This window comes from Salminus brasiliensis, chromosome 5 (genome assembly GCF_030463535.1).
Source record: "Salminus brasiliensis chromosome 5, fSalBra1.hap2, whole genome shotgun sequence".
NCBI classification, from domain to species: domain Eukaryota; kingdom Metazoa; phylum Chordata; class Actinopteri; order Characiformes; family Bryconidae; genus Salminus; species Salminus brasiliensis.
The window spans coordinates 1,409,266-1,481,354 of NC_132882.1; the positions used below are offsets into that span (position 1 = coordinate 1,409,266).

Genomic DNA, 72,089 nt, shown 5'->3' on the forward strand with positions numbered 1-72,089 from the left:
CAGTACTACACTACACAGTACATTACTCCTGTATTAAGAGCAGTACTACACCACACAGTACATTACTCCTGTATTAAGAGCAGTACTACACCACACAGTACATTACTCCTGTATTAAGAGCAGTACTACACCACACAGTACATTACTCCTGTATTAAGAGCAGTACTACACCACACAGTACATTACTCCTGTATTAAGAGCAGTACTACACCACACAGTACATTACTCCTGTATTAAGAGCAGTACTACACCACACAGTACATTACTCCTGTCTCAAGAGCAGTACTACACTACATAGTACATTACTCCTGTATTAAGAGCAGTACTACACTACATAGTACATTACTCCTGTATTAAGAACAGTACTACACCACACAGTACATTACTCCTGTATTAAGAGCAGTACTACACCACACAGTACATTACTCCTGTATTAAGAGCAGTACTACACCACACAGTACATTACTCCTGTATTAAGAGCAGTACTACACCACACAGTACATTACTCCTGTATTAAGAGCAGTACTACACCACACAGTACATTACTCCTGTATTAAGAGCAGTACTACACCACACAGTACATTACTCCTGTATTAAGAGCAGTACTACACCACACAGTACATTACTCCTGTATTAAGAGCAGTACTACACTACACAGTACATTACTCCTGTATTAAGAGCAGTACTACACCACACAGTACATTACTCCTGTATTAAGAGCAGTACTACACTACACAGTACATTACTCCTGTATTAAGAGCAGTACTACACCACACAGTACATTACTCCTGTATTAAGAGCAGTACTACACTACATAGTACATTACTCCTGTCTCAAGAGCAGTACTACACTACACAGTACATTACATAGTACATTACAGTACATTACGTACTACACTACATAGTACATTACTCCTGTCTCAAGAGCAGTACTACACTACATAGTACATTACTCCTGTATTAAGAGCAGTACTACACTACACAGTACATTACTCCTGTATTAAGAGCAGTACTGCACTACACAGTACATTACTCCTGTATTAAGAGCAGTACTACACTACACAGTACATTACTCCTGTATTAAGAGCAGTACTACACCACACAGTACATTACTCCTGTATTAAGAGCAGTACTACACTACATAGTACATTACTCCTGTCTCAAGAGCAGTACTACACTACACAGTACATTACATAGTACATTACAGTACATTACGTACTACACTACATAGTACATTACTCCTGTCTCAAGAGCAGTACTACACTACATAGTACATTACTCCTGTATTAAGAGCAGTACTACACTACACAGTACATTACTCCTGTATTAAGAGCAGTACTACACTACACAGTACACTACTCCTGTATTAAGAGCAGTACTACACCACACAGTACATTACTCCTGTATTAAGAGCAGTACTACACTACACAGTACATTACTCCTGTATTAAGAGCAGTACTACACCACACAGTACATTACTCCTGTATTAAGAACAGTACTACACTACACAGTACATTACTCCTGTATTAAGAGCAGTACTACACTACACAGTACATTACTCCTGTATTAAGAACAGTACACATTGGTCACATGGTTGTGCTAGCTCACTTAGTAGCATGTCGTTTTGCCAACACAGCAGCCTGGGTTATTATATAGAGTTTTACAGGTAGACACTTTCAGTGACAACTGACTTTAGAATGAACCCAAATAATAATGTTATATAAAGCCAGTGGTCAGTGAGGCACCAAGCTGCCACTGCTGGGCCCTTGAGCAAGGCCCTTCACCCTCTCTGCTCCCCAGGCACGTGAGATATGAGTTTGAGGTATGTAAGATTGGAAATATTATAATTAAAACAAAGGTCAAACTTGCTGTGTTGTTAGAGCACAAATGGAATTAAGACCTCTGATTGGACAAGCACTCCGATATTGACCTTTATTTGTTTTATTTATTTGTTGAGTAAAAGTGAGGGTAACACTTTATCGTAGGGCACTGTTAAGAAGGTTATCCAGATGGCAACAATCATCCAGACAAAATCTGGCACAAATCAAATTCAGATTCTGGCCCAGGTCTATAAAATGAATCTGGCACTGCATCTTTTTGCAAGGTATGATAAAGACACCTGTAAATTTACCTTTCTGTAAAATGACGTTTTTCTATTTTCTATTTCATGAAAAAGTAACAGTACATCTTTTTACTTATTAAAGGCAAAACAGTTATTTGCTATTGAATAAATAGTGAATAGACCTGAAATAAGGTATAAAACATTTCTTATTCCATAAAATCTTCTTGTTGTTAACAATTAAGATCAATATTAATCATAATAAAGAAGATTACAAGGATTAACTTGTATACCACACTGCTGTTTAAACGCCATGCAGGACTTTTATTTTGACAGCTAGTTGCCAGCTGTGACGCCATTGGCTCCTGAGCGGAAGTGGAGCTCTACCGTTTGTTTCTCCTCTCAGCAGAACCTGGATTCTTTACTGCTGTTATACAGGTGGGTTCATGGTAACATATCCACATATTACTGAAGTCATTTAATAATGAAGGAACATCGTGAGGTCGCGTTTTAACCGAGTTTTAACCCAGTGAAAAGGTTGCTAGCTAGGTGCTAACTCTGGCCGTTGGAATGAATGCGTTTGGCTAACTGCTAAGCGGCCCTGCCCCTGAGCTACACGTGGTTCTGTAAGTCTGGATAAACCTATTTTTAAAGTTAGCTCTGTGCTCATTTATCTGATAAAGGCAGGTTTTCTTTAGCAGCTTCGTGTTTTACTTTTCAATAATTGCAAAATAATTGATTTCAGTAATTGTTTTCCCAAAGTATAAAGATGAAAAGGGTGGTGGCGGGGTGTAGACCCATGTACATGGAGCCATGTTGCAGGAACGAAGGTGTGTCCTCTCAGGAGGAACTTTTGATCTCTGTAAATATATTTGAAAACCTTCAGCTGCATTAGTTCATATAGTTCTGCACTCACTTATAGTAACATATACTCATTTACAAAGACCAGCAAATACTCTTAGTAGCCTATATGGCCGAATCATCTGTTTCCAGTTTTTCTTTTTATGACAATAAAACAATTCATGGGTAGAATAAAGTCAGCTACTTTAAAAACGCTACTTTATTTCACTGGACACTGTTCAGTCCTTCTGGTCTGAGCTGCAAGTTATAGCTGTATTGATTTGGACGTTTCAGAACATTTTGTCCGTGTGGTTTTATGACTGATTTGAGTGCAGATTAGGAGATACAGGGTTTTTGCATGATAGTGGATACATTGGTGTTTAAACTGCATTCAGTCGTCGTCATCATCTGCTGTATCTCCTTCTCTCTCTCCCTCTGTAAAAATCTGTACTCCGAATATGAGGCGAGTGTAAAGGCAAACACTGAAACCAAAGTTTAGAATTACAGTATATACACACCCTAAATATGTTTTAGTCCTGTAATAAATATTTAAGAGAAGAGAAGCCGGGGGCTTTATTTCTCCTTTTATGCAGGATATATCTTGAGGTTTGTAACAATAACTTTAAAACTAATTGTTGCTTTTCTTAAATCAGTTGTTGAGAAAAGTTCTAACAAAAAGTGTATATTAGATTCATGATGCAGTTTTAAAGCTCAGAATTGTTCACAGCTCTACTCTTAAAGCTATGGATCCCACTGTCCCCCTAAACTAACCACGTCCTACATCAGAAGACATTGGAGAATGTCAGTCTTTGTGAAAACGGTTGGTGAATAAGGCCAGTTGGTCGTGATATTAGTAATGCATGTTGTGTGTCCAGCATTGGAGTAAAATAAAAGGTATAGGACAGATATAATCTGCCTGTGGTAGATACTGTGTCTTGGATAATGAAAACAGGGAGAATTTTCCTTTTTTATCAAGCAGATTTCTGTAACATTGAACATCCTGTAATGTGAGTATTGGCCATGTAGTCATTGTGTTGATGATGCTGAAATGATGTATCAGTGTGACCAACAAGAAAAAGTCAAATTGAATAGACTGTAGTTCAGACTACAGTGATTCAAAACAACATGGTTCAAAGTACTGTGGTGTGAACAAAGTTCAGCAGTTTTGAGAAATGATTGTACTTCAGATGTTAGTTTAACAATGCATGGTACCATGTTAGTCCAGTGCTAGCATCTCAAGTCAAGTCAAGTGGGTTTATTGTCATTTCAACTACATACAGAGTACACAGTGAAACGAAACAACGTTCCTCCCGGACCATGGTGCAACATAGACAGTGCATACAAGACACAAGTGCAACACAAACAAACAAGTGCGGACAGACAACACAGTACAGACAGAGGATAATAAATAATGACTGTAGTGTGCAAGTTGTGCAATGTGCGATAAATAGAGTCCAGTGAGGTAGTAAAGTTATCAGTGCAAATGCTTGTGCAAAAAATGCTTCCCATGTTATCTGGGATAAATGGTTGGAAAGAGAGAGAGAGGGAGAGAGAGAGAGAGAGAGAGAGAGAGAGAGAGAGAGAGAGAGGGAGGGAGAGTGTAAGATATCAGTTCAGGAGTTGAGTTGTGTTGAGGAGTCTGATGGCTTGGGGGAAGAAGCTGTTGCAGAGTCTGGTCGTGTTGGACCGGATGCTGCGGTACCTTCTTCCTGATGGCAGGAGGGAGAACAGTCTGTGTGAAGGGTGGGTGGAGTCATCCACAATGCTGGTTGCTTTGCGGATGCAGCGGGTGGTGTAAATGTCCATGACGGAGGGGAGAGAGACTCCGATGATCTTCTCAGCTGTCCTCACAATGCGTTGGAGGGACTTGCGGTCAGAGGCTGTGCAGGTCCCAAACCAGGCAGTGATGCAGCTGCTTAGGATGCTCTCTATGGTTCCCCTATAGAAGAGGGTGAGGATGGGTGGAGGGAGACGGGCCTTTCTCAGCTTCCGGAGGAAGTAGAGACGCTGTTGGGCTTTCTTGGCTGTAGAGCTGGTGTTCAGGGACCAGGTGAGGTTCTCCGCTAGGTGGACACCAAGGAACTTGGTGCTCTTAACGATCTCCACAGAGGAGCCGTTGATGTTAAGCGGAGAGTGGTCCGGTCTTGATTTCCTGAAGTCAACAACCATTTCCTTGGTCTTCTCTACATTCCAGTGGAGGTTGTTGACTGTACACCAGTCTGTCAGCTGCTGCACCTCCTCTCTGTATGCTGACTCGTCGCCTTTGATAAAAGGTAAAGGTGCACGTATTCGTCACTGTACAGTGTGGACTGTACAGCGAAATGTGTCCTCCGCATTTAACCCATCTGGTAGTGGCAGCTTGCCGAGCCCGGGAATCGAACCCACAACCCTGTTATCGATATCCCGGCGCTCTAACCGCTGAGCCACCACTGCCCCAGCCACCACCACACCACTTTGCTGATGAGACCCAGCACAGTTGTATCATCGGCGAACTTTATGATGCTGTTAGAACTGTGTTTCGCAACACAGTCATGAGTCAGCAGGGTAAACAGCAGAGGACTTAGTACACTGCCCTGAGGTGCCCCAGTGTTCATGGTGATGGTGCTGGAGCTGCTGTCCCCGAACCGGACTAACTGGGGCCTTCCTGTCAGGAAGTCCAGGATCCAGTTGCAGAGGGGGGTGTTGAGGCCCAGCAGGCTTAACTTCCTCGTGAGGTTCTGTGGGATGATGGTGTTGAATGCTGAACTGAAGTTTGAATGAACAGCATTCTGACGTAGGTGTCCTTCTTCTCCAGGTGGGTAAGGGAGAGATGAAGGGTGGTGGTGATGGCATCGTCCGTGGAGCGGTTGGGACGATATGCAAATTGCAGGGGGTCCAATGAAGAGGGCAGTTGGTTCTTGATGTTCCTCATGACTAACCTCTCGAAGCACTTCATGATGATGGGCATGAGAGCTACGGGACGGTAGTCATTGAGGCAGGACACCGTGGACTTCTTCGGCACGGGGACGATGGTGGTGGTCTTGAGGCACGTTGGGACAGTGGAGCTGCGCAGGGAGACGTTGAAGATGTCCGTGAGAACATCTGTCAACTGGTCTGCACACTCTCTGAGCACTCTGCCGGGGATGTTGTCTGGTCCTGCAGCTTTTCGTGGGTTGACTGCGCAGAGTTTTCCTCACGTCCACTGCAGTCAGGCACAACACCTGCTCGTCCGGCTTGGGTGTGGTCTTTCTCACCAACGTGTTGTTCTGTGCCTCAAACCGTGCATAAAAGTCGTTCAGGGCATCTGGGAGGAAGGCATCACTGTCACAGGACGGTGGCATTGTCCTGTAGTTTATGATTTTCTGTCGTTGAACGGGGAAACACACTCCTGGCCAGTCAAGGAAAACAACCATAGTTGGTGACAAATACTAAGAGCTGTGAAGTAAACCCCAACACCAGGCAGTGACCTCACCAACAACCTCTGCAGGGCTGGGGTGAAGGTATTTTGTTTTGGTTTGAAGAAGACAAGAGTTGAATTGTAGAGGTCATACTACAAGTTTCCAACCAATGAAATGGTTTGTTCACCCCTCCCCCTTTTTGTTTCAATTTAATCACTGGGGGGTCTTTGATCCTTCATGTCTTACATTATTTCTTCTTTTTGGCTCTGCTAATTATGTAATGCTGCTTTGTGACGACAACAGTTGTGAAAAGCGCTGTTAGAAATCCGGCGTCCAGGAGACAGATTCAGGAGTCAGGAGACTGGATCTTCAGTGTTGATGAGTTTATTGATACACACAGAGATGTACAACTCGATCGGTCATGGTCAACCCAGTCTGATTAGGGGTATTTTGAGAGGGCCTTATATACATTGGAAATTGTGGGAGGAGAAAGGTTGATGAAAAGGTGTTTAATGAGGGGTAGGAGGGGGATGAAGGGTAGGTCACTTGGAGTATCAACAGTAGGGGGTGATAGTCATCAGTTTCAGGACTTTGTGGACTGTTGTCTGCAGAACCACCTTCAGATAAACGCTGGAAAGACCAAAGAACTGGTGGTGGATTTCCGCAGGTGCAGACACCCCACTCCATCAGTGAACATCCAGGGTATGAACATCGAGAGTGTGGACTCTTATAAATACCTGGGTGTTCATCTGAACAACAAACTGGACTGGTCAGTCAACACTGCTGCACTCTACAAGAAAGGCCAGAGCAGACTCTACCTGCTGAGGAGATTGAGGTCCTTTGGGGTGCAGGGAGCTCTCCTGAGGACGTTCTTCGACACAGTGGTGGCATCTGCCATCTTTTATGGAGTGGTCTGCTGGGGCAGTAGCATCTCGACGGCAGATAAGAAGAGACTGGACAAACTCATAAAGAGGGCCGGCTCTGTCCTGGGGTGCTTCTTAGACCCAGTGCAGGTGGTGGGAGACAGGAGGATGACAGACAAGCTGGCATCCATGCTGGAGAACAGCTCCCACCCCATGCATGAGACTCTGGCAGCATTGGGCAGCTCCTTTAGTGACCGGCTGCTTCACCCCAAGTGTGTGAAGGAGGGGTATCGCAGGTCCTTCCTTCCTGCTGCCGTCAGACTACACAACCAGCACTGCTCCCAGCGGACCACATACACACACTTAACTACACACACATGTTCATGTTCAGAGAATACTATGTGCAATATCCCATCCCCATGTGCAATTAAGAGTCTTTTGCTGTAAATAATATTGTTGTTGCTTTTTTAATTCTTATTTATATTGTGTTTATAGTGTAAATTATTTATCTAAATTTTTGTAACTGAGTGTCTTGCTGTCCCTTTCTGCTGTTACACTGAGAATTTCCCCACTGTGGGACTAATAAAGGACTATCTTACCTTATCTTATCTTTAAAAAGGGGTAGGAGGTTGGGTGAAGTTGAGGGGGTTGATGGTCATCACACATCAAGGGTCCTCAGTATGACCACTTGATTGTTGTCACCTTATACAAAGAGAGAGAGTGACCACTTTAGGCCGGCAGACGAAGGGTAACAAAAGGTGAGACAAAGGATTAAGATAACCATTTGATAAGTTGAAACCACATGAAAGTAATGTTAGAAAGGACCATATTTTCTCTCAGCGCTATACAAATAAATCTGACTTGACTTAATTTTTTTTACTTGATTGACTTGATTTAATTTTGCCCTAACCTTAGGTTTTCTTTTTTCATTGTTTCTTCCAGAAATTATTGCCGTACTGTTCCAAGTCTTCTTCTGCTCCTAGTGTTGACTTTCCTACTTGGTTGAAACTTAACTTCACAAATACATCAGAAGATTTCACAAAATTTTAAGCTGCTGAAAAAGGGGAAGAACATGGCATCCAAAAAAGTCTCCAGTACTCAAGTATCCTCGCCTCGTAGAAAAATTAAGAAAACTGCGGACAAGAAAACGTATCACTGCTCAGACTGTGGGAAGAGTTTTACTCATCTGAATAATTTTAAAGTACATCAGCGTGTTCACACAGGAGGGAAACCGTATCACTGTTCAGACTGTGGGAAGAGCTTTACTCATCTGAATACTCTTAAAGTACACCAGCGCATTCATACAGGAGAGAAAATGTATCACTGCTCAGACTGTGGGAAGAGTTTTACTCTTCAGAATACTCTCCAACTACACCAGCGCATTCATACAGGAGAGAAACCGTATCACTGCTCAGACTGTGGGAAGAGTTTTACTCATCTGAATACTCTTAAAGTACACCAACATGTTCACACTGGAGAGAAACCGTATCACTGCTCAGACTGTGGGAAGAGTTTTAATCAACAGACTCATCTCAAAACACACCAGCGTGTTCACACAGGAGAGAAACCATATACCTGCTCAGACTGTGGGAAGAGTTTTAATCAAAGCAGTCATCTCAGAACACACCAGCGCATGCATGCAGGAGTGAAACCATATTGCTGCTCAGACTGTGGGAAGAGTTTTAATAATATGAGTCATCTAAGAACACACCAGCGCGTTCACACAGGAGAAAAGCCTTATAATTGTTCAGACTGCGGGAAGAGTTTTAATCAGTCGAGTGCTCTCAAAACACACCAGCTCCTTCACACAAAAGTGAAACCATATCACTGCTCAGACTGTGGGAAGACATTTTCTCAAGAGGGTACTCTTCAACAACACCAGCGCATTCACACAGGAGTGAAGCCGTATTACTGCACAGTGTGTGAGAGGAGCTTCAGGCATGCAGGTACATTTAGGATACACAAGTGCATTAAGAACAGTCACAGAAGTAAGAAGTGACACACCTAAAATCCTGATTTCCAGATTCAAAACCCAGATCTAAAAATGATGTGCAGCAGAAGACTTCGGACCAAGATCATAAAACAGAAGGAACTATGTCCCTTTCACATCAACTGAACTTTCACAACAACTTGTATTGATTTCCACCTTACAGAGAACACCCAACTATGGTCAGAAACAATTCACTTATGTTTTCCCTCCTGCAGACAGTGTTGTTTGTAATGCAAATTGTTATATGCTCTTTGTAACAGGCATGAGGATGTAGCAGTCATTCCTATTTGTTTTGTGTTTTCCTCCCCCTCTTTTTTTTCCTATTGTATTTACTTTTATAAGATATGCCTCATATCCAGGCACTAACAGGTTTTGAAGATATATGTTTACAGTTTTAGCTGAAGAGGGATGGAAATGACCCTCACATGATAATCATATTCTGTATGTTTCATTAAAATTCCATTCTCTAGTGCTTTTACCATTATATATATATATATTTATTTACATATTACATAATTATAGAGATCATATAATAGAGATCTTATTAGCCACGGTAACCACCTTTGGCTCACACAAGGCCTACACATTCCTACTTACAGACCCACCCACACACACGTAACGAAACAAACCTGTAAGTGGTGGTTGTCCTCAAATTTGTTTAGCATCCCTGTCTTTTTCATTTTAATGTCATTTCTAGTTTATGTATGTTTGACCAAATGAAGACGCCTGTCCCTTTGTCTAAAACAGTGGGAACAGAAAGGTTTCCTATTCCCAGTAATGAAAGACCCCATCTCAGTGGGTAATACCAAAGAACATACCAAGTGAATCTAAGCTCTGACTGAAGTTGAGAATCTGGCAGTGCATGTACAGATGTATTAAAAAGAATCATGAGAGAGTGTAAGTTGGACAATGCCTCCCATTCGAAATTAGGATATTTGATATTGCCCCTTTTTCTCTGCTAGAGACAATCTCTTGCAGACAAATAAACATTTAAATTAAATTAGTAACAGAAAGGTCAAGGCTCGAGTTAAATTTTGAGTTGGCTTCAACAACGGAGCTCAAGAAGGAGAAGAGAAGAAGTCTCCTCTGAGAAAAGAAACCAGTTATTTACTGTACTTTAACTTTGTTTACATTTACATTTAAGGCATTTATCAGACGCTCTTCTCCAGAGCGACTTACAAAAGTGCTTTGCTATTTACCAAGAAAAACCTCAGCTAGTCTGAATAGACTAAAAATTCATATACCTCTAAGTTTAGACATTAATAAACACAAAGTCAATAAGGAGACCACTCTGCTATTCACCCAAGTCCTCTCAGAAAAGGAGGGTCTTCAGTCTGGGTTTGAGGACAGTGAGCGTTGGACTCTGCTGTTCGGACACCCAGGGGAAGTTCGTTCCACCACTTCGGTGCAGGACAGTAAAAAGTCTGGACGCTCGTCTTCCGTGGATCTTAAAGGATGGCGGGCCGAGCCGTACTTGAAGCTGGAAGGGCTCTTGGTGCGGATCAGGCGTTTGACCATCGCCATCAAGTACGGAGGGGCTGGCTGGTCCAGTCTTGGCTTTGTAGACCAGAGTCAGGGATCTGAATCTGATGAGGGCAGCAGCTACAGGAAGCTACAGTGAAGAGAGAACGCAGCAGAGGAGGAGCTGAACATGGCTGAACATAGAAACGTTGAAGACGACCCGACCCGCTGTGTTCTGGATCAGCTGCAGGGGTCTGATGGTGAGCAGAGGAAGACCAGCCAGAAGAGAGCTGCAGTGGTCAAGTCTTGAAGTGACGAGAGACTGAATGAGCGCCTGGGCGACTCTCTAGAGAGGAAGGGTGGAATTCTCCGGATGTTGTTCAGACATCTGTTTGTTTGTTTAGTTATCATGTGCACGCCATAGTGTTGTTCGATTTCTTGAAGTATCGACCGGCCAATTGAACCTTTAAGCAAGTCTAAATGACATGGTCATGTTCTGCCTAAGGAAGACTCAAGCAGCCATGATGCTCCTCCTGAATAAAACCTGTGAGTCCTGCTCTACAACACAAGATCACTTCCCAGCTGGGCTGAAGCAGGGAATGTATGCTTGGAAGTGTGACAGCATTTCTCAGGGCCCCCTTCTACCGGCTACAAGCTGCAGCAAAAGTAAGCAGGATGCGAGTGTTCAGACACCTCAAAGCCTAGTCTTGTCTGGACCTTTCACCTAACGCTGACCTACGGGACCATCCTCAAAGCCCCAGACCCTCCAGATCCAGACATCATCAAATCCAACAGTCAGTGTATTTTTCCAAACAGCTCACCTTAATTCTCTAACCACAATCTCATGGATAAGATTCCTGTGGGATGAGTGTTGTTACACTGAACTCATATCTACATCCAATGCTTTGAACCTGAAATGATCTCTCTCATCATTACGTGTCAGTGTTCTTGTTACTACACTTATTGTTTATATTGTGTATATTGTAAATGTACTACTTTTTGTACCAATGCTTATATTGCATACACTTCTGTGCTTCTTCAAGATGATATGCAACTACACTACACTTGTGTGCTTTATTTTATAATAAAATGTACATTGAAAAATCTAGTCTGTCACAACATATATCTAATTATATTTTAGTGTACTAAAATATAAAAGAATAAAAAGAATACTTAAATATGGATTAAATATGAACACCTTTTTAATTATTTTAAGTTATATTTATGTAATACACAAGTGTGCTTTTCTGTTTTAAACTGGAATAGCTTGTGTTGCAGTGTAGATTAAGTTCACTTAACTATTCATTATCACAAATATATACTTTTACTTACTACATATTTAGATTACTTTTTGTATAGAAATAAGAAGTCAAGCATTGTGAATGTCAAACAAGCAAATTTATTTCAATGAATTCACTCAGTTTAAACAAAGGCATTGAACAAAGTAAATGCATTTTGCCAACACTCAAAGATTAAAGCTTTAAAGAAAAATGATAAAATAAGGAATAAACCCTTTTTAGTGTTTTTAATGTTTAATCTGTACGTTATCACTTTGTCTTTTAGCTTCGTCCATCTGTCATCTTGGTCCTGTCGGCCATTCTACAGTCCTGTCTGCACACCCTCTATCTGTCAGTTTAGTCTTGTAGTCAGTTACTAACCATGGCCATAGTCTTTGTACTTTCTACTCTTGCCAAAAAAGAACATTTGAGTTTAATATAAAAAGACTTAGAAAGGAACAGAAATGCATATACAGTTGTGAAAAAGAAAGTACACCATTTTTTAATCCTATAGTTTTATATATCAGTACATAACAAAACACATCTGGTGTTTAGCAGGTCTTAAAATTAGGTAAATACGACTTCAGATGAACAACTCCACATGGCCAATTACGCCAATATTTACACCATTATACATCATTATTTATTTAACAACACTATATCAGATCAACTAGAACAGAATGAGCTATTATAAATGCTTTATTGCATTTTTAATTAATTATTTTATTTTCTTTTATCAGATGAGCTTTAAACTGCTAAAACAAGTTCAGACTGAGCTTTGATTACAAACTCTACAAAAAATGCCCCATACACAGGCATAAACACACATATACACAAGTCCTAAATAAATACATACATACATATATGTTACCATTATCCTCTGAAAGGGGCTCAAGATAGGTCAAGCTCTTCTTGTTGACAACAGAGAAAGGCACACTGTCTAATCCCTCACATGGTGTATCATATGCATGTACAAGAATGAGCTAAAACATTATGTATTATGCATATCTGCCTAATAGGCTGTTGGTCCTTTGTGTGCTTCTAAAACAGCTCACTATACAGGACCTCTGAAGGTGGTAGGTGCATTCAGGCGCAAAAAGGTTCACTGAGACTGGCTAGTCTGAATAAATGATGTGGTCGACCAAATGTGGTCAACTATTTTAAGATTTTGGTATTCATTTCTGAAATTTGATAGTCAGTATTTCTATTTTGTCAATATGTGTTCTTTTTTGTACGACTGTGAGGGACGATGCACCTGAGGTTTTCACTCACCTTTACACCTGTGTAATGTGACCTGACAGTAAAGTGATTTGATTTGATCTGGTGTTGGTTTGATCGGTCTGTTGAACACTACTACTGGCTGCATCTCAAATGGTTCCCTACTCCCTACATAGCGCACAATAATTTTGGCTTCTTCATCCTATCGTGGACTATTTGTCCAATATAAAAGTGTAAACACGCAGCTGAATCCTAAATTGCACTGCTAGTTACAACCACCTAGAGGGAGCTGTTCTGGAAGCACACAAGGGACCAACAGCATATTTGGCAGATGGTCATAATATTGCTCATTGTTCTATATGCTCGAAACACCATTTAAGAGATTATACATATATAATGTAGTGCATCCCAAGGACACTAGGTGGAGACGCCTTTTTCTTGCATCAGCAAGAACTTGACACATAAAAGGTAAAGGTGCAGGTATTTGTCACTGTACAGCAAAACATATCATCCGCATTTAACCCATCTGTGGTAGTACACACACACAGCAAAGAGGGTAAAGGGCCTTGCTCAAGGACCCAACAGTGGCAGCTTGCCAAGCCCAGGAATCGAACCCACAACCCTGTTATCGATATCCCGGCTGAGCCCGGCTGAGCCACCACTGCCCCACTGGCCCTTTGTGTTTTTGATTTTGGACTTGCGTACATGTGTGTGTGTTTCTGCCTGTGTAGGGGCAGTTGTTGAGTTGGAGTGTACTGATGGTAGTGGGGGGGTGGGGGGGGTACTTTTTGTGCTTGTCATTCTGAAACATCTGATAAAATGAAAATCATTATTAAGTAATTGCAAGTGCACTTATTTTAAATCGTTTTTAAAAACGTTTAACTGTGCTTACATTCATCTTAACGGATGTTCAGTCATGGGTCAGGTGGACTGGTGTTAACACAATAAACTGGGTTAATGTAAGACATAACTGCTTCACAGGGCTCAGTGCTTTATTATTTACTGGCTGTTTAGTATTAGATAAAACAAAATAGAATTCAGAGCAGAAAAAGGACAGATCATTATTTAGAACAGTTTATGCAGGTCCTCAGATACAGACTGACCTTCCATTTGACTTAATTTAATAAAACTAGATTCTAGAATGAAATAACTGCACATAATAAAACATGTAAATCAGCATATAATACTACACTGATCTGTATGTTGAGGGAAAGCATATAATGTAAGTTCACTAAAATCTACATTGAGATATTTTTAGAGCACAATTAGATTTTAGCAGCATCAGGGATTTTTAAATAAAATAATTTCACATACAGTATCACTTAATTTAAACATTTTAGTGTAAACTAAAAACATATATCTTTAAACACATTCTGGGGCATATTTTGTACCCTTTAAGCTCACCCCTGTTCCAAATGAGCTCACAGCAATAGACTTTATTAAAGGGTTGTTGGGTTATTTGTACCCACAGCAATACTAAAGTAACACCTGAAACTGAACACCTTTCTAATGAATGCATTCAGCTACTTTAAGCTTCACCCACTGCTGACACAGATGTGCAAATGCACACACAGCTTGTCTAGTCCCTGTAGAGAAGAAGTACTGCCAATAGAATAGGACTCTCTGGAGCAGATCAACATCATGACCCTATCGGCTCCATGCTGCCTAATAATGCCAGGCGTGGGCTAGAGGGGTATAAAGCCCCCCAGCATTGAGGAGCTGTGGAGCAGTGGAAGAGCTGTGCTCTCTGGAATGATGGTGGTGGAGCTCCATCCAGTACTTTTGGGACGAGTTGGGGGATGAGGTGGGGTGGTGATTATCCAACATCTTAACCTCAATAATGTTCTTGTCACTGCATGCAATCAAATCCTCACACAAATACTCCAAAATCTAGTAGAAATCCTTCTTTGGACAGTAGAATGTAAAATGTAGCCTTAATGATTAATAAATTAAATCAGTATTATATATACACACATTCAAATCATTAATATATCTAATTTCTATCTCTAATTTCTAACTAGAGAAAGCTATATTAAGGAAAAATTGAAGGTTTAAATAAATGTGATTTTTTTAAATAGATATTGGATGAATGATAAAGACAAACAACTTTGTGTAAATAACAAGCATTTATTAACACAAACAACTCAACACCTATAACACCATCAGTCAGTATATTTACAGTATCTTACATCCAGATCATTAGGTGTTAGTGAAGAGAGACTACATGCAAAGAGAAGGTTTAAGTCGCTGTGCTCACAGATATGAGTTTGCAGGGTCTAACAGTTACTGGTTCTTTCAGAAAGAAAAACTTTGCAAAACACCTTAAAAATGCATTACCCGTCAAGACAATGGGTTCTTTATCTAAACTATGCCCAGATGTTAAAGTTTAGTCTCCGTCTGTAGTTGTCGTGCTCAGCTGAATTGAATGAAGCAAAAAGTCCAGGTACTGCTTCTGGAAATGCTTATCCTTCTAGCTACCGGTCCAGGAAAAGTTTTTCCACAGTTACAAGTAAAAGAAATGTATACTTTGCTGTTGTTCAGGTCGTGACCTCCCATTGAAAGTTAGACTTGAAGAAATTTCTACTCCAAGCTGATCGACCTTCAGCAGATTGTAACTCTGCTTTAGTAAGTAGTTCAGTCCTCAGCTCTGCAATCGACTGGAGGATAGAATCATTTACATTTATGGCATTTAGCAGACACTCTTATCCAGAGCAACTTACAAGGTTCTTGTATTACAGAGGAGGGCCAATGTAGTTTTAGGAGTCTTGCCCAAGAACGCTATTGGTGTAGCACAGCAGAGTCACCCAGACTGGAAATCGAACCCCAGTCTCCCACATGGTGTGGTAGCTCACTGGCAGGTAGTGGTGTTATCTGTTGCGTCACACCAACCACTAATCATGCAGCATTAACATCTGGCTTAGTCCTGGAGTTAGCACGTTAGGTATACTTCTCAAGCTACATACAGCTCCGCTCTAGAGTTCATCACCATATTTTGTTTTATAAATATGCTTCAAAACCAAACCCCACCCCCCCCTAAACAATTTTCTTTTAAACTCGGTTGGGACCTGAAATGATTTTCGGAATCACTTCCTTGAACGCATGAGAGTTTTCTCACACTCTGGCTTCTCTTATGCGTGAGTGAGCTTGTGTAATTGGAAAGCGCTTTCTTGCAAAAATCTCCTCCCACACTCTGAGCAACGATACGTTTTCACTCCGGTGTGAATGCGCTGGTGTGTTCTGAGAGCACTCTTATTATTAAACCTCTTCTCACAGTCTGAGCAGTGATATGGCTTCTCTCCTGTGTGAATCCGTTGATGTACTTTGAGAGCACTCTGATTAGTAAAACTCTTCTCACAGCCTGAGCAGCGAAATGGTTTCTCTCCTGTGTGAACACGCTGGTGTGTTTTGAGAGCACTCGGCTGATTAAAACTCTTCCCGCAGTCTGAACAGTTATATGGCTTCTCTCCTGTGTGAATGCGCTGGTGTGTTTTGAGAGCACTGTGATTATTAAAACTCTTCCCACAGTCTGAGCAGTAATATGGTTTCACACCTGTGTGAAGGCGCTGATGTACTTTGAGATGACTTGTTTGATTAAAACTCTTCCCACAGTCTGTGCAGTAATATGGTTTCACCCCTGTGTGAACACGCTGGTGTGTTTTAAGATGGGTCTGTTGATTAAAACTTTTCCCACAGACTGAGCAGTGAAATGGTTTCTCTCCTTTGTGAATGCGCTTGTGTATTTTAAGAGTATTTAAATGAGCAAAACTCTTCCCACAGTCTGAGCAGTGGTACAATTTCATTCCTGTGTGAATGAGCTGGTGTACTTGGAGAGTATGCAAATGAGCAAAGCTTTTTCCACAGTCTGAACAGTGATGTGGCTTCTCTCCTGTGTGAATGAGCTGGTGTGAGGTGAGATTACTCTGTGTAGTAAAACTCTTTCCACAGTCTGAGCAGTAATGTGGTTTCTCTCCTGTGTGAATGCGCTGGTGTATGTGGAGAGAAGTTCGTTGAATAAAACTCTTCCCACAGTCTGAGCAGCGATGTGGCCTCTCTCCTGTGTGAATGCGCTGGTGTGTGCGGAGATGACTCTGTGCTGTAAAACTCTTCCCACACTCTGAGCAGTGGTGAGTTTTCTTCCTGTCAGTACTTCTCTGCATTTTTCTACGAGGTGTGGGAGAGGACACTCGCTGAGTATTGGAGATTTTTCTGGATGCCATGTTCTTCCTCCTATTCTGCAGCTTAATGTCTGTGAAATTGTGATGTTTATTTCAATCAGCCAGAAAAGTCGACACTAGGAGCAGGAGAAGACTTGGAACAGGACGGCACTTGATTCTGGAAGAAACAAAAATAAAAGGGTCAATGCAAAATAAAAAAAGAATCCTATATTGGGGTGAGAAAAGGTGCTATCTTGTAGTCTGGGGCTCTAAATTTCACCTTCTTTAAACACTGAATTGAGATACCTTCACCCCTACCCTGTGGGTCACTGACTGTTGTTTTTGGGGTTTACTTCACAGCTCTTTGTAATCTACTACTGTTGTTGTTTTTATTGCCTGACCTGTCTGATGTCTGGTTGTTGGTACATCAGTGGTTTCTATTTCAAGACATTTCCAACTGTTGCACTGGTTATGCCCAATGCTGATCCAAAGATTTCATCTTCCCACAGATTCATAGCTTTTGTTCCAGGCAATAACTACAAACCAAACCAAGACTAGACATTCACAGTTATACATAATTAATAAAAATCGGTGAAGGGCACACCTAGACAACTGGAAACATCTGTGACATGACATTTCAATATTTCTGCTCACGTAAAGAAAGAGTGGGCAATTTCCAAGCTGTTTTAAACATAAAGATTAGGGCTGGGGGATATGGTAAAAAAAATACTACATGAGGATATTTAATGACATTTTTCACAATATACAACATTTATTATGACTAAATTCATCAGTAGTGACGGATTCTTAAAAACTACTATTCTGATACTTTCTTGTACTGAGTACAGTGATTTTTATTCAACATCTGCTGCACTTCATCTAAGTGTAATTACACTGTTTGTAATGAAACTGAAATTGATTGCTGTTTATTAAGGTAAGGTGGGCACGTATTTGTCACTGTCACTGTACAGCGAAATGTGTCCTCCGCATTTAACCCATCTGTGGTAGTGAACACACACACACACACACACACTAGTGAGTACACACACACACCCAGAGCAGTGGGCAGCCAACTCCAGCGCCCGGGGAGCAGAGAGGGTAAAGGGCCTTGCTCAAGGGCCCAAGCCCAGGAATCGAACCCACAACCCTGTTATCGATAACCCGGCGCTCTAACCGCAGAGCCACCACTGCCCCAGCACTAACAATATCCATGTTGTGCTTAGAAATGTATATTATGATAAAATGTACTACAATATGATAAAATATCGTCTTATTGCCCAGCTCTACAAAAAGATGTAAATATCAGCCAATATCATCTCACCGTTACTTACTGTCAAACTCAAATGTCTTTAGTGAAACAGGCTTAAGCATCAGCTCACTTTTCTCCACTTCTGTATTTCTATTATGGTGTCCTTAATTGTGTGCCTGTAACGCTTTATGAAACACAAATGTGAGGTGGTGGGTGTGGCGCAACAGGTAACACCACAACCGGCCAGTGAGCTACAACACCATGTAGAAGACCAGGGTTCGATTCCCAGTCTGGGTGACTATACTGCGCTACACCAATAAGAGTCCTTGGGCAAGACTCCTAACACTACATTGGTCCTCCTCTGTAGTTTGACTACTGTAACTTCTGGATAAGAGCGTCTGCTAAATGCCGTAAAGTAAATGCTCTCACTCAGGAACCACAGACATGTGGCCAATCTCTACCCTAACATAGAAATATTGTCTTAAGGTATGTGTAAGCATTTTATTCACATCCCTCAAGTTCTCAGTGTGCTGGATAGGAAAAACACAAGTATGGACTCCAACACTGTTATGGTGCAGCACAACAAATAACACCACTAGCTGCCACTGAGCTACCACACCATGTAGGAGGCAGGGGTTCGATTCCCGGTCTGGGTGACTGTGCTGCGCTACACCAATAAGAGTCCCTGGGTAAGACTCCTAACACTGCACTGACCCTCCTCTGTAATACCAGTAACCTTGTAAGTCCCTCTGGATAAGAGCGTCAGCTAAATGCCATAAATGTAAAAGTATAAATCACCCATCATCTCCTAATCTATCAGCCACTGACCAGAAACCCTGTCCCACACTAAACACCTCTCATTCTGCTCTGCAATGAACTGCTGTGACACACATATGAATGTAATTATGTGTAATTATAATGTCATATAATCTACTGTACAGTTTTATAAGGGCTTTACACACAGTCAGAAACACATGACAGCTCTACTGTTAGCATGAAGGAGTTTCTAAACAATAGCATCAGAATAACACTTTAACACTTTGACCCAGGTGAGTCCACCCTGGTTTGTAATGAAGGTAGACCCTCCTCCTCCTCCTCATCTCCCCTCTGTATCCAGCTCAGGTGCTCCTCTCTCCACAGCCAGGAGATTAACTGACCATTCCTAAAGTAATACGGTTGATTAATCCCCCTTTTCTACATCTTAAAGATGAGCCAAACACAAAATACACTGACTTACAGAGAGACAGGAGAGCAGGACCTGAGAAAACACCAGGTTTGATCTCCAACCCGAACTGAAGCAGCACCTCCACATCAACCAGCCCCAGTGTGTTACACCGCCTCCGTCCCCAGCGGAACTACCCCGCTGCTCCTCAGTTCCACTCGCCTCCAACGGTAACACGCATTGTAGTCGCCCTGCCAGGGCTGTTATTTTGAATACAGTGCAAGATTAGTAAGTCATTTTTTACATTAAATCAAATTAATAACACATTATAAAATAACAAAAAGTTCAGTTAAAATAAAAAAGTTTAGAATTTTTTTGTTCTTCATCAATGTTAAAGATTGAACACAAAAGATCAAATTTATATATATATATATATATATATATATATATATATATATATATATATATAAAAGAAAATGGTGAAGGGATTTTTAATATTCTACATTTGTGAATAAAATATTTTCCTAAAATAACAGCATAATTAAAAATGTACAGTGGTTCTCATTAATGCCACTCAGGTAGGTGAATTAGAAAGTGGCCAGGTAAGTGTTTATGTGTTACTGCTCGATTTAACCCATCCAACCAAACCAATCATTCTGCCATTTCTTGCATGGAGTGGGAAATTAAGAAAGTAATTTACTGTCCCACGTATAGTCTGCAATCGTAGATGTTCAAAAGGACCAGACCCTAAAGCATCATTATTAATGAAATAATTACTGAAAATCCCCTCAGTTCACTGTGTCTCTGTGTCTCTGTGGGCTAAACCTAATGAATTCATTGCTTTTATGAATCTCCCCCAGGCTTTAACTACTGCCGCTACTCTGGCCAGTGGCAGGCTCTTCTCCAGCTTCTAAAAAGCATCTCTCTTTTCTGCTTATTACAGTCTATCATCCTCCCGGACCTTACACAGATTTACTAAGAGCGTCTGCTAAATGCCATAAATGTAAATGTAGTTATCTCTAATAATATATTATATAATGATAAGACTTTGATTATTGGAGATTGTAATATTCACTTTAAGAAGACTCAGGACCCCCTTAGAACTGAGTGATCTAAATCAGTCTTAGATGCCTTGGGATTCATTCTAAATGTTATAGATGTAACTCACAGATGCAAACATACACTAGACCTAGTTCTGACCCTGGGTATTGAAACAGAGCCTGACTCAGCCTGACTCCATCTCAGACCACTATCTAATCATGTTTGGTGTAGTCTTAAACCAGGATATCCACCTGCTGCCTCACTTTATTACCAAACATACCATAACAACCTTTCAGATTTAACCATCTCCTGCCCATCTCCTCCTACAGATCTCCAGCATGGAATAGATGATCTGCTGTCTGTGCTCTGCTCTAATCTTCACAATGTTGCGCCAATTAAGATCAAACAAATTAAAGAGGAATAGCGCCTTAGTATAACGACCATATGAAAACTCTGAAACAGAGAACTCGTAGCTATGAACATCAGTTGTGACTTACAGAACCTCTACGGCTTGAATGGCATCCTAGTCATGCACAATTATTAAAGCCATATCATCCTATATTATTACATATAATAATAACAAAAACAACCCCAGATTTCTTTTTAATACTGTGACCAAACTCACCAGCAGTCACAGGCTAACTAACTCAGCCATTCCTGCTAGCATTAGCAGTAATTACGATAAAATAAAATTATGATAAAATTAAAAACATTCGACTAAAAAAACACTGCAGCGAATGTTGATGAAGTACTGAAGTATTTCCATCAGATTACTGAAAAGGACCTGGTTAGCATTATTAGCTCGTCAAAGTCATCCTCATGTGTACTAGATCCTGTTCCAACACAGTTGTTCAAACAGGTTCTGCCTAGGGTTATAGAATCAGGACCAATCCCTCATCTGCAATAATAAGAATCGGAAGTCCAGATTGGAATTTGCAAAGAAATACTGAGATTTGCATGTAGATTTCCACTGCAGATTGCAGATTGCAGGCTTGCATGGCTGCTTCTGGAATGGGCGCATTCATCTTTTTGCTGATGTAACTCATGATTGTTGCAGCTGAATGAATTCAGAAGTCTACATAAACATGGTTTCTTTGTCTGTATTAAAGTTTATTGAAGTTAAAACTTTGCGTAAAAGTTTGCACATCTGTTGAGACACATGTTGAGAGTCTGAATCGAATTACTGGATTATTTTTTTTCCTCAGACATAACAATTGTTTTTGTTTTGTGTGCATTGACTTTAGGTTTTCTTTATTCTTTGTTTCTTCCCTCAATTACCATCAGTACAACCATCAGTACACTCCAACTCAACAACTGCCATTTACACAGGCAGAAACACACATGTACGCAAGTCCAAAATAAAAAACACAAAGGACCAGAGATGTGTCAAGTTCTTGTTGATGAAAGAAAAAGGCGTCTCCACCTAGTGTCCTTGGGATGCACTACATTATATATGTATAATCTCTTAAATGGTGTTTCGAGCATATAGAACAATGAGCAATATTATGACCATCTGCCAGATATGCTGTTGGTCCCTTATGTGCTTCCAGAACAGCTCCCTCTACAAGACCTCTGAAGGTGGTAGATGACCTCTGCTCTAACGCTTTCCAAAATTTCTTGCGATGATTGTGGTGTTCTATTTAATTGCACAGGAGGCTGGATTGCAATCAATTCGGACACTGTCTGTTGTTTTTGCCTGTATATCATTCTTTACTATGAACAGTTGAATCCAGCCACATATTGGCCAACTGTCGAGTCACACCAAGACAAACACTATGCTGGTACTCTGGAATGAAGCCATTAATCATCTGGCACTTTTCTAACCTGGTTGTAAGCATGGTTGTAATGGTTGTAATGCTCTGAATCAGATCTGAGAAGGGGTTCTGGTCTTCTGAAGTGATAGGGACCTCCACCTGTGTGACAGCAAAAATCACAGCCATACAAGCCATTGAATTGTTTGCTGTTCCGGAGAATTGGTTGGGCAAAGAAGTCTGAGCCACATATAAGTGCAAACACCTTGGACTGCCCACCGTTCTATTTGATACCATCTTTTTCTAGAGATAAGAGTTCATTTAGGAGAGTGTGCAAATTTTTTTTATCCAAATCATACATGGCATACAAATGTTACTTTTTCTAAATTTAGGCTGTAGTTCAATGATCTGGCAATGAACTGGACACACCTGCTAACTAGAGCTTTTGAAAATGGGAATTCCATCAAGGTTCAATCCACATCATTTTTACCCAGTCTCTTCATTTTCTGTACTCTTCTCCACCATCATTCAGAACATCGTCAGAATATCGTTACCATAAAGGGGTGTACTGGTTCAGCAATAACTCAGCAAGGTGTCCCAGCCGAACATTGCCCAAAGCATCACGCAGGTCGGCATGCTGCACTTTTTCAGCTATTTGAGCTACTAGCGCTCATCTTGTGACGTAAAACAGATTGTAAAATGGCCTGAAGCAAAATGGCATCAGAGAATGAGACAAAGTCTGTAAAGTTTAAGACAACTGCATTTTCAAAAAGGACAAAACAGGATGAAATGGTAAAGCATGGGTAAAGAAATACCTACCGCCCAAATACTATAAAGTCATCATTTTGGAATTACAGTTATGTGAAAAACAGTGCACCCACTTTCAATTCTATGGATTTACATATCTGGTCCCAGTCCTAAAATTAGGTAATGAAACACCTGATGAACAACACACAAAAGATTCCATCGTCTCATTATTTAACAGAAATTAAGCCAAAATGGAAAAGCCATGCGTATGAAACTAAATACATCCCATGAATCAATTGCTAGTAGAACCACCCTAAGGAGCAATCACCAGAAGTAATCGTTCAGTCTGACAGCTTTCTGGAGGATTCTATCCCACTCTTATTTATAACGTTGCTTCTGTTCATTGAGGTTTGTGGGCATTCTTTCATGCAGTTCCAGAAGTCTCTGCAAACTTTAGCTGTGCTGCCATGCTCTTTTTAGAAAGAGGAGGCATACATGTTCAGTCGTTTTGTAACTGCATTCATTAACTTTGTGAATGTTTAACAAGCTAACGGAGGCCTATAGAGGCAGAGATGTAGCTTTTTTTTAACTAATTCTATTTAAGTTTGCTGAAGGTGTACAAAAAAATTTATAAATTAAAAACCAGTACTTGTACGTTGTATTTAAACTTAATTACAAGTACAATATTTAAGTTGTACATAATACACACATATATATAGTTGCCATATTAAATATGGTTTTTAAATATACTCAAATACTGTTTTCTTTTACATGGGTGGTGCTTATGTTGGAGTAAACAGAGTTAATCTAACACACATCTGCACATGAGGCTCAGTGTGGGGTACTGTTTGCTATATGAAGCATCAGGCTTGTGGATTAACAGGGCAATATTTCACACGTAATAAAGAAGACACTCTAGATGCTTATAATGTGTAAATTTGTATTCTGTGCATTTCTTGTCTCTCTCCAATAGGAATAGAAAAATGAAGGATCTGTCTTCAGAATACAGTTTATTCAGGTCATTATGTAAACACAACTTCCAGTTAATGATTAGCTTAATTTATGTTTTTTATTTAATAATGAAAGAACAAGAAAATCATCATATATCATCCATATCATACAAATACATACATAAATGATGCATAGAGCATGAGTGATTACATATTTTCTCTTAATTATTTTTTGTAATTTAAAAAGACAGGCATCTTTGAAGCTGAACATTCTGGGTGTGTTTGCCAGGTTTTTTTAGCTCATAGGCTTACAAAAATACTATAAAAAAAATGTATGTCCAAATGTTTGTAGACACTCCTTCTAATGAATGCATTCAGCTACTTCAATTTGTACCCACTGCTGACACAGACGTACAAATACGCATACACAGCTCGTATAGTTCCTGTAGAGAAGTACTGCCACTCTATAAAGCCCCCCAGCATTGAGCTGTGGAGCAGTGGAAGAACTGTGTTCTCTGATTTGATGGTGGTGCTCCATTCAATACTTTTGGGATGAGTTGGAGAGTTGGGAATGATATAGGGTGGAGATCATCCAACACCCTGACCACACTAACACTTCTGTGGCTGAGTGCAATCAGATCCTCACAGCAATGCTCCTCCAAAATGTAGTGGAAAGTCTTCTTCTCTGGACAGTAGAGACAGTCACTCCAACAAAAGCAGGATCAACTCTTTAATACCCTTGATTAGTGTATTTGAAAAGGAAACCATAGTCCTACTGAATGACAGCTGAAATCCCAACAAAAAAATGACAAGTCAAGGTTTAAAAAGGAAAGGATTTGAAAATTATTTCAGCAAAAAAAGTAAATAATATCAACAGATCAACGAAAAGCAAGGCCAGGGGGTGAGAGCGCAGCAATTCATTATATTAAAATCAAAGATATCTTTGTCATTAAAGTGTATTAAAACTGAATACTACTACTATCTAAATATAAAAGCACTGGATGAAATATATCAGCATGGTTATGTCAGCAGTGTCTAATGAATATCTAGTTGTCAAGCTCTGGTGGCCATGAAAGACTCCATTGTAGTGGCTCCAACAGCTTCACACAGCAAAAAATCTTTAGGTGCCTTAAATTCTCAGAAAAAGTGAAAGACTGTCTCGATTTAAAAAAGAAACAGTATTGATTTTTAATTAATAGTTTAAATGTAAAGATTGGTGGTAAATTTGGTCCTCATTTTGTGTTTTCCCACAAAATCAAAATCAAGCCTAGTGCACGGCGATGACTAGAGTGACAAGTGTTTAAATAATTGACATTAAATAGCTGCTTCCATTTGAAACAAACAAACAAACCGCTACATTCGAGTCCACCCTCCTATTTTGTTTTAAAAATATGTTTCAGAAATTTTTCCTTTGTAATAGGTTAACCATCATTTTTAGATCTGGGTTTTGAATCTGGAAATCAGGATTTTAGGTGTGTCACTTCTTACTTCTGTGACTGTTCTTAATGCACTTGTGTATCCTAAATGTACTTGCATGCCTGAAGCTCCTCTCACACACTGTGCAGGAATACGGCTTCGCTCCTGTGTGAATGCGCTGGTGTTGTTGAAGAGTACCCTCTTGAGAAAATGTCTTCCCACAGTCTGAGCAGTGATATGGTTTCACTTTTGTGTGAAGGAGCTGGTGTGTTTTGAGAGCATTCAGCTGATTAAAACTCTTCCCGCAGTCTGAACAATTATAAGGCTTCTCTCCTGTGTGAATGCGCTGGTGTGTTTTGAGAGAACTGCTATTATTAAAACTCTTCCCACAGTCTGAGCAGCAATATGGTTTCACTCCTGCATGTATGCGCTGGTGTGTTCTGAGATGACTGCTTTGATTAAAAGTCTTCCCACAGTCTGAGCAGGTATATGGTTTCTCTCCTGTGTGAACACGCTGGTGTGTTTTAAGATGAGTCTGTTGATTAAAACTCTTCCCACAGTCTGAGCAGTGATACGGTTTCTCTCCAGTGTGAACGTGTTGGTGTACTTTAAGAGTACTCAGATGAGTAAAACTCTTCCCACAGTCTGAGCAGTGATACGGTTTCTCTCCTGTATGAATGCGCTGGTGTAGTTGGAGAGTTTGCTGAAGAGTAAAACTCTTCCCACAGTCTGAGCAGTGATACGGTTTCTCTCCTGTATGAATGCGCTGGTGTAGTTTGAGAGCATTCTGTTGAGTAAAACTCTTCCCACAGTCTGAGCAGTGATACAGTTTCTCTCCAGTGTGAAGGCGCTGATGTACTTTGAGATTTTTCAGACGAGTAAAGCTCTTCCCACAGTCAGAGCAGTGAAACGGTTTCTCTCCTGTGTGAACATGCTGATGGTTGTCTGTCATTTTCTGTTTTTTTCTGCGAGGCAAGGATATTTTTTTTGCATTGGAGAGTTTTCTGGGTGCCATGTTCTTCCCCTTTTTCAGCAGCTTTACGTCTTTGTGAACTTCTGATTGTGCGTATTTGTGAAGAATCGGAACAGTATGGCAATTATTTCTGGAAGAAACAAAAAAGAAAACCTAAGGTCAATGCAACATTAAGGAGAATCCTAGTCTAGGGTGGAAATGCAAGTTATTGAATTGTGGTGGTGGTGGGGGGGTGTAAAATAAACCATTTTATTGGTTGGTAACTTGTGGTATGACCTCTATATTTTTACTCTCATCTTCCACGTATTTGTCACCAACTACTGATATTCTTCAGCAAAACCTGTTTCAGTCGGTCAGTGATTTGAGACTGGGATGGAGGTTCACCTACCAACAGGACAATGACCCGAAGCACACTGCTAAGTGAGTGGTTTAAGGGGAAAAGTATAAATGTATGTGAAAGTCAAAGCACAGACCTTAATCCAATTGAGAATCTGTGGTCAGACTTGAAGAGACTTCATAATCGCTGCAAAAGGTGGCTCTACAAAGTACTGACTTTAGGGGGGTGAACAGTTATGCACACTGAAGCTTTCTGTCATTTTGTCCTATTTGTTGTTTGCTTCACAATAAAAAATATATTAAATGTTCAAAGTTGTAGGCATGGTTGTGAGATAAAACACAAAACATGCCACGGGAAGGTTAAAGCTTTTGCAAGGCATTGTAAGAGAGCTGTGAACAATTCTGTGCTTTAACAATGGGGCAAGAAAAGTGTTTAGTCAGCCACTGACTGTGCAAGTTCTCCTACTTAGAAAGATGAGAGGTCTGTAATTTTCATCATGGGTACATTTCAACTATGAGAGACAAAAAGAGAATAAAAATCCAGGAAATTACATTGTAGGATTTTTAAAGAATTTATTTGTAAATTATGGTGGAAAATAAGTATTTTGGCAATGACAGAGGTCAAACGTTTCCTGTAAGTCTTCACCAGGTTGGCACACACTGTAGCTGGTAATTTGGCCCATTCCTCCATGCACATCTCCTCTAGAGCAGTGATGTTTTGGGGCTGTCGGTGAAGACCTAGTGGCCTAGACCAACAGGTGCCATTAATACAGGTAATAAGTGGAGGATAGAAGAGCTTCATAAAGAAGAAGTTACAGGTCTGTGAGAGTTAGAAATCCTGATTGTTTGTGGGTGACCAAATACTTATTTTCCACCATAATTTACAAATAAATTCTTTAAAAATCCTACAATGTAATTTCCAAGATTTTTTTCTCTCATAGTTGAAGTGTACCAATGATGAAAATTACACACCCCTCTCATCTTTCATAATCAGTGGCTGACTAAACACTTTTTTTGTAGGATTTGAAGTACCTCATGTTAAGCAAGTTGAAGGTTCATAAAACCACATGGACACAGTTATACACTGCAGCTCAGACCAGAAGGACTGAACAGTGTCTGATGAAATAGTGTGTTTTTAAAGTGTCTGACTTTATTTTACTCTTACTTTATTACTGCCAGGAAAAGAAAACTCCTGGAAAAAGGTGATTGGACCATATAGGCTATTAGGATTATTTGTTGGTCTTTGTAAATAAGTATATGTATATGTTAATTACTAATGTAGTTAAAGGATATGTTAAAAAGATAATGAGGGTCACCCCCCAGCCCCACCCCCTGACAACATCCTCACCACAGTCCCCAGTGGCATCTTTATATATGAAACATATACAGATACATTACCACAGTGCTAGCTTTAGAAACTAGGGTTAAACAGACCAACAGAACCATGGTCAGCTCAGGGGCAGTTAGCTTAGCAGTTAGCTTAGCAGTTAGCTTAGCAGTTAGCTTAGCAGTTAGCCAAACATGCCAGAGCTAGCACCTAACTAGCATACTTTAACCTTCACACTTTGTACATCAACCAGGTAATAAACCCCATGAACACAACCCTCCAGATGTTACTTCCAGTATTATTATTTACCTCCTGCATTACTAAGTGAAGTTGTTGACACTGACCCACCTGTAGAACAGGAGTCCAGGTTCTGCTGAGAAGACAAACTCCAGTTCCGGTCAGGAGCCAATGGCGTCACAGCTGGCAACTAGCTGTCAAAATAAAAGTTCTGTTTTTTTAATAATTATTAATATTAATAATGATTTAAATGCAAAAAAGACTTTTTGATGTTGGACATGTTTTATCCCCTCTCTAAAGAATCAGTAAGATATAAAGCTATTCACAGCTTGATAGCAAATACCTCTGTTTTGGCTTTAATATGTAGAGTGAATGTTTTTAAGATAACGTTAAACAGAAAGGCATCATTTCACACATCAGAAAGATATTCACAATAAATCCCTGTCCAATGTATTTGTGTCTTTAACATACAGTATGGTAAAGTGTTACCCTCACTTTTACTCTTACAAAAAAAATGGTCTATGGTGGGGTGCTTGTCCAGTCAGAGGTCCTAATTCCATTTCTGCCCTTAAAACAGAACATATCTTTGATCTTTGCCGTACTTATAATATTCCTAATCGTACACACCTCAGACTATTCGCAGAGTAGCAGTAACTGCTCCCTGATTATGCCCTTAAACCCCCATAACATTCAGGATTTAATCACTGCAGATCAATACACACATAAATACAGATATCTGGAAATCAATCAAATCAGACCTAAAGCCCTAAAAAAAAACAGATCAAAGAAACTCAGACATCATTTTAACTGGACAGAATGAAACCAGGGGCGGATCTAGAAAAATATTGATGGGGTGGCGAGAAGGGGGCAGGAATATTTGAGGAGTGGCAACACATGGCAGAACTATATACTGTATACTGATTTAATCACAGTTTGATGAGAAATAGTATTTACACACTACAAAAGGGTACAGAGAAACTTATAGGTCATATGAAATGTGTTACATTTGAGGTTTCAGGTAATATTTTATATTAGGAATACGTGACCATACAATGTGATCTCACTTCATAGGAGACAGAAGCATGGTAACACTACTGTAGGTGGGAAAGATAAGATAAGATAAGATAAGATAAGATAAGATAGTCCTTTATTAGTCCCACAGTGGGGAAATTCACAGTGTAACAGCAGAAAGGGATAGCAAGACACTCAGTTACAAAAATTTAGATAAATAATTTACACTATATACACAATATAAATAAGAATTTAAAAAGCAATAACAATATTATTTACAGCAAATGACTCTTAATTGCACATGGGGGGGGGTATTGCACATAGTATCTTTGCATTGAGGGACCTCTGTTCCCTGAACTTGTGTGTGTAGTGTAAGTGTGTGTGTAGTGTAAGTGTGTGTGTAGTTTAAGTGTGTGTGTAGTGTAAGTGTGTGTGTAGTGTAAGTGTGTGTGTAGTTTAAGTGTGTGTGTAGTTTAAGTGTGTGTGTAGTTTAAGTGTGTGTGTAGTGTAAGTGTGTGTGTATGTGGTCCGCTGGGAGCAGTGCTGGTTGTGCAGTCTGACGGCAGCAGGAAGGAAGGACCTGTGATACCCCTCCTTCACACACTTGGGGTGAAGCAGCCGGTCACTAAAGGAGCTGCCCAGTGCTGCCAGAGTCTCATGCATGGGGTGGGAGCTGTTCTCCAGCATGGATGCCAGCTTGGCTGTCATCCTCCTGTCTCCCACCACCTGCACTGGGTCTAAGAAGCACCCCAGGACAGAGCCGGCCCTCTTTATGAGTTTGTCCAGTCTCTTCTTGTCTGCCGTCGAGATGCTACTGCCCCAGCAGACCACTCCATAAAAGATGGCAGATGCCACCACTGTGTCGAAGAACGTCCTCAGGAGAGCTCCCTGCACCCCAAAGGACCTCAGTCTCCTCAGCAGGTAGAGTCTGCTCTGGCCTTTCTTGTAGAGTGCAGCAGTGTTGACTGACCAGTCCAGTTTGTTGTTCAGATGAACACCCAGGTATTTATAAGAGTCCACACTCTCGATGTTCATACCCCGGATGTTCACTGATGGAGGGGGGTGTCTGCACCTGCGGAAATCCACCACCAGTTCTTTGGTCTTTCCAGCGTTTATCTGCAGATGGTTCTGCAGACAACAGTCCACAAAGTCCTGAATAAGTTCTCTGTACTCGCTGTCCTCCTCATTGGTTATGAGGCCGACGATCGCTGAGTCATCAGAGAACTTCTGGAGGTGACAGGTCGGTGAGCTGTACATGAAGTCAGCAGTGTACAGGGTGAAGAGGAATGGTGCCAAGACCGTTCCTTGAGGGACTCCTGTGCTGCTGACCACCAAGTCAGAGACACAGACCCGTGCCCTCACATACTGTGGTCGGTTGGTGAGGTAGTCCAGTATCCAGTTTGACAGGTGACTGTCCACTCCACAATGTCCCAACTTGTCCTTTAGAAGCCCTGGCTGTATGGTGTTAAAAGCACTGGAGAAATCGAAGAAGGTGATCCTCACAGTGCTGCCGGGCTTCTCCAGGTGAGAAAGAGCTCTGTGTAGAAGATAGATGACAGCATCATCCACCCCGACACCAGGCTGGTAGGCGAACTGAAGAGGGTCCATGGATGGGCTCACCAGAGGGCGGATGTGGTTGAGGACCAGCCTCTCCAGTGACTTCATCAGATGGGAAGTCAGTGCCACCGGCCTGTAGCTGTTTAGGTCCTTTGGGTGCTGTGTTTTGGGCACAGGTACCACACAAGATGTTTTCCACAGCTGTGGTACTCTTCCCAATCTCAGGCTCATGTTGAACATATGCTCAACTACCCTGCACAGCTGATCAGCGCAGGACTTGAGGAGCCTGGCACTGATTCCATCAGGACCTGTAGCTTTCTTAGGCTTGATCTTCCTCAGCTCATTTCTCACCTGGGTTGTTGTGAAGGACAGGTTGGAGCAGGGGGGCTGGGTGCTGGAATGTGTGAATGGGTGGTTGATGCTGCCAGACGATGAGCCATTAGGGGATGATGATGATGATGATTGTGAGCCAAAAGTTCTGAGAGAAGAAGAAGGGGGAGGGCAGCATGATGGTAGTGCTGCTGAGTGGGGATACAGCAGGCATTAGGGTAAGACACAGGTGATTGGCAGGGATGAGAGTCTCACCTTGAAGACCTACAGACTAAGCTGTACTAAGGTGAGCATAAACACATTGTGGAAAGAAAAATGGATCATAGCACTCAAACAAGGTGCTGGACATCACTTTTACTACACTCTCCTCATCTGTCCCTCAGTAGCGTACACAGATTTATACTGTTTACACAAAAGAAGAGACATAAAAAACAACAACAACAATAATAACAATAATAACAATAACTTTATCCTTCTCTTCTCTCCCCCCATCTTCCAAAACTATGTATAAACCTTTCCTCTTTCCTTCGCGAAAGTGGACAGTCGGACAGTCGGCCTTAACTTTTCTTTTAATTTATTAATTCATCAACTGGGGTTGCAGCAGGGGTGGCAAGGCTTTCTTTTAGGGTGGCAGATCCGCCCATGCTTACAGCCTCCACCCTTTAAAGCAGAACCACCAGGTTCTACCTCTGGTTCTTTAGTGGAGTCTCAGAGAGAAGAACACTGCATGAGTGGATCTGGAACGTTATTCAGAAATGAAGGAGCTGTTGAGGACAGGACATCACTCTGAACATCAGAAATGAGGTTTATTCTAATGAGTGTTGATTATAAGACGAGTGTGTGCGTCAGTGATCTCTGTAGAAAGTCAAGGTCAACTTGTGAACTGTCATTTAGACTATACATCAGGAGTGTATAGCTCAAATATGCAAATATAACACAAAATGATTACACAAGTAGACAAGTAGACATATCAGACAGCACTGACAGACAACAAAATATACATACACAAATATATAAATAGAATAAAAAAGAAATGATTGCACATCATTTCTTTGAAGTGGGACACTTCAAAAAACGCCAAGTCTACAGCTGCCCTAGAAGATAAACAACAGCTGTAAAGTCTTGATGAGCTCAGTCTTATTCTAGACATGGCCACTCGTTGGAGCTCCACATATGAAATGCTTTCATGTGTCAGTGTCCTCAGTGGTGCCATGATGCTCTTCATCCCGAAGAATGGAGGCGGAGGCGGAGGACGAAACCCCAGCCAATCAGAGGAATGAAAAAGACCCTCATCACGGAGATCGACAACAGACGGCAGCTGTTAAGTTTGGAGCCCAACAGCATCTACCTCCTTTCTTCAGCACTGGACCACCTTCAAAAAGAGATGAGGGAGCTCGTCTACACTGAGGTTAGGCTTCATGTTTCAAATAAATACATGAATATTATTAAACATTTACTAGACCATTTTATTACTCTAAAATATTAATAAAAACTAAGTAAATTGTACAGTTATACACTAGGGTGCAGGCAGATGTTAATACATAATGTTTATGGTTTTATTGCTCCCAGTTTGAGCTCTGCTGTACTTATAATATTCCTAATCTTACACACCTCAAACTAAATCATTTTAGGAGGTATTCGAGGAGTAACAGTAACTGCTCCCTGATTATGCCCTTAATCCCCCATACCATTCAGGATACGTGTACTAGACTACTTTATTACTCTAAAATTAAATAAAAACTAAGTAAAATTATCCAGTTATACACTAGGGTGCAGGAAGATGTTCATAAATAATAATAAAATGATATCTGGTTAAGGTTGAGAATCAGGCTGTTCAATGGGAGGAAGAGGAGAAGAGAGACTGAAGCGCCACCATACAAAAAACAAAGCAGTCTGATGATGAAGAGGAAGAGCACAGTGACTCCAGCGCAGAAAAGAGCTGAGCAGTATCTGAAGGACACAGTCTGGTCCACTCGCATGGTGGAAACAAAGTAGTGACCGCAACCCTGACCTAGTCTTCACAGCTAAATACTGCCTTTGCGGAGCATTTCTCCTGAGTCTGGCTGCAAAGTCAACAATACATATATTATACATATAATACATATAATATATTCCCAGTTTCAGCTGAGAATGTGAACACACTGGGGCTTCTTGATCACAGCATGAAGAAGGTGTGTCCTGCCCTCTGTTAAATTAATATTCATTTGTACAAGTGTGCTATGCTGCTAAGGAGCTGTGTGGCTCTTATGTAAAATGTACTATTTAAGGTGTTTATTTTTCTTGTTTTGGTGTTCTGTGCTGCTAACAGTATTTTGTAAAAATAAATTTTACGTTTTTAAGATGTTATATTTTATAGTATTATTTTTTAAGCTATGCTGCTATTTGTGACCTGTGCTATTTTGTTCAATTTAATATATTATATTATATAATATAAGGTATTTAAGGTGTTTTGCGCTACAATTTTGGGGCAACCTGTGTTATTATTGTAAAAAATAATAAACCTTGTGTTTTTGTACTAAAGATATTAATTTAAAATGTTTTGTTTATGCTGCACAGCAGTGCTTTTATTAAATTTACTACACTCAGTGTTTTGTATTTAAAGTGCTCTTTGTTGTGTTTTGCGATTCTATTTTAATGGCGATTAAAATAATTCAATAATTCAGATTGAATTTTGTATTACTGTAAAATAATATTAAAATAATATTTTCTTATTTGAACTGTTGAAGGAGATCGCATTATTCTGTTTAAATTAATGTTTTTTACATCAGGTGTAGTAACAACTGTGTTAAAAATACAAAACTATTTACATAACTAATTCTATGTAAGTTTGCTGAAGGTGTACAAAAAAATTAATAAGTTAAAAATCAGTACTTGTACGTTATATTTAAACTTAATTACAAGTACAATATTTAAGTTGTACATAATACACACACACATTATGTATATATATATATATATATATATATATATATATATATATATATATATATATTCATACATATATATATATAGTTGCCATATTAAATGTTTTTTAAAATATACTCAAATACTGTTTTCTTTTACATGGGTGGTGCTTATGTTGGAGTAAACAGAGTTAATCTAACACACATCTGCACATGAGGCTCAGTGTGGGGTACTGTTCGCTATATGAAGCATCAGGCTTGTGGATTAACAGGGCAATATTTCACACGTAATAAAGAAGACACTCTAGATGCTTATAATGTGTAAATTTGTATTCTGTGCATTTCTTGTCTCTCTCCAATAGGAATAGAAAAATGAAGGATCTGTCTTCAGAATACAGTTTATTCAGCTCATTATGTAAACACAACTTCCAGTTAATGATTAGCTTAATTTATGTTTTTTATTTAATAATGAAAGAACAAGAAAAAAATCATCATATATCATCCATATCATACAAATACATACATAAATGATGCATAGAGCATGAGTGATTACATATTTTCTCTTAATTATTTTTTGTAATTTAAAAAGACAGGCATCTTTGAAGCTGAACATTCTGGGTGTGTTTGCCAGGTTTTTTTAGCTCATAGGCTTACAAAAATACTATAAAAAAAAATGTATGTCCAAATGTTTGTAGACACTCCTTCTAATGAATGCATTCAGCTACTTCAATTTGTACCCACTGCTGACACAGACGTACAAATGCGCATACACAGCTCGTATAGTTCCTGTAGAGAAGTACTGCCACTCTATAAAGCCCCCCAGCATTGAGCTGTGGAGCAGTGGAAGAACTGTGTTCTCTGATTTGATGGTGGTGCTCCGTTCAATACTTTTGGGATGAGTTGGAGAGTTGGGAATGATATAGGGTGGAGATCATCCAACACCCTGACCACACTAACACTTCTGTGGCTGAGTGCAATCATATCCTCAAAGCAATGCTCCTCCAAAATGTAGTGGAAAGTCTTCTTCTCTGGACAGTAGAGACAAGTCACTCCAACAAAAGCAGGATCAACTCTTTAATACCCTTGATTAGTGTATTTGAAAAGGAAACCATAGTCCTACTGAATAACAGCTGAAATCCCAACAAAAAAATGACAAGTCAAGGTTTAAAAAGGAAAGGATTTGAAAATTATTTCAGCAAAAAAAGTAAATAATATCAACAGATCAACGAAAAGCAAGGCCAGGGGGTGAGAGCGCAGCAATTCATTATATTAAAATCAAAGATATCTTTGTCATTAAAGTGTATTAAAACTGAATACTACTACTATCTAAATATAAAAGCACTGGATGAAATATATCAGCATGGTTATGTCAGCAGTGTCTAATGAATATCTAGTTGTCAAGCTCTGGTGGCCATGAAAGACTCCATTGTAGTGGCTCCAACAGCTTCACACAGCAAAAAATCTTTAGGTGCCTTAAATTCTCAGAAAAAGTGAAAGACTGTCTCGTATTTTTAAAAAACAGTATTGATTTTTAATTAATAGTTTAAATGTAAAGATTGGTGGTAAATTTGGTTCTCATTTTGTGTTTTCCCACAAAATCAAAATCAAGCCTAGTGCACGGCGATGACTAGAGTGACAAGTGTTTAAATAATTGACATTAAATAGCTGCTTCCATTTGAAACAAACAAACAAACCACTACATTCGAGTCCACCCTCCTATTTTGTTTTAAAAATATGTTTCAGAAATTTTTCCTTTGTAATAGGTTAACCATCATTTTTAGATCTGGGTTTTGAATCTGGAAATCAGGATTTTAGGTGTGTCACTTCTTACTTCTGTGACTGTTCTTAATGCACTTGTGTATCCTAAATGTACTTGCATGCCTGAAGCTCCTCTCACACACTGTGCAGTAATACGGCTTCGCTCCTGTGTGAATGCGCTGGTGTTGTTGAAGAGTACCCTCTTGAGAAAATGTCTTCCCACAGTCTGAGCAGTGATATGGTTTCACTTTTGTGTGAAGGAGCTGGTGTGTTTTGAGAGCATTCAGCTGATTAAAACTCTTCCCGCAGTCTGAACAATTATAAGGCTTCTCTCCTGTGTGAATGCGCTGGTGTGTTTTGAGAGAACTGCTATTATTAAAACTCTTCCCACAGTCTGAGCAGCAATATGGTTTCACTCCTGCATGTATGCGCTGGTGTGTTCTGAGATGACTGCTTTGATTAAAACTCTTCCCACAGTCTGAGCAGGTATATGGTTTCTCTCCTGTGTGAACACGCTGGTGTGTTTTAAGATGAGTCTGTTGATTAAAACTCTTCCCACAGTCTGAGCAGTGATACGGTTTCTCTCCAGTGTGAACGTGTTGGTGTCCTTTAAGAGTATTCAGATGAGTAAAACTCTTCCCACAGTCTGAGCAGTGATACGGTTTCTCTCCTGTATGAATGCGCTGGTGTAGTTGGAGAGTATTCTGATGAGTAAAACTCTTCCCACAGTCTGAGCAGTGATACGGTTTCTCTCCTGTATGAATGCGCTGGTGTAGTTTGAGAGCATTCTGAAGAGTAAAACTCTTCCCACAGTCTGAGCAGTGATACGGTTTCTCTCCTGTATGAATGCGCTGGTGTAGTTTGAGAGCATTCTGTTGAGTAAAACTCTTCCCACAGTCTGAGCAGTGATCCAGTTTCTCTCCAGTGTGAAGGCGCTGATGTACTTTGAGATTTTTCAGACGAGTAAAGCTCTTCCCACAGTCAGAGCAGTGATACGGTTTCTCTCCTGTGTGAACATGCTGATGGTTGTCTGTCATTTTCTGTTTTTTTCTGCGAGGCAAGGATATTTTTTTTGCATTGGAGAGTTTTCTGGGTGCCATGTTCTTCCCCTTTTTCAGCAGCTTTACGTCTTTGTGAACTTCTGATTGTGCGTATTTGTGAAGAATCGGAACAGTATGGCAATTATTTCTGGAAGAAACAAAAAAGAAAACCTAAGGTCAATGCAACATTAAGGAGAATCCTAGTCTAGGGTGGAAATGCAAGTTATTGAATTGTGGTGGTGGTGGGGGGGTGTAAAATAAACCATTTTATTGGTTGGTAACTTGTGGTATGACCTCTATATTTTTACTCTCATCTTCCACGTATTTGTCACCAACTACTGATATTCTTCAGCAAAACCTGTTTCAGTCGGTCAGTGATTTGAGACTGGGATGGAGGTTCACCTACCAACAGGACAATGACCCGAAGCACACTGCTAAGTGAGTGGTTTAAGGGGAAAAGTATAAATGTATGTGAAAGTCAAAGCACAGACCTTAATCCAATTGAGAATCTGTGGTCAGACTTGAAGAGACTTCATAATCGCTGCAAAAGGTGGCTCTACAAAGTACTGACTTTAGGGGGGTGAACAGTTATGCACACTGAAGCTTTCTGTCATTTTGTCCTATTTGTTGTTTGCTTCACAATAAAAATATATTAAATGTTCAAAGTTGTAGGCATGGTTGTGAGATAAAACACAAAACATGCCACGGGAAGGTTAAAGCTTTTGCAAGGCATTGTAAGAGCGCTGTGAACAATTCTGTGCTTTAACAATGGGGCAAGAAAAGTGTTTAGTCAGCCACTGACTGTGCAAGTTCTCCTACTTAGAAAGATGAGAGGTCTGTAATTTTCATCATGGGTACATTTCAACTATGAGAGACAAAAAGAGAATAAAAATTCAGGAAATTACATTGTAGGATTTTTAAAGAATTTATTTGTAAATTATGGTGGAAAATAAGTATTTTGGCAATGACAGAGGTCAAACGTTTCCTGTAAGTCTTCACCAGGTTGGCACACACTGTAGCTGGTAATTTGGCCCATTCCTCCATGCACATCTCCTCTAGAGCAGTGATGTTTTGGGGCTGTCGGTGAAGACCTAGTGGCCTAGACCAACAGGTGCCATTAATACAGGTAATAAGTGGAGGACAGAAGAGCTTCATAAAGAAGAAGTTACAGGTCTGTGAGAAATCCTGATTGTTTGTGGGTGACCAAATACTTATTTTCCACCATAATTTACAAATAAATTCTTTAAAAATCCTACAATGTAATTTCCAAGATTTGTTTCTCTCATAGTTGAAGTGTACCAATGATGAAAATTACACACCCCTCTCATCTTTCACAATCAGTGGCTGACTAAACACTTTTTTTGTAGGATTTGAAGTACCTCATGTTAAGCAAGTTGAAGGTTCATAAAACCACATGGACACAGTTATACACTGCAGCTCAGACCAGAAGGACTGAACAGTGTCTGATGAAATAGTGTGTTTTTAAAGTGTCTGACTTTATTTTACTCTTACTTTATTACTGCCAGGAAAAGAAAACTCCTGGAAAAAGGTGATTGGACCATATAGGCTATTAGGATTATTTGTTGGTCTTTGTAAATAAGTATATGTATATGTTAATTACTAATGTAGTTAAAGGATATGTTAAAAAGATAATGAGGGTCACCCCCCAGCCCCACCCCCTGACAACATCCTCACCACAGTCCCCAGTGGCATCTTTATATATGAAACATATACAGATACATTACCACAGTGCTAGCTTTAGAAACTAGGGTTAAACAGACCAACAGAACCATGGTCAGCTCAGGGGCAGTTAGCTTAGCAGTTAGCTTAGCAGTTAGCTTAGCAGTTAGCCAAACATGCCAGAGCTAGCACCTAACTAGCATACTTTAACCTTCACACTTTCTACATCAACCAGGTAATAAACCCCATGAACACAACCCTCCAGATGTTACTTCCAGTATTATTATTTACCTCCTGCATTACTAAGTGAAGCTGTTGACACTGACCCACCTGTAGAACAGGAGTCCAGGTTCTGCTGAGAAGACAAACTCCAGTTCCGGTCAGGAGCCAATGGCGTCACAGCTGGCAACTAGCTGTCAAAATAAAAGTTCTGTTTTTTTAATAATTATTAATATTAATAATGATTTAAATGCAAAAAAGACTTTATGATGTTGGACATGTTTTATCCCCTCTCTAAAGAATCAGTAAGATATAAAGCTATTCACAGCTTGATAGCAAATACCTCTGTTTTGGCTTTAATATGTAGAGTGAATGTTTTTAAGATAACGTTAAACAGAAAGGCATCATTTCACACATCAGAAAGATATTCACAATAAATCCCTGTCCAATGTATTTGTGTCTTTAACATACAGTATGGTAAAGTGTTACCCTCACTTTTACTCTTACAAAAAAAAAGGTCTATGGTGGGGTGCTTGTCCAGTCAGAGGTCCTAATTCCATTTCTGCCCTTAAAACAGAACATATCTTTGATCTTTGCCGTACTTATAATATTCCTAATCGTACACACCTCAGACTATTCGCAGAGTAGCAGTAACTGCTCCCTGATTATGCCCTTAAACCCCCATAACATTCAGGATTTAATCACTGCAGATCAATACACACATAAATACAGATATCTGGAAATCAATCAAATCAGACCTAAAGCCCTAAAAAAAAACAGATCAAAGAAACTCAGACATCATTTTAACTGGACAGAATGAAACCAGGGGCGGATCTAAAAAAATATTGATGGGGTGGCGAGAAGGGGGCAGGAATATTTGAGGAGTGGCAACACATGGCAGAACTATATACCGTATACTGATTTAATCACAGTTTGATGAGAAATAGTATTTACACACTACAAAAGGGTACAGAGAAACTTATAGGTCATATGAAATGTGTTACATTTGAGGTTTCAGGTAATATTTTATATTAGGAATACGTGACCATACAATGTGATCTCACTTCATAGGAGACAGAAGCATGGTAACACTACTGTAGGTGGGAAAGATAAGATAAGATAAGATAAGATAAGATAAGATAGTCCTTTATTAGTCCCACAGTGGGGAAATTCACAGTGTAACAGCAGAAAGGGATAGCAAGACACTCAGTTACAAAAATTTAGATAAATAATTTACACTATAAACACAATATAAATAAGAATTTAAAAAGCAATAAACAATATTATTTACAGCAAATGACTCTTAATTGCACATGGGGGGGGGGGGTATTGCACATAGTATCTTTGCATTGAGGGACCTCTGTTCCCTGAACATGTGTGTGTAGTGTAAGTGTGTGTGTAGTGTAAGTGTGTGTGTAGTTTAAGTGTGTGTGTAGTGTAAGTGTGTGTGTATGTGGTCCGCTGGGAGCAGTGCTGGTTGTGCAGTCTGACGGCAGCAGGAAGGAAGGACCTGCGATACCTCTCCTTCACACACTTGGGGTGAAGCAGCCTGTCGCCAAAGGAGCTGCCCAGTGCTGCCAGAGTCTCATGCATGGGGTGGGAGCTGTTCTCCAGCATGGATGCCAGCTTGGTTGTCATCCTCCTGTCTCCCACCACCTGCACTGGGTCTAAGAAGCACCCCAGGACAGAGCCGGCCCTCTTTATGAGTTTGTCCAGTCTCTTCTTGTCTGCCGTCGAGATGCTACTGCCCCAGCAGACCACTCCATAAAAGATGGCAGATGCCACCACTGTGTCGAAGAACGTCCTCAGGAGAGCTCCCTGCACCCCAAAGGACCTCAGTCTCCTCAGCAGGTAGAGTCTGCTCTGGCCTTTCTTGTAGAGTGCAGCAGTGTTGACTGACCAGTCCAGTTTGTTGTTCAGATGAACACCCAGGTATTTATAAGAGTCCACACTCTCGATGTTCATACCCCGGATGTTCACTGATGGAGGGGGGTGTCTGCACCTGCGGAAATCCACCACCAGTTCTTTGGTCTTTCCAGCGTTTATCTGCAGATGGTTCTGCAGACAACAGTCCACAAAGTCCTGAATAAGTTCTCTGTACTCGCTGTCCTCCTCATTGGTTATGAGGCCGACGATCGCTGAGTCATCAGAGAACTTCTGGAGGTGACAGGTCGGTGAGCTGTACATGAAGTCAGCAGTGTACAGGGTGAAGAGGAATGGTGCCAAGACCGTTCCTTGAGGGACTCCTGTGCTGCTGACCACCAAGTCAGAGACACAGACCCGTGCCCTCACATACTGTGGTCGGTTGGTGAGGTAGTCCAGTATCCAGTTTGACAGGTGACTGTCCACTCCACAATGTCCCAACTTGTCCTTTAGAAGCCCTGGCTGTATGGTGTTAAAAGCACTGGAGAAATCGAAGAAGGTGATCCTCACAGTGCTGCCGGGCTTCTCCAGGTGAGAAAGAGCTCTGTGTAGAAGATAGATGACAGCATCATCCACCCCGACACCAGGCTGGTAGGCGAACTGAAGAGGGTCCATGGATGGGCTCACCAGAGGGCGGATGTGGTTGAGGACCAGCCTCTCCAGTGACTTCATCAGATGGGAAGTCAGTGCCACCGGCCTGTAGCTGTTTAGGTCCTTTGGGTGCTGTGTTTTGGGCACAGGTACCACACAAGATGTTTTCCACAGCTGTGGTACTCTTCCCAATCTCAGGCTCATGTTGAACATATGCTCAACTACCCTGCACAGCTGATCAGCGCAGGACTTGAGGAGCCTGGCACTGATTCCATCAGGACCTGTAGCTTTCTTAGGCTTGATCTTCCTCAGCTCATTTCTCACCTGGGTTGTTGTGAAGGACAGGTTGGAGCAGGGGGGCTGGGTGCTGGAATGTGTGAATGGGTGGTTGATGCTGCCAGACGATGAGCCATTAGGGGATGATGATGATGATGATTGTGAGCCAAAAGTTCTGAGAGAAGAAGAAGGGGGAGGGCAGCATGATGGTAGTGCTGCTGAGTGGGGATACAGCAGGCATTAGGGTAAGACACAGGTGATTGGCAGGGATGAGAGTCTCACCTTGAAGACCTACAGACTAAGCTGTACTAAGGTGAGCATAAACACATTGTGGAAAGAAAAATGGATCATAGCACTCAAACAAGGTGCTGGACATCACTTTTACTACACTCTCCTCATCTGTCCCTCAGTAGCGTACACAGATTTATACTGTTTACACAAAAGAAGAGACATAAAAAACAACAACAACAATAATAACAATAATAACAATAACTTTATCCTTCTCTTCTCTCCCCCCATCTTCCAAAACTATGTATAAACCTTTCCTCTTTCCTTCGCGAAAGTGGACAGTCGGACAGTCGGCCTTAACTTTTCTTTTAATTTATTAATTCATCAACTGGGGTTGCAGCAGGGGTGGCAAGGCTTTCTTTTAGGGTGGCAGATCCGCCCATGCTTACAGCCTCCACCCTTTAAAGCAGAACCACCAGGTTCTACCTCTGGTTCTTTAGTGGAGTCTCAGAGAGAAGAACACTGCATGAGTGGATCTGGAACGTTATTCAGAAATGAAGGAGCTGTTGAGGACAGGACATCACTCTGAACATCAGAAATGAGGTTTATTCTAATGAGTGTTGATTATAAGACGAGTGTGTGCGTCAGTGATCTCTGTAGAAAGTCAAGGTCAACTTGTGAACTGTCATTTAGACTATACATCAGGAGTGTATAGCTCAAATATGCAAATATAACACAAAATGATTACACAAGTAGACAAGTAGACATATCAGACAGCACTGACAGACAACAAAATATACATACACAAATATATAAATAGAATAAAAAAGAAATGATTGCACATCATTTCTTTGAAGTGGGACACTTCAAAAAACGCCAAGTCTACAGCTGCCCTAGAAGATAAACAACAGCTGTAAAGTCTTGATGAGCTCAGTCTTATTCTAGACATGGCCACTCGTTGGAGCTCCACATATGAAATGCTTTCATGTGTCAGTGTCCTCAGTGGTGCCATGATGCTCTTCATCCCGAAGAATGGAGGCGGAGGCGGAGGACGAAACCCCAGCCAATCAGAGGAATGAAAAAGACCCTCATCACGGAGATCGACAACAGACGGCAGCTGTTAAGTTTGGAGCCCAACAGCATCTACCTCCTTTCTTCAGCACTGGACCACCTTCAAAAAGAGATGAGGGAGCTCGTCTACACTGAGGTTAGGCTTCATGTTTCAAATAAATACATGAATATTATTAAACATTTACTAGACCATTTTATTACTCTAAAATATTAATAAAAACTAAGTAAATTGTACAGTTATACACTAGGGTGCAGGCAGATGTTAATACATAATGTTTATGGTTTTATTGCTCCCAGTTTGAGCTCTGCTGTACTTATAATATTCCTAATCTTACACACCTCAAACTAAATCATTTTAGGAGGTATTCGAGGAGTAACAGTAACTGCTCCCTGATTATGCCCTTAATCCCCCATACCATTCAGGATACGTGTACTAGACTACTTTATTACTCTAAAATTAAATAAAAACTAAGTAAAATTATCCAGTTATACACTAGGGTGCAGGAAGATGTTCATAAATAATAATAAAATGATATCTGGTTAAGGTTGAGAATCAGGCTGTTCAATGGGAGGAAGAGGAGAAGAGAGACTGAAGCGCCACCATACAAAAAACAAAGCAGTCTGATGATGAAGAGGAAGAGCACAGTGACTCCAGCGCAGAAAAGAGCTGAGCAGTATCTGAAGGACACAGTCTGGTCCACTCGCATGGTGGAAACAAAGTAGTGACCGCAACCCTGACCTAGTCTTCACAGCTAAATACTGCCTTTGCGGAGCATTTCTCCTGAGTCTGGCTGCAAAGTCAACAATACATATATTATACATATAATACATATAATATATTCCCAGTTTCAGCTGAGAATGTGAACACACTGGGGCTTCTTGATCACAGCATGAAGAAGGTGTGTCCTGCCCTCTGTTAAATTAATATTCATTTGTACAAGTGTGCTATGCTGCTAAGGAGCTGTGTGGCTCTTATGTAAAATGTACTATTTAAGGTGTTTATTTTTCTTGTTTTGGTGTTCTGTGCTGCTAACAGTATTTTGTAAAAATAAATTTTACGTTTTTAAGATGTTATATTTTATAGTATTATTTTTTAAGCTATGCTGCTATTTGTGACCTGTGCTATTTTGTTCAATTTAATATATTATATTATATAATATAAGGTATTTAAGGTGTTTTGCGCTACAATTTTGGGGCGACCTGTGTTATTATTGTAAAAAATAATAAACCTTGTGTTTTTGTACTAAAGATATTAATTTAAAATGTTTTGTTTATGCTGCACAGCAGTGCTTTTATTAAATTTACTACACTCAGTGTTTTGTATTTAAAGTGCTCTTTGTTGTGTTTTGCGATTCTATTTTAATGGCGATTAAAATAATTCAATAATTCAGATTGAATTTTGTATTACTGTAAAATAATATTAAAATAATATTTTCTTATTTGAACTGTTGAAGGAGATCGCATTATTCTGTTTAAATTAATGTTTTTTACATCAGGTGTAGTAACAACTGTGTTAAAAATACAAAACTATTTACATAACTAATTCTATGTAAGTTTGCTGAAGGTGTACAAAAAAATTAATAAGTTAAAAATCAGTACTTGTACGTTATATTTAAACTTAATTACAAGTACAATATTTAAGTTGTACATAATACACACACACATTATGTATATATATATATATATATATATATATATATATATATATATATATATATATTCATACATATATATATATAGTTGCCATATTAAATGTTTTTTAAAATATACTCAAATACTGTTTTCTTTTACATGGGTGGTGCTTATGTTGGAGTAAACAGAGTTAATCTAACACACATCTGCACATGAGGCTCAGTGTGGGGTACTGTTCGCTATATGAAGCATCAGGCTTGTGGATTAACAGGGCAATATTTCACACGTAATAAAGAAGACACTCTAGATGCTTATAATGTGTAAATTTGTATTCTGTGCATTTCTTGTCTCTCTCCAATAGGAATAGAAAAATGAAGGATCTGTCTTCAGAATACAGTTTATTCAGCTCATTATGTAAACACAACTTCCAGTTAATGATTAGCTTAATTTATGTTTTTTATTTAATAATGAAAGAACAAGAAAAAAATCATCATATATCATCCATATCATACAAATACATACATAAATGATGCATAGAGCATGAGTGATTACATATTTTCTCTTAATTATTTTTTGTAATTTAAAAAGACAGGCATCTTTGAAGCTGAACATTCTGGGTGTGTTTGCCAGGTTTTTTTAGCTCATAGGCTTACAAAAATACTATAAAAAAAAATGTATGTCCAAATGTTTGTAGACACTCCTTCTAATGAATGCATTCAGCTACTTCAATTTGTACCCACTGCTGACACAGACGTACAAATGCGCATACACAGCTCGTATAGTTCCTGTAGAGAAGTACTGCCACTCTATAAAGCCCCCCAGCATTGAGCTGTGGAGCAGTGGAAGAACTGTGTTCTCTGATTTGATGGTGGTGCTCCGTTCAATACTTTTGGGATGAGTTGGAGAGTTGGGAATGATATAGGGTGGAGATCATCCAACACCCTGACCACACTAACACTTCTGTGGCTGAGTGCAATCATATCCTCAAAGCAATGCTCCTCCAAAATGTAGTGGAAAGTCTTCTTCTCTGGACAGTAGAGACAAGTCACTCCAACAAAAGCAGGATCAACTCTTTAATACCCTTGATTAGTGTATTTGAAAAGGAAACCATAGTCCTACTGAATAACAGCTGAAATCCCAACAAAAAAATGACAAGTCAAGGTTTAAAAAGGAAAGGATTTGAAAATTATTTCAGCAAAAAAAGTAAATAATATCAACAGATCAACGAAAAGCAAGGCCAGGGGGTGAGAGCGCAGCAATTCATTATATTAAAATCAAAGATATCTTTGTCATTAAAGTGTATTAAAACTGAATACTACTACTATCTAAATATAAAAGCACTGGATGAAATATATCAGCATGGTTATGTCAGCAGTGTCTAATGAATATCTAGTTGTCAAGCTCTGGTGGCCATGAAAGACTCCATTGTAGTGGCTCCAACAGCTTCACACAGCAAAAAATCTTTAGGTGCCTTAAATTCTCAGAAAAAGTGAAAGACTGTCTCGTATTTTTAAAAAACAGTATTGATTTTTAATTAATAGTTTAAATGTAAAGATTGGTGGTAAATTTGGTTCTCATTTTGTGTTTTCCCACAAAATCAAAATCAAGCCTAGTGCACGGCGATGACTAGAGTGACAAGTGTTTAAATAATTGACATTAAATAGCTGCTTCCATTTGAAACAAACAAACAAACCACTACATTCGAGTCCACCCTCCTATTTTGTTTTAAAAATATGTTTCAGAAATTTTTCCTTTGTAATAGGTTAACCATCATTTTTAGATCTGGGTTTTGAATCTGGAAATCAGGATTTTAGGTGTGTCACTTCTTACTTCTGTGACTGTTCTTAATGCACTTGTGTATCCTAAATGTACTTGCATGCCTGAAGCTCCTCTCACACACTGTGCAGTAATACGGCTTCGCTCCTGTGTGAATGCGCTGGTGTTGTTGAAGAGTACCCTCTTGAGAAAATGTCTTCCCACAGTCTGAGCAGTGATATGGTTTCACTTTTGTGTGAAGGAGCTGGTGTGTTTTGAGAGCATTCAGCTGATTAAAACTCTTCCCGCAGTCTGAACAATTATAAGGCTTCTCTCCTGTGTGAATGCGCTGGTGTGTTTTGAGAGAACTGCTATTATTAAAACTCTTCCCACAGTCTGAGCAGCAATATGGTTTCACTCCTGCATGTATGCGCTGGTGTGTTCTGAGATGACTGCTTTGATTAAAACTCTTCCCACAGTCTGAGCAGGTATATGGTTTCTCTCCTGTGTGAACACGCTGGTGTGTTTTAAGATGAGTCTGTTGATTAAAACTCTTCCCACAGTCTGAGCAGTGATACGGTTTCTCTCCAGTGTGAACGTGTTGGTGTCCTTTAAGAGTATTCAGATGAGTAAAACTCTTCCCACAGTCTGAGCAGTGATACGGTTTCTCTCCTGTATGAATGCGCTGGTGTAGTTGGAGAGTATTCTGATGAGTAAAACTCTTCCCACAGTCTGAGCAGTGATACGGTTTCTCTCCTGTATGAATGCGCTGGTGTAGTTTGAGAGCATTCTGAAGAGTAAAACTCTTCCCACAGTCTGAGCAGTGATACGGTTTCTCTCCTGTATGAATGCGCTGGTGTAGTTTGAGAGCATTCTGTTGAGTAAAACTCTTCCCACAGTCTGAGCAGTGATCCAGTTTCTCTCCAGTGTGAAGGCGCTGATGTACTTTGAGATTTTTCAGACGAGTAAAGCTCTTCCCACAGTCAGAGCAGTGATACGGTTTCTCTCCTGTGTGAACATGCTGATGGTTGTCTGTCATTTTCTGTTTTTTTCTGCGAGGCAAGGATATTTTTTTTGCATTGGAGAGTTTTCTGGGTGCCATGTTCTTCCCCTTTTTCAGCAGCTTTACGTCTTTGTGAACTTCTGATTGTGCGTATTTGTGAAGAATCGGAACAGTATGGCAATTATTTCTGGAAGAAACAAAAAAGAAAACCTAAGGTCAATGCAACATTAAGGAGAATCCTAGTCTAGGGTGGAAATGCAAGTTATTGAATTGTGGTGGTGGTGGGGGGGTGTAAAATAAACCATTTTATTGGTTGGTAACTTGTGGTATGACCTCTATATTTTTACTCTCATCTTCCACGTATTTGTCACCAACTACTGATATTCTTCAGCAAAACCTGTTTCAGTCGGTCAGTGATTTGAGACTGGGATGGAGGTTCACCTACCAACAGGACAATGACCCGAAGCACACTGCTAAGTGAGTGGTTTAAGGGGAAAAGTATAAATGTATGTGAAAGTCAAAGCACAGACCTTAATCCAATTGAGAATCTGTGGTCAGACTTGAAGAGACTTCATAATCGCTGCAAAAGGTGGCTCTACAAAGTACTGACTTTAGGGGGGTGAACAGTTATGCACACTGAAGCTTTCTGTCATTTTGTCCTATTTGTTGTTTGCTTCACAATAAAAATATATTAAATGTTCAAAGTTGTAGGCATGGTTGTGAGATAAAACACAAAACATGCCACGGGAGGGTTAAAGCTTTTGCAAGGCATTGTAAGAGCGCTGTGAACAATTCTGTGCTTTAACAATGGGGCAAGAAAAGTGTTTAGTCAGCCACTGACTGTGCAAGTTCTCCTACTTAGAAAGATGAGAGGTCTGTAATTTTCATCATGGGTACATTTCAACTATGAGAGACAAAAAGAGAATAAAAATTCAGGAAATTACATTGTAGGATTTTTAAAGAATTTATTTGTAAATTATGGTGGAAAATAAGTATTTTGGCAATGACAGAGGTCAAACGTTTCCTGTAAGTCTTTACCAGGTTGGCACACACTGTAGCTGGTAATTTGGCCCATTCCTCCATGCACATCTCCTCTAGAGCAGTGATGTTTTGGGGCTGTCGGCGGCAACACGGACTTTCAACTCCCTCCAAAGGTTTTCTATGGGGTTGAGATCTGGAGACTGGCTAGGCCACTCCAGGACCTTGAAATGCTTCTTACGAAGCCACTCCTTTGTTGCCCTGGCAGTGTGTTTGGGATCATTGTCATGCTGAAAGACCCAGCCACATTCCATCTTCAGTGCTCTCACTGATGGAAGGAGGTTTTGGCTTAAAATCTCACGATACACGACCCCGTTCATTCTTCCCTTAACACGGATCATCCATATGCTCTCTGGCAAACCTCAGACGGGCCTGGACATGTACTGGCTTTAGCAGGGGGACACGTCTGGCACTGCAGAATCTGAGCCCCTTTCTACGTAGTGTGTTACTGATGGTAGCCTTTGTTACTTTGGTCCAGCTGCAGGTCAGTCATCAGGTCCCTCTGTGTAGTTCTGGGATCTGTACAGTTTGTTCACCGTTCTCATGATCATTTTGACCCCACGGGATGAGATCTAGCGTGGAGACCCAGGTCGAGGAAGATTAGCAGTGGTCTTGTAGGTCTCACATTTTCTTACAATTGCTCCCACAGTAGATTTCTTCACACCAGTCTGCTGCCTATTTCAGATTCAGTCTTCCCAGCCTGATGCAGGTCTACACTTTTCTTCCTGGTGTCCTTCGACAGATCTTTGGTCTTGGCCATGGTTAAGTGTGGAGTCTGACTGTCTGAGGCTGTGGACAGGTGTCTTTTACACAGATAAAGGGGTCAAACAGGTGCCATTAATACAGGTAATAAGTGGAGGATAGAAGAGCTTCTTAAAGAAGAAGTTACAGGTCTGTGAGAGTAAGAAATCCTGATTGTTTGTGGGTGACCAAATACTTATTTTCCACCATAATTTACAAATAAATTCTTTAAAAATCCTACAATGTAATTTCCAAGATTTGTTTCTCTCATAGTTGAAGTGTACCAATGATGAAAATTACACACCCCTCTCATCTTTCACAATCAGTGGCTGACTAAACACTTTTTTTGTAGGATTTGAAGTACCTCATGTTAAGCAAGTTGAAGGTTCATAAAACCACATGGACACAGTTATACACTGCAGCTCAGACCAGAAGGACTGAACAGTGTCTGATGAAATAGTGTGTTTTTAAAGTGTCTGACTTTATTTTACTCTTACTTTATTACTGCCAGGAAAAGAAAACTCCTGGAAAAAGGTGATTGGACCATATAGGCTATTAGGATTATTTGTTGGTCTTTGTAAATAAGTATATGTATATGTTAATTACTAATGTAGTTAAAGGATATGTTAAAAAGATAATGAGGGTCACCCCCCAGCCCCACCCCCTGACAACATCCTCACCACAGTCCCCAGTGGCATCTTTATATATGAAACATATACAGATACATTACCACAGTGCTAGCTTTAGAAACTAGGGTTAAACAGACCAACAGAACCATGGTCAGCTCAGGGGCAGTTAGCTTAGCAGTTAGCTTAGCAGTTAGCTTAGCAGTTAGCCAAACATGCCAGAGCTAGCACCTAACTAGCATACTTTAACCTTCACACTTTCTACATCAACCAGGTAATAAACCCCATGAACACAACCCTCCAGATGTTACTTCCAGTATTATTATTTACCTCCTGCATTACTAAGTGAAGCTGTTGACACTGACCCACCTGTAGAACAGGAGTCCAGGTTCTGCTGAGAAGACAAACTCCAGTTCCGGTCAGGAGCCAATGGCGTCACAGCTGGCAACTAGCTGTCAAAATAAAAGTTCTGTTTTTTTAATAATTATTAATATTAATAATGATTTAAATGCAAAAAAGACTTTATGATGTTGGACATGTTTTATCCCCTCTCTAAAGAATCAGTAAGATATAAAGCTATTCACAGCTTGATCTGAAGCAGAAGAGCAGTCTGATGATGAAGAGGAAGAGCACAGTGACTCCAGCGCAGAAAGGAGCTGAGCAGTATCTGAAGGACACAGTCTGGTCCACTCGCAGGTTAGTGACCGCTACCCTGAACTTTTGTACAGGTGTGCTGTGCTGCTACAGAGCTGTGTGGCTCTTATGTAAAATGTACTATTTAAGGTGTTTATTTTTCTTGTTTTGGTGTTCTGTGCTGCTAACAGTATTTTGTAAAAATAAATTTTACGTTTTTAAGATGTTATATTTTATAGTATTATTTTTTAAGCTATGCTGCTATTTGTGACCTGTGCTATTTTGTTCAATTTAATATATTATATTATATAATATAAGGTATTTAAGGTGTTTTGCGCTACAATTTTGGGGCGACCTGTTATTATTGTAAAAAAAAAAAAATAAACCTTGTGTTTTTGTACATAAGATATTAATTTTAAATGTTTTGTTTATGCTGCACAGCAGTGCTTTTATTAAATTTACTACACTCAGTGTTTTGTATTTAAAGTGCTCTTTGTTGTGTTTTGCGATTCTATTTTAATGGCGATTAAAATAATTCAATAATTCAGATAATTGAATTTTGTGTTACTGTATTTAAAATAATTGTTTTTATTTGAGCTGTTGAAGGAGATCGCATTATTCTGTTTAAATTAATTCATTTTTTAACTTAACCTTAATTTTTAATTTGTGCTCCGCTGCTGTGATAGGTGCTACTCCTGTTCCTCTGTTAAATTTCTCACAGTTGGTATATTTCGTTTGCTTGGTGTTTGTTTAAGCTTCTCTGTAATTCATAACAATATAATAGTGATTTCTTTTGAAGCTATTAAAAACGTATTGTTTACAGAATGTGTTTTGCAATTAATGTATAGTTAAATAATGAAAGTTACTGTTCTTTATATCTACATAAGGCCGTGCTTTTATTTGTCTTGTTTGTCTTGTTTCATTCTATTCCCTGTAGTTTATTTTATTGTTTGTACTTTAATTCTTTTTTTATCTTTTTAATGTGTTGGTTTAAAAAAAAGAATATTCGCAATGCTGAATATCTGGAGCTCAGAAACTGGTGTTCAGGAAAGTCCTGCTGCTATGATGATGTTCATGTTGATTTGTCTAGGCAGTGTTTCTCAGTCTTGCTAGCGACCCACAGCTCTACAGTTTCAGGTGCCATATACCCAAACCAGGTCATGAAGTGACTGATATTCAGTCAGTTGGAGGAGACAAGATTTTCTATAATAGACTAGCAATGTTTTTGTCTGTATTTGGTGGCAGATCTAGCATAAACATGACTGTTTCAACAAACACATATCATTTTTTAAAACTATTATCATACATTAATTATGCACTCATAGATATTCTCCTAAGAAAGCCAAAACCTCACTTTTACTTTCTTAAATATTCAGGTTTGAGGTTTATGAACATTTTGGATTGACTGAGAGCTCTGTAGCTGTTCAATAATAATATGAATCCTCAGAAATACAACTTTCCTAATAATTCTGCACACGGCGAAAAGAAAACCTACATTTCCAAATTCCATAGGGAGAACATTAGAGGAGGCATACAGGCATGCTGTAAAAAGGTTTTTACCTACTCCTGATTTTCTTCATTACTGCATTTGTGAGAAACATAATGACCCCCTTTAATATTAGTAACATGTTGGTTACAGTTATTGAAACACTAAAATGTGCAGAGTAGGAGGTTCTCCTGGACCAGGGTTGGGAACCACTGCTGGAGAACATGTCTGGATCATCTTAAACACTGGTAACTTAAACCAGATCAAGACACTGATGAGAGTAAACTGATGAGTATTTACTCTCTTCACTAAAACCTTATTAATATAAACATAATCAGCATTATTTTACCATCGCTCTAAGCTCTGAGTGAAGGTTCCTCACCTTGGGTCAGATGATCCTCCTCCACTGCTGGAGAGTTCCTCTTCAGACACACACAGCTAGAGCACTGAAGAGTTCATCTATTAATACACACCGGAAGCTGAACCTGATGATCCACTGTAAGCAACATTCTGCACTCTGTCTGTAATACACACATTCTGCAGCTCCCTCTGTTGGACGAACAGCCCTACCCTGTTGAAAAAGCAACAGTGAAGACCAGCATAACTTCTCTAGTGGTCTAAGCTGGTCTATTTTCGTTCTTACTGGTCTGGTGCTGGTTTGCTGCTGGTTCCCCAGCTTACCAGTGTTCAAAACACAAAAATGTTCAAGGTCCACCACCATTCTTCTATTAAACTGAATATGCTGTATGTCTGTGATTGAGGTTTTAGTCATGATCAAAGTTTTGAAGAAACAGTAATGAGTCGACGTCACTATGCTGTGTGGGCTTTTTTCTCCACTTTAAGATGTTCTAGAGTGGAGAACTGTGTTTATCTTGTAATATCTTAAATAATGAGAGTTTAGTACAAAATGTGATCCTCAAACACTGCTGTTCCTGAAGAATTAAACAATAAAAATGTAGCGACTGAAATGTTTCATTTATTATAATTAATTATAAATGTTATTATAATAATTTCACACTGTTTCCAGTCAAGCCTTTGAATACAGAGGTTTGTCAAGGACTCCTTTGGCAGTTTGGGAATGACACCTGACATTCAAACCAAATACTGTGTGCAGTCTTTTGTTTTTAAAAGAAAGCAAAGAAAAACACTTATTTTTTAATTTATTTTTCTTTAAGTACATATACTGTACATTTTATATTCCGTTGACCTGAGCTCAGTGTGCTCAGATCAACACCAGGACGGGGGAAACAACATGCCACAGTTTTTGCTTTTTGTTTTTTTTCATATTTTATTTAGTTTGCTTTTTAAACATACAACACAACTTGCACTATAATGACAAAAGGTGAAAAGGAAAATATGTAAATAACCAAACAAACAAAAAATCTAATAATGACATACAGTATAATAAATGTAATATTACAGATATGGTCACCCTAATGTACAACTAAGAAATATAGTCAAAGATAAAATTCAACAATATCTTGCATTACCCTGGGTCAGTCAATCTGGTCAAAGTAGTATATTTTAATATAGTCAAAGAAGGGCTGCCACACCTGGAAAGGAATATTGGTTTCAAGTGTAAAGATATGAGCAACACAACTTTTTGCTGCTGTTAGAAGGTTAGGTTAGAATTGGTAAAATTACCCAACAGGTAAACTTCTGGAACTAGTGGAAAAGAGATGCCAAAAATACATGACCATGCAGAGTGTAGGAAAGTACTATCAAGAAGGTTTACATTCGCCATATGAAATCTGAATAAAAATCTAGCCTACTTTAATTCTTGCTTAAATTCCAACATTAATTTATCTTGACTAAGTCTAGGAGTTTTAACTTGCCATATAAAAGGTTTTATTAATCTGTTAATTGAAGTGAAAAAATATTTTGGTATTCATATAGGCAGAGATTGAAATAAGTAGAGGAACTTGGGCAAGATATTTATTTTAATAGCATTCATTATACCCAGTAATGAGAGACGGTGGTCCATCCTATCTATCAACGTCTATAGTCACCTTCACCAATAAGAGGTCAATATTTAATTTAAATAAATCCCCAAATATCCCAGAATTCATTACACACCACAATTGCAAAGTTACTGTACAGCGTCCTCTCACCCTCTGGAGTTTGTACTCACAAGCCGAACTGACTCTGCCAGTTCTACCGAGTCCGCCAGTCCGGACTTGGCATCCTTTGTATTGAGAGTTTTGAAGCAGTACTGCTTGGAAACTCGAGACATGCTTTAACACTGAGTCGAGCGACACATCCAGAGCTAACTGTAATTTAGACAGATAATCTGCCAGCAAAGTAACTAATATTTGCAGAGTTTTTAATCAATAACAATTACATTAATTAGCAAGCTTTTTTTCAGCTGCACTGCTGGCTGGAAAGGTTGTTCAGGGAGTTACAAAAATCGACCTAGTGGGAAGAACCTTTGGCTGTGTGGATCCGGCGGTACGACTGACCAGGGTCTGCTGTTCTACCTCAGTAAAGACAGTCTGAAGACCTTTATCATCCTGTCAGACTGACCTTATGAGTGTTTCCTATACACTCCCATGGCGAAAAGCACTGAAACTCCACTGGATTCCATTACGAATCAAGGCACAATTATTTTCCTCTCACTGAGAGAGTGGTTCCATTATCAGGTCTCAACTCTTTAAAAAGGAAAAATAAATACAAATCAGCTGGGGTTAATTGCCCTTTGAAGTTAGGACAATCTGACATTGACTGATGACTCTTGACGGACACATAGCTGGATACAGGGGAGTCTGACCTTTCCTCAGATCTTAAGATGCCTTAATAATCCGGTAATTGTATGAACTACCACAAAGCCTCAGCATTTAACTAAAAATATAAATAGCAGCAGTTTCTGACATCCATGGCTACACTTTAGACAAGGCAAGTTTATTTGTACAGTATGTTTCCTACATAGTGGCAATTCAAAGTGCTTTAGATAAACACAGGAAAACTTAAAATATGGAGAATACAAAGACAAAAATATAAAGAAAAATAAAAACATAAGTACATTCCTGAGATCTAGTGCTTCAGAAAGGCTTTTGCAAAATAGTTACAATTAAAAATAAATACTTCAAACCTCTAAGCTGTCAATCAACCCTTGGGGTACCCATGCTAGCAACATTATTAAACTTCAATAGTTGATAAAGCTTAGGACAACACTTAAATGAACTGGAGTCACTTCCAGTACTCTAAGTAAGGAAGAGCAGCAGAGTTAAACTACGTTTAATTAAAAACATGGAATTAAACAAAGAACATACAAGTTAATAATTATTCAATCATAATTAATAATTAAAATATCATACTACTAAAATAAAGGTAAACTACAGTAAGTAAAAAGATCTGAAAGTCACAGTTGAATGGATATTTTTCAGTGTTTTTTAAAGTGGCCTAAAAGTTTAAATGGACCAGATACATCAATCCAGGCCTAGAAACTCAGGTTCAGACAAAACTGCCTGTACAAAGTAACAGTGACAGGAAACAGTCATTCAAAGCAAAACTATATAAGGACATGAGGATGAAATGCTGTGTGTGTCTCTTCTTTGTGCTCTTTTGGGAGTTTTTCCTGTTTCCTGAGTGTTTTTACCACACAGATTCACTTGCATGTTTTAATACAATAAGAAAAAGTGAAATGAGTTACAGCAACACAATTACTATGTATATTCGTAATTTACTTGTTTACACAATAGTTAAACACACACACACACACACACACACTCAGTCATAATAATCTGTGTACTTACACACTATGCTATCTCACACAAACACACTGAGGAGTCTTCAGACACATAGAACCCAGCGTAGAGCGGCTCAGTGAAGGTGGAGCTGAAGGTGTGTAAGTGGGTCAGTGTATCAGGTGAGACGCTGTAGAAGGACAGAGTGCCAGCCGGCCAGTCCAGATACACCCCCACTCTCCGGGACCCGGGAGGAGGAGGGGCACGTACAGGCATTTCTAAACTATTGTGTCTGACAGAGTGACTGATATCAGAGCCATACTTTTGCTCATCACAGCAAATCAGAATCCAGGACAGTTCATTACTTCCACACATCTCTACACCTCTTCCGTCCCTGCTGATTCCTCTGTAGGACACAGAAACACCAGCCCTGTCCCCACTCCACTCAGCCTCCCAGTAACAGCGTCCAGTCAGACTCTCCACACTCAGGACCTGTGGGCAGTGTTTAAACCTGTCTGGATGATCCGGATACGGCTGATCTTCTCTCACACTCTCCACCTTTCTGTTCTCCTCAGACAGAGAGAGACGAGTGTGTGCAGTGTTTGGATCCAGTGTGAGATGAAAGGCATCTACACACACACACACACACACACACACACACAGTGTGTGAGAGGGAGAGAAAAATAAAGCTCTAATTATGTTTAATTTGTGTGTGTTAACAGAACTGTAGAAACTGTAGACAGAACTTACATTTCTTTAGGCCTGGTTTCATCATGATCTTTCCTCTATGCTCCATCCTAAAAACACACACATTTCTTTGTATTATATTCTCATATTATATAGTTTGACCACTGACTTCTATTCTAATGTAATACAGAGTTAATTACAGGTAGACACTCTCGCTGACCACTGACTTTATGTTTATTTGGGTTTATTCTTATGTTATATAGAGGTAATTACAGGTAGACACTCTCACTGACCACTGACTTTATGTTTATTTGGGTTTATTCTAATGTTATATAGAGTTAATTACAGGTAGACACTCACACTGACCACTGACTTTCTGTTTATTTGGGTTTATTCTAATGTTATATAGAGTTAATTACAGGTAGACGCTCTCACTGACCACTGACTTTCTGTTTATTTGTGTTTATTCTAATGTTATATAGAGTTAATTACAGGTAGACGCTCTCACTGACCGCTGACTTTCTGTTTATTTGGGTTTATTCTTATGTTATATAGAGTTAATTACAGGTAGACACTCTCACTGACCACTGACTTTATGTTTATTTGGGTTTATTCTAATGTAATATAGAGTTAATTACAGGTAGACGCTCTCACTGACCGCTGACTTTATGTTTATTTGGGTTTATTCTTATGTGATATAGAGTTAATTACAGGTAGACGCTCTCACTGACCGCTGACTTTCTGTTTATTTGGGTTTATTCTAATGTTATATAGAGTTAATTACAGGTAGACACTCTCATTGACCACTGACTTTCTGTTTATTTGTGTTTATTCTAATGTTATATAGAGTTAATTACAGGTAGACGCTCTCACTGACCGCTGACTTTCTGTTTATTTGGGTTTATTCTAATGTTATATAGAGTTAATTACAGGTAGACAGTCTCACTGACCACTGACTTTATGTTTATTTGGGTTTATTCTAATGTTATATAGAGTTAATTACAGGTAGACAGTCTCACTGACCGCTGACTTTCTGTTTATTTGGGTTTATTCTAATGTTATATAGAGTTAATTACAGGTAGACACTCTCACTGACCACTGACTTTATGTTTATTTGGGTTTATTCTAATGTTATATAGCGTTAATAACAGGTAGACGCTCTCACTGACCGCTGACTTTATGTAGACAGTCTCACTGACCACTGACTTTATGTTTATTTGGGTTTATTCTAATGTTATATAGAGTTAATTACAGGTAGACAGTCTCACTGACCACTGACTTTCTGTTTATTTGTGTTTATTCTAATGTTATATAGAGTTAATTACAGGTAGACGCTCTCATTGACCACTGACTTTCTGTTTATTTGTGTTTATTCTAATGTTATATAGAGTTAATTACAGGTAGACGCTCTCACTGACCGCTGACTTTCTGTTCATTTGGGTTTATTCTTATGTTATATAGAGTTAATTACAGGTAGACACTCTCACTGACCACTGACTTTATGTTCATTTGGGTTTATTCTAATGTTATATAGCGTTAATAACAGGTAGACGCTCTCACTGACCGCTGACTTTATGTTTATTTGGGTTTATTTTAATGTTATATAGAGTTAATTACAGGTAGACACTCTCACTGACCACTGACTTTATGTTTATTTGGGTTTATTCTAATGTTATATAGAGTTAATTACAGGTAGACGCTCTCACTGACCGCTGACTTTATGTTTATTTGGGTTTATTCTTATGTTATATAGAGTTAATTACAGGTAGACGCTCTCACTGACCACTGACTTTATGTTTATTTGGGTTTATTCTAATGTTATATAGAGTTAATTACAGGTAGACACTCTCATTGACCACTGACTTTCTGTTTATTAGGGTTTATTCTAATGTTATATAGAGTTAATTACAGGTAGACACTGACCGCTGACTTTATGTTTATTTGGGTTTATTACGATGTCATGTTCTAATTTTTAACTTTATTATTACTTATACACAATTTTATCAATAATATTATGGTTATATTATCTCAACTATTAACTAACTACCTGCCTGGCCAAGAAAGTCCAGCAGTGACCTCACTTCCTGTGAAGGATAAAAAGCATGAAAAAGCAAAAATGCCTTCTACAGGGGGCAGTAGAGAGTGTCCTGACCCGCTGTCTCGCTGCCTGGTATTGAAACTGCACCTTGGACTGTAGATAGTGAGAATGTCTAGGAAGATCACCAGGCTCTTTCTAATCACCACTGACACCACCTTCCAAAAACAAGCAGAACTGTGTACGATTCCAGCATCACTAGGCTCTGAGTCTGTGTTCACCGCCACTGACTAGTTGTTTAACTGCTGCACAGTGTCAAAAAGATTTAGTTTAATCTTTCCACAGTCCTGTGCAGTTGTTAGGGGTTTCTAATGTCCTCAGAAATATCTTTTGAGAAATTAAAAACATACTAATAATGATACTAAATAAATAAACAGTGGCCTCGGATATGTATGGAAAAAAACAAATTACCTTTTGTTTAGCTATATGATCTAGAGTGAGATTTTATGATATGTATGATAATGAATGTTTAGGAATGTGTGACAAAGTCCTCTATGTATCTTAAAGGATTGTGGGTCAAATCGCACTGTACTTGATCCTCAAACATCTTGGGTTTTGACCATTGCTGATGGGTGTGAAGATGCAGGACAGTTTTTACTTTGTATATTTTAATTCTGGTAAAGGTTCAGAAGTATATGTAGCATTATGACACATAAGGTATTTAATAGTTTAATGCTTATTAACTGATATGCCAAAAGTCATATAGCAGTCAAATATCAGTATGTCAATTGATTAACCGCGCAGAAATTGCATCCACATTTAAAGCATAGGCCCCACATGCATATTCCACAGGTCAGAGTTCTTTAGCTTTCATGGGACACGGCAAATGTCATGGGACACAATACTGGCTCTTGCTCCATGACGTTTGGCATGTCAGTGTATGAACACAGAAGCACAACTTCTGTAAAAGAGGCCGAAACATACAAACAGTAAAACATTTAGCACCATAAATTCTTGTGTATGCAACTGATGGCATATATACCTAAGTGTGTCCAGTTTACAGTGTGGGTCCTGCAGTAGATCAGAGAGCAGCTTCATTCCAGACTCTCCTGGGTGATTATAGGTCAGATCCAGCTCTCTCAGGTGAGAGGGGTTTGATTTCAGAGCTGAAGCCAGAGAAGAACAGCCTTCCTCTGTAACCATACAACCAGATAATCTGCAGAACAGAAGGAAAATATATTTACACAAAGCAACAAATGTCTGCAGAGCAGTATACAAACATTTATGGAGCACTGTAATCCAACATGTAAATCCACATGGTGAATAATTTATTTATTGTATTGCTGGCGGTTTTGCATCCTTTTGTAGTGCAAGATCAAAGAGCAAAACTGTCAAACACAAATTACAAAATGCAGAGCAATTTCTGGTCCTGATTTAGGAGGCCAGAAGTCTTCTTATTTACAGTAACATTTTCTGTGATTGTGTCAAGATCAATTTTTGTGACTGGTCACCTGGGATAGTCTCTTTCTGCTTGCAACAGGAACTTTGTATTAGTTTCTTGGTCTGATCAGCAGGATTTGGGAAAGTACTGACATATCTACACTGTGAGGAGCTGGAAGCAATCCTGTTTTGGCAGTTTTGTCTACCCAAGAACTGTTGTACTGTTGTACAGTCCAGAAGACAGACTGTTGCAATGCGGCTTGCATTTCGCCTCATAGCATCTTGTCCAAACTTGTCAACCCGTGTCTTGGAATCATGATTTGTTTGAGTAGGAGCACCCTTGACTTCCTCATCAGTAAAGTAAAGGTTTTTAATTTGTTTATTGTTTATTATTCCCCAGCACGAGATACATAGAGTGCTTTGCAAAAGTATATATATATATATATATATATATATATATATATATATATATATATATATTTCATTTTTTGGTGGATGGCCAGTGCTAGGTTTGTTGTGGTACCATGTTCTTTCCATTTAATGTTAATGGATTTGATGGTGCTCCGGGGGATTTTTTTTAAAACCCAGCCCTTACTTATCTTTCTCTACAACTTTGTCCCTGACTTGTTTGGTGATCTCCATGGTCTTCATGGTGTTGTTTGGTTAGTGTTGCAGCCTCTGGGGCCTTCCACACAAAAGGTGTGTTTATAGTGACAGATGATGTGACACTTAATCAGACTGCACAAAGGTGGACTTCATTAGTGACTTCATTTCACTAAGCATGTGACTTCTGAAGGTAATTGGTTGCACCAGAACTTTTTAGGGGCTTAATAGCAAAGAGGGTGAATATATATGCACATGCCAGTTTTCAGGTTTTTATCTCCACCGCAGAACGGTTTTGACAGCTTCTGGTGCTACAATCACTTTTCACTCAGGTTACCATCTGGGCACCATATAAATAACAGGAAATCTGTGTCTTCCTCAGGAACCTTCGCTTGGTAGAACATTGAATCTGCTATTACAGATACTTGATTTATGAGTGTATTGGTGAGGTCAGGTCTCTAAAGCAACTCCCAATTTAATGATACACCCTGAAATGAAGATGTGCAATCAAAGACCATGCAAATCTTGATGGTGGGGGATGTACCACACCTTGCCATCTTGCTTGAGGTGTTCTTAAGGAACCGCAGATGCATAACCATTTCTCAATCATGCTCTTCATGAGGTTCATGTAGTGTTCAATGAAATCCTGATTCCTTTTCAGCTTTCTCAAAAGGCTAGCGGCTGCTAGATTTCACTTCTACGGCCACACCAAAAAAAAACCCAAACCTAGTTGACCCATTTCTACCTAGAAGTCATGGGCTAGAAGTACAAGAAGTGCTCTCTATCTAGTATTGTGTGTCAGTAACAGCTTCCTTGTGTAAAGACCAGGTAGTCTTTTGTGTTGCGGCTATAAGTAAAAAAACAACAACACAGTGCTCTTAGTGGGTACTCACAGTGGGTCAAATGACCGGCTGTTGGTTCTTCTAGGAATCAGAAGGTCAAAGAAGGGGCGGCGCTTCTAGTAAAAAAAATTAATTCACATGAAAATGAATTACCTGAGTGTCTCCAGTTTACAGTGAGGACTCTTCAGTCCAGCAGAGAGCAGCTCCACTCCTGAATCCTGCAGGTCATTGTTACTGAGGTCCAGATACTTCAGGGAGGAGTTTACTGATTGTAGAACTGAGCAGACAGGTCCACAGTTTTTTTCACCAAGATTACACAAAGCTAGCCTGCAAAGAGAGAAATGAAAACTCACTGTACAACAGAGTTAGTCATGTATGTACAATGGCAGTGGCAGTGGGTTCTTGGGTCTTCTTGCTGCAATGCTCTGAGGTCTATTCAGATGTTCTAAATGTTTAAGTGGAGACGCTGCGGGAAAACCCTCAACTTGCTTCTCTTGAGGTGGTCCATTGTGGATGTTGAGGTGTGTTGGATGACCCATCCAACCCAGTGTTTAACAGTTGTGGATGTATTCCTAAAGAAATTTTGAACCTTTGTTTTAAACATATCTTTGCTCATTATGGCCAAAAAGGTTCTATTATAAAATGGATAGTTTAGGTCCTAAGATCTGATTGGCTGATCCATGTTTGAACCCGTTGTAAAATACACTATATACGCACACCTACAACCTACAACCAACATTTACATTTTATATTAATGCATCAATGTCTTAAACACAGTCAATTAGCTAGTTTGCGGCATTCTAAAATGAAATGGTTTTTCTATAGCATGTGTGCATTAGCGGTAGCTTCTCCTCCCTCTTACTCTTCAGTGCTGGTTTAAAAACAAAGAAAGGTTCTCCCACTGTTTCATTAAATTCTATTCAAACAGAGTGATATCTGAATTACGTCAGATAAAAACCCTAAATACACATGAAATCATTGTGATATTTTGTTTCATTAAGCTACACTACATTATTATAGCTATACCTTGATAAACCTTCGATGTTGCCTAGCAACATTTCTCACTTTTAACAGACTATGCTGTGTGACAGAAAAATATTTAATTGTGAATGGGTTTTTTTATTAATACATTCATGATTTGGAAATTGGTGTACTTTACAATATTTTATGCTGACTGCTGATTTATAAAAGTGATAAATTTGTGGTTTATTGCATTATTTTAACATCATCAGTCCACAGGATCTGTTTCCAGAATGCGTCTTTCTATCAGTCCTACCAGCAGCTCTCTCTGAAAGTTCTCTTGGTCTTCCAGACCTCAGCTTGTCCTCCAGTGTTCCTGTTAACGGTCAATTCTTCCCTCCATGTGGAACTGAGGAACCGGCTCCTGAGAACACTCTGCTGTCTCCTCTAGTCTCCTCCTGCTCTGTGGAGCAGCAGTTAGGGTGATGTTCAGAGAGCTCAGCAGCTGCTCAGAGGAGCTCACGGCTGCTGAGTGTTGGGACGAGGTTCGAGGAGTTTTTATAAAGCTTTGGATTTTGCATCACCTGGTATTTGACGTGACAGTGAAAAAGGCATAGCCCTAACAAGCTAAAAGAACTCAAATTTCTAAAATGCCAAATATTTTGCATGGTGCTCATTTCTTTATTTTCTCATAAAAAAAAATTATAAGTGCAATAATAATGTATTACTTTATATCTTTTTAAGGATGAGTCCCACATGAGCATGTTAGCTTGGCAAAATCTGAGAAGGTTTACCTGAGTGTCTCCAGTTTACAGTGAGGACTCTTCAGTCCAGCAGAGAGCAGCTCCACTCCTGAATCCTGCAGGTCATTGTTACTGAGGTCCAGATCTTTCAGGGGGGAGTGTGGAGATTGTAAAGCTGATCCCAGAGTTTCACATGCCTTTTCACCAAGCTTACAGTTAGCCAGTCTGCAAAAAGAAAGAATGTTACAACATATACAAACATTAGCATCTTACTATAGAATCTCAAAGGATTAGCATCATGCGTTTATCATACGATTAGCGTCATTCAATTAGCATCATACGTTTGCTTATTGTACCACCTTTCATAATTTTTTATTCTTATTAATATTTAAAAATACATTTACAGAAAGCTCACCTGAGTGTCTCCAGTTTACAGTGTGAACTCTTCAGTCCAGCAGAGAGCAGCTCCACTCCTGAATCCTGCAGGTCATTGTTACTGAGATCCAGATACTTCAGAGAGGAGTTTACTGATTGTAGAACTGATGCTAGTTTTTCACAGGAGTTGGTAGTGAGGTTACCACCAGCTAGTCTGCAAATTAAAGACAATTTAAAGGTCATTTAAGCATTGCTCTTCATGTCCAGCTTTTGTGTAACTTTGGATTATGGTCGTCATGCATTCCGTTTACACAGAATATTTAGAGCTAATGCACTAATGCATAATCCAAGTAAAAGAGTAAAGACAGATAACTAACAGAAGTAAAACACAATATACTATGTAATACTAGTAAGTGTGCCACCATAAGCCACTAGACAAATGCTTCATTACACCTGTGCAAAGATTCTGCAGTCTCTGGAACTGTACTGCAGTGTTAGAAAACTGTCTACCCAAAATAACTCCACTAAATTAACCTTTTGATGATGGTGGTGGAGAGGGTATTCAGCTAGACGGAGATTTGGTGGCTGCAGTTCAGGTCAGTCTCTTTGTGTATGCCACTGATATGGAGAAGATTATAAAGAATTAATCATCTGAACAGATCAGTGCTTTCCACATATTTGTTGAGCAGTGTCTGCGGTTTTACACCACTGACCCTCAGATCTCCATTATTTTTTTAATGAGGTGTTTCTGCACTGCAGACCTGCCGTATTACCTCTCTCTCTCTCTCTCTCTGTGTAGCTGTGGAAGGACTGTTCTTATGGACACTGATCACATCCTTACTGTCATTCTCAGCTAATTAAGGAACAGCTGATCTTCTATGTTTTTCCTTTCATATTGCACTAATACACAAACATCACTCTAACCTAATCTCCAGCCATGCTCACTAATATCATTTCCACAGATCTGAAACTCACAGGTCTGTTAGTCAGTGAAACACTGGTCAGGTAAGCACCACCTTCATCTAAAACAAAGACATACTGGGCCTGGTCAGTATTTTTCTACATGTCACAGAGCACGGTGGGATATTATCAGCTTAGTTCTATCATGCAGTAAATTCGTCTAGAAGCATCTGCTCTCGTTAAGCTTCTCCACTCATTTATTCAGGCTTTCTCCTCCGTCTGTAGCTACTGTTCATTCTCTCCAGCCAGACGCTTCCTGTACAGCAGTACTGAAACTTCACCATCAGCTCAGTTTAGGATAGTTACTGGACTTTTCTACAGTTCACTGGGCTGTTATAGTTCACTCAAAGCTACATTTCTGAATTACACGCTACATATTCTGGGTATTTTTACAATGTTCTGATAAAGAGGTGTTTTGAGCTAAACTACACCACCTCTGCTTATTTTTTCTATGTAGAAATAATTTCATTCATTAATTCACTCCTACCTGAGTGTCTCCAGTTTACAGTGAGGACTCTTCAGTCCAGCAGAGAGCAGCTCCACTCCTGAATCCTGCAGGTCATTGTTACTGAGGTCCAGCTCTTTCAGGGGGGAGGTTACTGATTGTAGAACAGAGCAGATCACTTTATAGGAGTCCTCAGTGAGATAAGAGTTAGCTAGTCTGTAAAAGAATAATGAACACAGAACACTGTCCAGTTTAATAAGGGCATGTAAAGTGGGCAGAGGGGGTACTTGCTGATCTGTTACAAAATACACTTCCAGTTATTTATATTAAATTATATTTATGATCAGCTGTTGATAAATATATAAACACAGTGTTAAATTAATGTAGATCTAATACTCACAAGGCCTTTCTGCAGACACTCACTGCTGGAACCAGTCTCCTATATCCCTCCTCTGATGTGTTGAATTTCTTCAGGTCTAGTTCATCCAGAACCTCCTCTGAGGACATTAGCATATAGGCGAGTACTGAACACTGTCCAGGAGACAGCCTCACGTCTGAGTGTTCCTCTGATTTCAGATACTCCTGAATCTCTCTGGAGAGAGACTGGTCCTTCATTTCAGACAGACAGAGGAACAGGTTGATGGATCTCTCAGTTGAAAGACCATAATAATATCTGATCTTAGATCGATATTCATCAAATTTGATTACTTTCTTGATGTGTTCTATGGTTTTCTCCATGTTGGTGTGAGTGGGTGTCAGTAGACCCTGTAAGATTCTCTGATTGGACTCCAGTGAGATGCCCATCAGGAAACGGAGGAAAAGATCCAGATGTCCATTTTCATTCTGTATGGTTTTATCCACAGCTCCACACAGCAGCTCCTCCAATTTAAGGTTCTCAGACCACTCTACACGCCATGTTCTAAACCTATCTAGAACCTCCATGTTCCTGATCTGGTAGCAGTGGAAAACATAGAGAGCAGCCAGGAACTCCTGAAAGCTCAGATGAACAAAGCAGTAGATCTTCCTCTGGTAAAGCACACACTCCTCCCTAAAGATCTCAGTGAAGATCCCAGAATGCACTGAGGCCTCAGTGACGTCAATGCCGCTCTCTCTCAGGTCCTCTTCACAGAACATCACATTGCCCTTCATCAGCTGTTTGAAAGCCAGTTCAGCCAGTTTCAGAAGCTGGGTTCTGTTGGATTCCAGCAGTTTCTGTGGGTCTCTCTCCTCTTCCTCCTCATACTTCTCCTTCTTCATGCTGGTCTGAGTGAGCAGGAAGTGGGAGTACATTCCAGTCAGAGTTTTAGGGATTTCTGGATCACTGTCTTCTTCCATGATTCTCTGAAGCACAGTGGCTGAGATCCAGCAGAAGACGGGGATGTGGCACATGATGTGGAGGCTCCTCGCTGTCTTAATGTGGGAGATGATCTTCTGGGCTTGGTCTTGGTCACTGATCCTCTTCCTGAAGTACTCCTCCTTCTGTGGGTCGCTGAATCCCTGAATTTCTGTCACACGGTTGATGAACTGAGGAGGGATCTGATTGGCTGCTGCTGGTCGGGAGGTGATCCAGATGAGGGCAGAGGGAAGCAGATCTCCTTTGATCAGGTTTGTGATCAAAACACTCACTGATGATGTCATGGTTACATCAGACACTTTCTCACACTCTCCAAACTTCAGTGGAATTCTGCTTTCATCCAGACCATCAAATATGAACACAGCTTTACACACATCATAGATCTTTGGCTCCAGATCTTTGAGCTCAGGATGGAAGACACACAGAAGTTGATGAAGACTGTACTGATCATCTTTAATCAGGTTCAGCTCCCGGAACGGAAGAACAAACATCAGCTCTACATCCTGATTGGCTTTTCCTTCAGCCCAGTCCAGAATGAACTTCTGCACAGAGACAGTTTTTCCAATCCCAGCAATGCCTTTAGTCAGCACTGTTCTGAGCTTCTGGACCTTTGGCTCTTCATCTTCAGTCCTCACACCTCTAATGTCCCCTTCTTCTGCTCCTCCTTTAGGACCTTGTAGAGGTTTAAAGATATCTAAGCAGTTGATTGGAGAGTCCTGTAAGTATTTGTGGGATGTTTTCTCCTTCTGTAAAACCTCATGTTCTTCATTCACTCCGTCACTCTCTCCCTCTATGATGTAGAGCTGAGTGTAAATCCTGTTCAGGAGGGTTTTGTTCTCTGGAGTTTTTATTCCCTCACATAAGATCTCATACTTGTTCTTCATGCTGGTTTTGTGTCTCTCTAAAACCTTGTGCAGAACATCATCTGTGGGTTGACTGGATTCTTGCTGCAGGTCTCTTGTTCCTCTTCGTTCTGGTAAGAGCTGCCTGATGGAGATTAAACACAAAAAAAAAATCCAGGATTGATTCAAATATCCTTTGTAACATCAGTTCCACTTCCTACATAAATTTATGGAAGAAAAGAGCTGACATATTTTGTTTCATTGGTTTGTGTTTAATGCTCTTCATAGTACAGAGTTCTCATTATGGAAACGGATGACCTATTGAACACTTTGGTTGGACTGTGGGGGACAGTTCTAAACTGCTTTAAATCTGACCTGTGTTTAAGGATAATGTTGGCAGTTCATTTTCATTTGTTGCCACCATAAATTAGAAGACCACAAGGTTCTATGCTAGGATCTGTTCTTCTATGGTAGAAAGTAGTATTGTAGTTAAATCAGGACTATATATACAGGTAATCAATGGAATAAAACCTCTCTATCATCCTTTTTTTTCCTCACACGTTTGTTGCACAGTCATGTGTGTTAACGAGGCAATAAAATATTGATCATGATTGATATGGCTTTAAAGGGCTTTAAATGGGGCATAACCGAGGAGTGCTACCCACACAATTCCTGTCAACAAAACTTTTCACACTTTTTTAGGTCCACTAAATATAATACTTTGGTCATCTTGCACGGTTAATAACACCAGAACCCCCTTCCTTAAACCTAGAATCCACGCACATCTTCTACTGAGATTTTATTTTTACTCAAGCTCTCTAGGATCTTCCCAAACCAAGTCACAAGTAGACCAAATGCAACTTTTAAAATCTTCACCAATATCTCACTGGTCAACTAGATCCAGCAATGACCAAAAAAGTTCAGAAGGTGTACTGTCTTTGAAGTTGTTTGTGGAATCTTTTATAGTAAACAGCAAAAATGGCGGTGCCCCCTCTCACAACCATAACTTCAGAATTCTGAAAAATAGGATCTTTTTCTGCTCTTCAATAAGAGTGTGTCTTAACTTATGATCATAAACCTGTCAGCTCTACCACAGGATCTGCTATGAAACCCTTGGCCTTCCCTTCCTTATACAACTGAGACCAGGTCGCCACACAAGAAAAGAAAACCTCTTTCTCAAGACAGGGATGCTACACGCCTGAATGACGCCATGGTTAACAGAACATTAACTCCCTCTACTGGATAGGATCCCACAGTGACAGCCAGTAATTAACTCATCTTCGCCACCTAACCCTCTCAATAAGTCAGAAGCCCTAAAGGACATTGTGTCTGACAGATTAACCAGTTCAGCCATCATTACAGACTGAGCTGCACCAGGATCTATCAACAGCAGAACCAGAATCTCCATGTCCTCCTCAGAAACAGCCAGTCTACCTGAAGACAGACACATGGAAGAGTTCACCCTAGTTAAAGAATCTAACTGCCCAACTTCTAACTTCTGACTAGAGCAGGATGGCTCCCCTTGTGAGAATAAATCCCAGTGTAACAGAGACTAATTTACCTCTACACCTCAAAACATGTTTAATCAAATCTGACCAACTTTCACCTGAAGTGTTTATGGTAAAGAAATTAAAAATTAAATTATGGTAAAGGGATCTGTGTGTGCTTCTTGTTCTCCTCACCCTTGGTCAGAAGGTTCAGGTCCACCACTGAGATCAGGAGGTTGATGTATGGACCTGTCACTCTTCATAGACACGCAGGTCGTAACTGGAGAACTGTCTCTTTGGGTTTCAGTCCTGCTGATATTAAACACAGAGAAAAACACCAACCATTACAGTGTGATGGAGAACATGTACAGTGCTGTGAAAAGTATTACCCCCCTTTTGTCCAAGTGAGTGATTTTAGATCTTTATACAGAATGTAATATTAGACATAGAGAACCTTTTCAAACACTAAACACATTATACATCATTATTTCACTTATTTGTAGAACTGCCTAACATGAAAATCACTCATGTAAAAAGGTAATGCCCCCTTTACTATTAGTAACTCGCCTGTTGACAAGTAGCAGCAATAACTGCAACCGACATGTCCTTAAATTGCATGGGAGACGTCCTCGATACTTTGCTACAGTGGCCTTCCATATATTTGGGCAGTCCAGTCACTTGTAGGAAGATTCACCAATGTTTCTATAGTTCTCAATTTTCTAATACTGGTGCTCATTTCAGACTTGAAATAACTAAACAGTTTATTTTAGATCTTCTGGATCTTCTTTTGATCATGGCCTAGTGTGCTACATTACTCTGATGGTAAACCTAACACTGGCCCTAATCCTATGGGCAGACTATTCCAAAGCTTAAGCATATTTCAGCTCCTTCCAAAGATGCTCAATAGGATTTAGGTCAGGGCTCATAGAAGGTCACTTCAGAATAGTCCAGTGTTTTCCTCTTGGGAAAATGTTTCAAAATTATTGTCCACAGTAGGATTTTTTTCCCCAATTTATTTTTCCTACCCTAGGATTATGTAGGAGTGTGTGAAATATAGTTCTAAAGAGATAGTTCTGTATTAATTCCACATCAACAAATGTAAAAAAAATAATAATTAATTAATTAATTAATTAAATGAATAGGTTTGATGAATGAATGATGTTAGCTGTACTGAAGACCCACAGTGTAGTCAAAAAACAAGATTGTACATTTTCATGCTTTGATGTTTGCAAGAAACAAAATACAGTATAGATTTCCATAAACCAGCTGTTGCTCTCTGTCACACGTGAATTGTCCCCACTGTAGGAGCTTTGGAAATTATAAAATTAAATATAAAATGTTCCGACAGTTTTCCAGTGTGTGTGTGTGTGTGTGTGTGTTAGGGGGAAAAGGTAGCGATACAGAATTGCTTTAAAAAACCCTCTGACTGTAGGTCTTGCACACATCATCAGCGAAAGAGCGGCAAAGAATGACTGACTGAGAGAGAGAGAGAGAGAGACAAAGAGAGAGACAGAGAGAGAGAGAGAGAGAGACAAAGAGAGAGACAGAGAGAGAGAGAGAGAGAGAGACAGAGAGAGAGAGAGACAAAGAGAGAGACAGAGAGAGAGAGAGACAAAGAGAGAGAGAGAGAGAGAGAGAGACAGAGAGAGACAGAGAGAGAGACAGAGAGAGAGAGAGAGAGAGAGAGAGACAAAGAGAGAGAGAGAGAGAGAGAGAGAGGGAGAGAGAGAGAGAGACAGAGAGAGAGAGAGAGAGAGACAGAGAGAGAGAGAGAGAGAGAGAGAGAGACAGACAGAGAGAGAGAGAGAGAGGGAGAGAGACAGAGAGAGACAGAGAGAGAGAGAGACACAGAGACAGAGAGAGAGAGAGACACAGAGACAGAGAGAGAGAGAGAGAGAGAGAGAGAGAGAGAGAGAGGAACAGTCGTGTTTAATATGAGCTCCTGAAATTTCTACCTTTTTTCATTTTTAAAATGAGATAAAATTATAGAAAACAAACTGATTATAATTATAATATCGACAAAACGTCACTTCAGTTTAAAAATCATTTATTTCGATCAAATTAGACAGAAAAAAAACCAAGATAAGAATCAGACGGAGAGCAGCAAGCAGCGTAGCCGATAGCCGTTAGCCATTAGCAGCTCCACCCACCGCTGAGACCAACCACACCCGACTACACCAGGAGCAGAGAGCAGACAGTCCCACACCTGTGCCTCACACCTGCGCCCCACACCTGCGCCCCACACCTGCGCCTCACACTGGGGTAAGAGACCCGCTCCCACACAGCGACAGAGTCACAGACCGGAGACTCTTCTACACGGAGCACAGTCCAGCGTGGCATTCGGCTCTGTGCAGATACTTCACACACACCACAAAGAGAGGCATCTGCAAGGGCTGCCAGTTATACATCTTTGAGGATGCAGAAAAAGACTCAGAGAACAGGCTCCTAACAGTGAACCTGTACCAAAACGGCACAGTGATGGTGCAGGGGAGTGAAGACGCCCTGCTGAAGTTTGAAATGGCTTTTCCCAATCTCACAAACCTGGCCAAACAAGAAAGAGCTGAAGCCCCCAGCGAAGCCCCCAGCACAGCCCCCAGCCCAGTCCCCAGCCCAGTCTCAGTCAGCACTGCCCCGTCCCCGAGCCCACGCCTCCACTCCACTGTAGCTGAGATAAGGAACAGCCTCTCCTTACTGGAAGTGGAACTGGTGGAACTGAGGGAGCACATCCACACCCACATCACCACCAGGAAAGACATGAGCCTCCTCAGAGACCAGTACAGCCAGCTAAAGGTAACTGTACAAGAGCTGAAGGGAGATGTAAAGAATCTGCTACAGGAGAGAGAAGCACTAAACAGTGAACTGGCAAGCGTTCGAGACGACACACACAGAGAACTGGAACAAATTAAACAGCAACTGAAAACAGAAATCTGGAGCCTGAAGGAAGAGCTGCTCCAGAAAGACACTACGATAAAGAACCTAAACACACAGATCCAGACACACACTGAGCAGCTGAACACTGCACTCACTGCCAGCCCCTCACCATCCAGCCACACTCAAAAACTTCCTGCTACACAGCAAGACCCCCACAAGCCCCCGTCTGATAGACCGGAAGAGCTCCAGAAGCCTGAAGCAGAGGGAGCAGCAGGGCAGCAGAGCAGCAGGGCAGCCACCGTGGAGAAAGACACAGACATTGCCATTCTGATCGATTCAAATGGGAAATTCCTGCAGGAGGATTTACTCTTCCCAGGTCAGAAAACAGCAAAAATATGGTGCCCAAAAATAAAAGATGCCCACAGAATTCTCTCTGATTCCAAACTTAACACTGCCAAGTCTATCATCATCCACACTGGCACCAATGACCTCAGAACAGAGCAGGAGAGGGTAGGAAGACTGCTGTGCAGAGTAGCAGAGAGAGCTGCTGAGTCTTTTCCTAACGCCAAAATCATCATCTCCACCCTCCTGCCCCGCAAAGACTTCCACCCAGCCACCATCCACAAGATCAATGCAGACATCTCTAGAGGATGTGCCCTCATGCCTAATGTGCACCTGGCCCACCACTCTAACATCACCCCCCACCATCTCTACGACCATGTGCACATAAGCAAACACACGGTCAGAGAATTTGCCAGGACACTTAAAAATACCACACTTGGCAGACATTCCCCCTCAACACAGGAACACGGAGGAAGGTTCCCAAGACCACAA

The 72,089-nt window shown here is 40.0% G+C and overlaps 3 protein-coding genes across 3 annotated transcripts in view; 1 reads left to right on the forward strand and 2 right to left on the reverse strand.

Annotated features, from left to right (window-relative positions):
- Positions 1-2,415: 2,415 nt before the first annotated feature.
- Positions 2,416-11,653, forward strand: LOC140555888 (uncharacterized). Its single transcript, XM_072679227.1, has 2 exons — positions 2,416-2,496; positions 8,081-11,653. The coding sequence occupies exon 2, from the start codon at positions 8,211-8,213 to the stop codon at positions 9,135-9,137; it is 927 nt and encodes a 308-aa protein (XP_072535328.1). The 5' UTR covers positions 2,416-2,496; positions 8,081-8,210; the 3' UTR covers positions 9,138-11,653.
- Positions 11,654-15,242: 3,589 nt separating this feature from the next.
- On the reverse strand, positions 15,243-50,220 carry LOC140555808 (uncharacterized). The gene is made up of 6 exons (XM_072679126.1): positions 50,179-50,220; positions 46,519-47,591; positions 36,060-37,016; positions 28,539-28,576; positions 25,627-26,680; positions 15,243-17,354 (listed from the first exon to the last, which is right to left on the reverse strand). Exons 2-6 carry the CDS (start codon positions 47,501-47,503, stop codon positions 16,213-16,215), a joined length of 4,176 nt encoding a protein of 1,391 aa, XP_072535227.1. The 5' UTR covers positions 47,504-47,591; positions 50,179-50,220; the 3' UTR covers positions 15,243-16,212.
- Positions 50,221-54,837: 4,617 nt separating this feature from the next.
- Positions 54,838-72,089, reverse strand: part of LOC140555809 (uncharacterized) — a 59,649-nt gene continuing 42,397 nt past the window's right edge. Inside the window, 11 exon segments of the mRNA XM_072679127.1 lie at positions 54,838-56,240; positions 56,362-56,408; positions 59,376-59,549; positions 61,372-61,626; positions 62,973-63,146; positions 63,337-63,510; positions 64,744-64,917; positions 65,102-67,042; positions 68,580-68,693; positions 70,591-70,741; positions 71,732-71,965. Of these exon segments, the coding sequence (XP_072535228.1) occupies positions 55,684-56,240; positions 56,362-56,408; positions 59,376-59,549; positions 61,372-61,626; positions 62,973-63,146; positions 63,337-63,510; positions 64,744-64,917; positions 65,102-67,042; positions 68,580-68,693; positions 70,591-70,741; positions 71,732-71,965 (3,995 nt within the window). The 3' untranslated portion in view covers positions 54,838-55,683.

Bases quoted from the DNA above. Each gene is read 5' to 3' on its own strand.
- LOC140555888 (XM_072679227.1), top strand. From the start codon at position 8,211: ATGGCATCCAAAAAAGTCTCCAGTACTCAAGTATCCTCGCCTCGTAGA.
- LOC140555808 (XM_072679126.1), bottom strand. From the start codon at position 47,503: ATGGCACCCAGAAAACTCTCCAATGCAAAAAAAATATCCTTGCCTCGC. The intron at 37,017-46,518 runs GTACATTTAGGA...AGAAAATGACAG, and splicing joins GAGGAGCTTCAGGCATGCAA to ACAACCATCAGCATGTTCAC. The intron at 17,355-25,626 runs GTAAGAAGTGAC...TTCTGGCTGATT, and splicing joins CATTAAGAACAGTCACAGAA to GAAATAAACATCACAATTTC.